At 41.4% G+C, this 64635-nt stretch overlaps 1 protein-coding gene across 1 annotated transcript; it reads right to left on the bottom strand.

The window, feature by feature from the left end:
- Positions 1 to 4544: 4544 nt before the first annotated feature.
- On the bottom strand, positions 4545 to 40382 carry LOC142019288 (uncharacterized). Its single transcript, XM_075005944.1, has 15 exons — positions 40320 to 40382; positions 40087 to 40233; positions 38790 to 38864; positions 38132 to 38264; positions 37155 to 37303; positions 30952 to 31120; positions 30169 to 30230; positions 28641 to 28701; positions 24134 to 24165; positions 20374 to 20396; positions 16950 to 17024; positions 15283 to 15425; positions 8216 to 8360; positions 6538 to 6681; positions 4545 to 4888 (listed from the first exon to the last, which is right to left on the bottom strand). The coding sequence occupies exons 1-15, from the start codon at positions 40380 to 40382 to the stop codon at positions 4699 to 4701; spliced, it is 1611 nt and encodes a 536-aa protein (XP_074862045.1). The 3' UTR covers positions 4545 to 4698.
- Between the last annotated feature and the right edge of the window lie 24253 nt (positions 40383 to 64635).

Below are 64635 nucleotides of genomic sequence, written 5' to 3'. Positions count from 1 at the left end.
AAGTCTCTATTGCGTTTTGGGATGCTGTGATTTTTCAGAGGTCATATTTGGGCACTTTTTCATGGGAACAGCAAAAGGCAAAACCTTAATACCAGGAAGATCCCCACTCCTGCCACATTTCAAGTCTCTGATCCAAAACATGGAGGCTCAAGAGCTTCTGACAAAATTCTTACAACCAAATCATTAACATGGGCAAAACCATTCCCCCAATCAGGTTCTCAGAAAGGGCTGGAACATTTTTGCTGAAATTCGCCCATAAATTCAGCCTGATGTAGACACACAGTCTGGAAAATTTCAGCCCAAATGGTTAAATATTGGAAAAACAATTAAAGACTAGGAAGTGTTGGAAACTTCATGGGACTTGCTGCCTGCACCACCTATAATACACCTGATTCCGAAGCACTTTGGTGGGTCCCTTAGGAAGACAGCCAGACAGATGTTACCAACATGTAAAGCAATGTAAGAAATTCAGAAAGTGCTTTGCCATCTATGGATTTAGATATTAAGTGAACTCATTCTCTCTTGCATAAAAAGATCTCTGAATTGAAGTTTTAGCCTTTACTGATAGCTTTTAATGTGATTTTAATGGTAAACATGCATTCTGCAATCCTTCAGATAGAGAGAATATAACGTTTAAAGAACTTCTGAACTCATAAAGGTTAGATGAATGGTGTCCTGATACTCAGTCCTAGCAAAGACAGCAGGACAGAAATAGCAGGGGCATCACAGGTCAGAAGGGAGGTGCTTTGGCAGTGCTGTGTGTAGAGGCAGAGAGAAGAGGAACTGAGCTGGATTGGGAAACGCAGCTGAGAAAGTGCTGAAAAATGAAAGTGACGACATGCTGCAGGTCACAGCTCTAGTTCATTAGCTGAGATGTACTGCAGTTTGCAACTGGAAAATCAGGGCATAGAGCAACTCAAGAATACAGTGCATCACCAGTAGAGCTGGCAGCTCACCAATGGAGCTGATATCCTCTCTGGGCCCCGGGGCAATGGTGTGGGGGAAAGGCTCTGTATTCCTGCAAGGGGCAGGGCCAATGGCAGGCAGCCCTCAGTACTGCCCAGAGCATGCCCCTCCCTTAGTGCTGCTCAGAATGCACAAACCCTACTCCGACACAGCACTTCAGTGGCGATTTAAAAGGCCTGGGGCTCCAGCTGCCACTGCTGCTACTATAGCAGCACCGGCTGGCACTCTGGGTCCCTATGAATCCCTGGGCCCTGGGACAACTGTCCCCTCTGCACCCCCCACCCCCACGTCAATGGGCCTGTACATCTCAATAGCACAGATTGCAGCAGGGTTTAGTCAGCTCCACTGGTGATGCACCATACTCTTGACTTGCTCTACCCCCTGCTTTTCCATTTCCACCCTGCAGCACATCTCTGCTAATGAACTAGAGTTGTGACCTGCAGCATGTCTTCATTTATTTTTGAGCACCACCCTCAGCTGCATTGCCCAATCCAGCTCAGTTCCTCTTCTGTCTGCGCTACACACAGGTCTGTCAAAGCACCACCACCCTGCTGACCTGTGATTGGTCTCAAGCTTTCAGTTCTATGAGCAATAAATACCTTCACAGTATAAAATCTAAAATAACTTAAGCAGTGACAATTTCTGACTGCTCTCTGAAATACATAGTTCTGCAGTCCTGAGGGGTTATAGGCTTGAAGTGCTAACCAAGCACAGTTCACATGCAAGCTGCCCCAAAGGAGGTGCTTTACTAAAGTAATGATAACTTAATCCTCCACAGTCCTTTATCAGGCTTAGGGTTCCATTCTCACATTCCGTATCTCATCAGTGCAGCCAAAAAACCCGAGACCTGAAAACGGAACTCCAAACTCCCTGCAGCCACCTCTGTGCATGAGCAGAGAGACGAGGCAGTCCAGCCAGAGAAAAGGGGCTGCCGTGGCAATTGTGATTTATGCTTAGTAAAAGGAATACTAGGCGCTGCATAGATAAGGACCAAAACAGGTTCAATGCTGCAGGTATACAAAGAGATACAAAGAGGCATTGTTGCCAGGCAAACTGATAGCACAGAGGCAGAAAGTGCAGCCAAGTATGGAGTGAATCTTGAGAGATGCGAGAACTTGCCACTCAATGCCCTGCTAGTAGCCATGGATTAATATTCACTATCCTTCCTTGCTTAGGATAAATCTCTTTTTTTCAAACCCCTCTGTCATATGGCCAGTTATCATAACTGTGGCTCATGGCCTCATTGAACCACATTCTAATCACCCTCATTCAAACACTGTTGCCTCTGTCCTCACCACTGCTGAACCTCTCATAGGAGCAATTTTATGTAAATATAGCTAGTTTCTGGGCAGATTTTCTTCTGAGACACCTGTTCTAATCACATTGGAAAAATCACACTGTGACTTGCATACTGTGATTAAATGAGCACCTTAGTAATTTTTTTTCCTATGTGTGTCGCAGTTTCTCCTGTACTTATGATGGCTACCCAGTGGGCAGGGGGGAAGAGGCTCAAGGACCAAGTTTTAGTCTCAGGGAAGGTGAAAAGTTTGGTTACACTTACAGCACCGCAGTGTTGCAGCTGCACAGGTGCAACTGTGCCTCTCTAGTGCCATCAGTAACAGTGCTCCTATGCTAATGAGAGAGCTTCTCTGCTATCAGTGCAATTAATCCACCTCCTTGAGAAGTGATACCTGTATTGAAGGAAAAAGCCCTCTTGTCATGACAGTTTGGCAGGGGGCTTTCTCTGGAATGACTGGAATGGGCTGTGCTTTACCCTTCATTTTTCTGTTCAGTTACAGACTTCCCATGTTGTGTTCTACTTGACTAAGGCTACGTCTACACTACATGATAAATTTGAATTGAAGGCAGTTATCTCGATTTTACTATGTCACTGTCTTCACTGTAAGTACCATTAGTTCGATTTTAGGGAGCACTAAGATAGACATCATAACTTTGCCAAAAGCAGGTGGGTGTAGCATCAACTTTGAATTTAAAAGTTCAAATAAAGGCTAATGTGGAAACACCACGTCTTTGAATCGAATTCCTTAGCCTCCAAAGGTGTTCCATATATATCCCACAATGCCCCTTAGTCCTCCACTCTGGCCGCTGCCATCTCCACTGCTCTCCAGGTGCGCAGGAATTAGGTAACAGGAAGCCTGTGGTGGCTAGCCTTTGGGGTCATGCTTGTATGAGAGGCTCAGAAACATTTTTTTTCTTTGCTATCAGTGCTCTGAGTGCATCTATCCATTAAAAATGGCCCCAACACGGAGTTCATGGTTCTGTCTCTACCTCTGCAAGCTGATCACTTGGATTTTTTTTTCCATGCTGATGCCAGCCCCTGCCCTGTCACACCACGTGGAAGCTAGGCTGTTGGTGGGAGGGTCATACTTGTATGAGAAGCAGCATATTTTTTTCTCATATCTCATAGCAAAAATATCCAGAATGCTACAGGGGTGATGGAACTGTGGGATAGGTTCCCACAATGCACTGCTGCAACAGTTGATGTTTGGTGATAGTGTGTTGCAGCAATAAGTTGACTTTGTGGGGAATTTGTTGGGAGGTGAGTATACTCAAATTCAAATTTATAAAACCCAGTGTTACAAAATCAAGTTTAATAAATCTGAATTTATCTCATAGTGTAGATGTAGCCTAACAAACCCTACCTACTATTTTGGAAACTTTGTTTGAGTGCCCCTGCAAACAGTATGTGAAGAGCATTAATCCCTGAATAGCATACAGGTCTCCACTGTCTAGCTCAGTTGGACTTGCTGAATGGAGCACAGTGGGTGAAGCAGGAATGCTGAACCCCAGAGATTCAATCTTTGAAAGTTCATGGTCTATGCTGAAGGAGAAGTGAGATCCCTTGTGGGGCTGCAACATTGAAGGGAGTCCTCCAAAGGCTTTCCAAAGCTGGTGACATAGCACTGATCCTGTGAATCTCTGACACCGACCACATGGATTAATCTATGCCCCTATCTAGCCTATATAAATTCACTTGTTTGTTACCTTATAGTCTTTCACAGACCCAGGGAACTGGATTAGATTGTAGAGTGCACAGTACCAAACCATGTTTTAAACATATTTCTGGATTCCGCTACCACTGCTGAAGTCCAACACTACAGCATGGGTTTGGGCACACAGTTAAAACAGTTTGACCATGGCCACCCTGCATAAAACCTGTTGGTTTTTGTTCAGTGAAGCCAATTTGTGGGTGGGGGGAGAATTTCAGTTAATCTGTTTTACATCCCTCAGTGCTGTGTTCACCCTGGCTCTCCACACGAAAATTTCAGTGTAGAAGTCTTCAAGGAGGGAGGCAAGACCTAGTGGACTTTACCAGCCTTCATGAGTCAGGTTCTGGGAGAGTAGTATGCAGTTTGTTGGGAGGCTCAGCCCAGTCCCAGGTTGACATGAAATGGTCTAGAGGTCAGTGCACTTCCCTGAGAGCTTTGTTCTGGTAATGAAACTGGAAAAGATAAGTTGTGACATAAAAGCTGTCCACAATCCTACTCCCTGGTTTTCAGTCTACCTGGTAATTAACACCTAGAAACAGGATCCCGTTTGGCTATTATTGCTTATTGCATACTCTCTTTACTGCTAATAAGTATCAATTTTGGAGTATTAATACAAGATTAAAGATAACAATGTAGCTTGAAAATAATTACATTACGAAACGCGATCTGCAGGACTAGAAAAGTGGTCTTGTTATGTTGTTAGCCATCCCTGGAAATGCCTTCATAAACCAAGAGGCTGTCGCATTGATGCAGGAGGCTGAGACTGCCTGTGCACATTGTGGGGCAGAGTCTGGAGCATCCTTTGTTTTTGTTTGGGGAATCGGACACTCAACAACCTCTTCTCCAATGGGCTGCTGACAGGCAGGTTAGATGATATTGAAGGAGTTGCTGCATTCACCAAGATGTGCCTCCTGCAAAGAAAAACAGAAGACAGAGTCGTCTTTAGGCGAGTGCTGTTAAGGTAAAGGTACATGTCAACCTCCCTAAATACTAGTGCTGTAAGTCCTTTGTATGGAGGATTTGGGCCATTTTGTATTAGTTTATGTACGCTCTATGAAAACGCATTTGCAGTAAGGGTGGTTTTCATTGACTACATGGAGCTAAGTCAAAAGGGACAGTTAGGAAAAGCAATCAGGAAATGAGATGGTGACTAGAGGTAAGATGCTTCTAGAGAAAATGCCTCTAAGGATCATTAAGAAAGTAATGATTGGGCTCTTAATTGCAAAGGGCCCACTCCACTGGGCTGGCAGACTAAGATCAGAAGGAGGCAAAACAATTAAAAAGTCCATCTGTGGAGAGAAAGAAGAATCAGTTGTCAGGGAAAGACACTGACACAAAGAGAGGCTCTGTGAAGAAATTGTGAAGAAGTAAGTGCAACCTGGCTAACATCAGAGGGGATGGTAAGCATTAGGTACATAGGCCTGTGCTCCTAAGCTAGGCGGTGTAACCACTGGTAAGACCTAACGATATTTTATTTTGAAGAGGTTGCCTGGCCAACAAGATACCACTGCTCACAGCTCCTGAGAAACATAACTGCGGATACTGAACCCAACTCTGTCCTGTGGAGGTAATTATGTTTAGCACACAAAGGCCTGCAACTCAGGACCTGGTGCAAGAAGAGGAGAATCATGCAGTTTCACCACACAGAAAGTGACAGCTTGAGGGTCACCATCTGTGGAGGTGCACTCAGAGTGATACAGCTAGCTCTGTAATCATAACACCATGCACATGCCTCAAGGGCTCTTGAAAACACCAGTCAGTTATACTAGAATTATACTAATAGTTCACCATGAGTATCAAAGAACAACTTCATTTACTACACTAGAGTGAGCTTCTTCAATGTCAAGGAGAGAGCAAGCCAAAAAAGCAAATTCTCTCTTTTAGGCAAAGGCAGCCTTCTGCATCACTGCTTTACAAACAGACACAGCAAGTGTTACGCAGGAGACTCCAAGCTGGCATCTATACAAGCCACATGTTCTTGACAATATCTCAATCAGAGTTTTTTTCTTGCTGGGTGTTTCTCAGCCACATTTGTTCTGTGCGCATTGTATCGTTCATAAGTGCAGGTAGCTGGCACCTGCATGTCCAACAGTCTGGGCTGTTGCCTACTTCTCCTCAGTCTTGCTCTCTTCCCTAAGAGTCAAAGTGTTCAAACGTGGGATTTCCTGACTTGGGCTTTGCACATCTCTGCTCCATATGTCCAGTGCATGTCATGACACCAGAAAATAACTCCCTGAGATTGTTTTGTAAAAACATGTAATTTCTGCTAGGAAGTACAGCTTTTTATGTTGCTACAACCACACCTATAGTGAGATTGTGAATTTGCCCAGAAATTCTGGTTTTTGCTGAGAAATCTGAATTTTTTAGATAAAATAACATAAAATTTGGGGTGAGCTTTGGATTTTTGCCAGTAGTGAGATTGCTCTACACACTTTTACTGAGGTAATGATGATATCAGACTATAGCCAGTGAGTGAAGCATGATGGGAGTAGGAAAAACATGGGAGAACAACAGTCATTGCTCATCACAGACTGGCAGAGACAGAGACTTGTCTACTTACCCCTTACTAGGGATTGATCTTGTTGGCTGCAGATTTCTATCTACAAGGAAGCTGTTTGCTTTGCCTTTACGTAAGTCCAGACTTGTCCTTGGGCAATGCAGTTTTGCATCCAGGTCATGGGTAGTCACTGGTCCCCAAGCTAGCCTAAAATATCACATCAGATTAATCTTAGATAACGGTGGTAAGGGAAGAGTAAAAATCAAGATGAAAATACATGTTATGAAGTTACAGTTAAGAACCAAAAATACAGGGTCTAGCTGGAAATAGTTCAGCCGAAGTCATTGCTCCCCTAAGCAACTGATCTCAAAAGGAAAACTGTTGGCTGAAGATTTAAACTTCTCCTCAGATCAGAGTAACTGGCTGCTTGGAAATATGTAGTGACAGAGCTCTGCTGTGGAAATGCAATCGGAAGAAGCATCCTCTGGTTCAAGTCCAGGGCTGGAATGCCATGTTTGGAATCAGTGCAAATATCTGTATGAGATTGGGTAGCTCCCTCCCACCCCCAAACATAAAATTCCTTGTAGTTTCTATGGGTTTCCTGGAACAGAGCCTCTTTTGGTCAGAGGGCTTCTGTCTGCAAGGGTGAAAAGCACTATCATTTGATTTAACCAAGGTGTTGCATCAGACACAGGGAAGTAACTGGAATATGAAACAGTCCCCACAGTTTCATGTTATGAGGATTGGATTTTAATTCTCAATCCAGATATACACCTGAGGTCAGGATTCTGGAATCCCCGTCTCCATCAGCTTAGCCCACTGTGCATTGGAATGCTATCCTTGATCTTAGGGTATGCCTGGAGAGGGAGGAGGAGAAGCCAAATGGCAATGAACGGGCATCTTCCTCCTTTGGCAGAGAAGAATATAAACATTATCCCTCATTTACACACTGGGCAGCTGATACACAGAGGTGAAGTGACTTGCCCATGACCATATGATGAGGGGCTGGTAGAACCTGGGTGTCCTGATTCCCAGTCCCCTCTTTAGCAGCTAGCCCTTGTTCCTTCCCCCTCTTGTAGAGAAGAACTCCCAGTGAAACTTTTGTGCCACAATAAGGAGTGCCCTGCAAGAGCTCCTAGATCACTTGTCATACTGGACTGTCTCTCCTACAACCAGCAAAAGGGAAATAGTGCTGCAAAGGCAGTGTGCTTGGCATTGGGACCGTGCTGGAAGGCGATACTTCATGGTGCACAGCAGTTGCCCCTTTCCTGATCAAGGTGCAATGCTGCTGAGTTCCAGAGGGATTCCTGCCCAATTCCCCACAGCAGGGGGATGCCTGTAGGAGGACTGGATGTGAGAAGATGTTTTAAAGGAACCACTCATTAAAACCAGAGGCTTCACTGGAAGAAGGAAATACAGAAGAGGGAAAAAGTAGTTCCCTAGTGCTTGAAATATACCATTCCAACCCCTGGGACTTGCATCCAGAACTCATCTAATTGTTTTTCCTAAAAACAAACAAACAAAAAAATCATTGAATGCTGAGAGAATGGTGCTGCTGCTTCACTGCTCCCCACACGTTCTAATCAATCTGTCAAAAAGCGAGGGAACTCAGAAAAGGCCTTTACTTTTTACATTCAGTCTGTAACACTGTAATGGTTCCTGCTGAGTTATTCACTGGCAAAGGAAGAACGAGTTGGCACAGAATGCCCATTTTGCTGAATGTACTGAGTGTTCTGTTTACCTGTAAGGAAACTCCTTGGAAAAGTTGATGGGGGCCTCCTGCATCACCATGCTTGGATAGCAAAGGACATGAGACTTCTTGTGAGGCTGCATCCAAGCAGCAAACTCCATCTCAAAGAGGTTTTCAGGGATCTGCAAATTCTGATCTAGAAAAGGGGAAAAGAAAGCTAGAAGGCTCATAATGTATTTTTATATATAGAAATGAACTCAGTTATCTAAACTACGGAAATTCACCTGCCTGGGTCTCTCTGTTGGAGAATATGAGAGACACTAAGCTCCAAACAACTGGGGGAACTGTAAATCACTCGGGCTATATCTACACTTGCATTCCTCTTTTGAAAGAGGAATGCAAATGAGGGAAATCAAAAATGCAAATGAGGCACTGATTTACATATCTCACACTTCATTGGCATGATCTCTTTTCAAAAGAGATTCTTTCTAAAGAAAAAAAGCAGTGTAGACATGGCTTTTTCAAAAATAAACTCTGATTTTGAAAGAACCCTTATTTCTGAAAAAAAAATTAGGAATCACAACAGCAACACAGCATCTATGGGAGGGTGAATTATGGCGTGATTTTGGCCATTTGTTTTTTTATTCAAACACACATCCTTAACCTAAATAACTGCCTTGATTGCTCCATTCTCCATACTTAATTAAGGAAGAGTATGAAGTTGGTTTGATAAATCATCATTGGAGTTTATGAACTATTTGGAGACTGAAATTGACTGAGACTGAAAGAGACAAACTATTTCCTTTAAAACTGCAGACAGCGATAAATTGAGCTAAAGGAAATAATGCAAAAGTAGTATTCTGTCTTCTATGAAAGAAGTCCACTTACCCATTTACTAGGGAGCAGGGCTGAGAGAGAATTTAAAGTGAAGGGTCTTAAATGAAAGACACATCCTGCACCTATGTACCTGCTATTTCCCAAAGGTAAAATTTCATTATTGGCTAGACTGACTCAGGTGTTTTTATCACAGTGACCTGTGACACTGCCCCTTGGGAACTGTCAGTAAGGACATTTTTAGCATACGTAATGCCATAGACACTTTACATTTCTATGGTAAGAAAAATGTTATTTTGCACTGAAAGTATGTGCTTTCCTCTTCAACAACAGTCTCTAAATACGAGAGGTAAAAACCAGCAAAACTACCATCCTTAAAAGCTACAAATCAAGCCTGAGTGCCCCAAAATCTTACAAACCTACACAGCTTCAGCCCAGTTTTTATTTGCCCATGTGAAAGAGCTGCCATCCCCACAGCATTGATGGTTTGGCCAAAGGGCCTTCACACACTGGTGGACCAAAATAATGGCTACAGCTAATTCATTTATACAGCCTATTCAACACATGGCAGCCAATCAGTCAAGAGCCTGAGAAATTACATCAGAAGATATATGACTGAAGTCACAATCAGAACTAAACCTTCAGTGCAGGGTATATATTTTCTTTTGATGTCATCAGGCTGTTGATTAGCTCATCTGCTTTCAATAGACTTTCGATATAAGATGGTTTGGACTAGTTATTAAGAATAATTCTCAGCTAGCTTTAGACCCAGGAAGGGATTTATCGATTTATCATTAGTGGTAGGTATTTAATGGATACTATTTTTTTTAAAAACTCAGTAAATATACTTTTAATTTTTCTGATTAATTACATCCACAATGGTGCTGTGGATAGAGCTGAGAGAATGATTTCTGCTTGAGGAGATGTACAAGCAGATCATGATTCCCTCACATTTATATTTACACCATAAATTTTGTTGTGGTCTTGTTTTTCCACTGGGCTGATTGCAAAAAGTTCATTGAAAGTCATATTCCACTGAGCCACGCTCAGTCATAAAAGTCCCATAATCACAAAAGTTTAATTGTTTTGCTTCTGTTCCTTAGTTATACTGTCTCTAAGAAGGAGAAAGATTGCAGAAATCACTGGGCCAGTGGAGCAAATAAACAGGAGTGGGAAAAAAATTGGAACATTAAATCTTTTCACTTCCAGATCAACCAGACCTTTCCCAAAGGATTGTTTGTAGAAAAAACAGGCTACTGAAAAATTTATTGGAAGGCTTCAGAGGCTAGATTCATCTTTTTTTCTATTCATATTCACAAAAGCTAACTGAGTCTATGATTTTAGCTGTGAAGGAGGCAGTTAGCTCTCCCTGTGCCTCATATCATTGCTTCTGTGCAAGGAATCTGGCCATGAGTTTGGGGAACCCTAACTGTTGTGTCAGTGAAACATCCAAAATAAAATACAAGGCAACTTGCATTCATTGATTTGTAATTTTCACCACAGTTGTTTGTTCAGACGAAGTACAAATGGTTGCACTGTACTACTTGCAAAGCATGAAATCAGATCTTTTACTTGTCTCTGATTCATGGCTCTGGTGCAGGTTTTGCCAATTTAAAACAATCAACAATTATTCCAGTGTGCAAAATTTAAATGCACTTTGTGTGAATATTCATGCAAATAATATTAGATTGCGTGTGTGCTCACAGAATCACAGAACTGCAGAAAAGTAGGGCTGGAGGGATCTTCAGAAATCATCAAGCCCAGTTGCTTGCGCTGTGGCAGAACCAAGTAAACCTAGACCATCCTTGATTGACAGCTGTGTGTACAACTGGTTTCTCAACACCTTCCATGATGAGAATTCCTCACCTTCCTTTGGAAGTCTGTTCCAGTTCCTAACTACCCCTAGGGTTAAAAAGTGTTTCTTAATAGCTAACCTACATCTCCTTTGCTTCAAAGTATGTTTATTAACCTGGGCAGTTGTTACAGATTCTTCCTTCAGTGGACATGAAGAACAATGGATCTCACTCTTTTAAGACACCCTAAAATATCTGAAGACTTATCAGATCTTCCCTTCAGTTGGATTTTCTCAAGACTAAGCATGCACAGTTTTGGGTTTTTTTTCAAACTTTTCCTCATAGGTCAAGTTTTCTAAACCTTTTATCTCTTTTTTGCTCTCTTCTGGACTCCGTCCAGTCTGTCCACATCTTTTGCTGAAGTGTGGTGCCTAAAACTGGACACAGCATTCCATCTGAGGCCTCACCAGTCCTGAATAGAGTAGGTCACTTACTTCCCATGTCTTACATATGATGCCCCTGATAATACAGTAGTAATGGTAAGCAGAGAGAAGACAAAAGGGCAGAGGTACAAGCAAAGGTGAAGTGTGTGTGTGTTTTTTTTAAGTCTGAGCATAGACACAGAAAACAAAAGCACTGTGCTACTGTTTGAAAACAGAAAGTGAGACGGACTAGAAATGAGAATGAAACTAACCAACCTAATTTCACACTTCAAACTGAACTGAGTGCAAAGAAATAAACTAGCACAAATGGCATGCAAAACGAATTTGATTTTTTAAAATTCTTTTCTCTAAATAATCTAAAATAGTGCTATAACACAAGTAAGGAATTCAAATAAATGAGTTTTATGTTGCCCATGCCCTTTTAACTACTACTTTCTGACACAGCACAAAGACTGTCTGCAGACTAAAACATCGGGGGTGTTGAAAGTCTGTTTGTTCTGTCCCTTTGTGAATAAAAACTTGTTATTGTTATATAATCTTACTTGGATTTTTTTGGGGCATGCATAAAACAGGTAATTAAGTTTTTAAGGATGAGTCAGTCAATGTTTTGCTGTTTTTTAAAATCCATAGCTTACAGTCTTTGATCCCAGAAAAGCCTCATGATATTAGTAGTCCTTATGACCCAGATTTTTCCAAATATTCAGTCATTGCTGAACTCAGTGTTGCAATGCCTAACTGATTTAGGACCCTAACTCTGATTTTCAAAAGGGATATTGGACACTTCAGATCCTAAAGCCCATTGAATGGCTGCCAATGTCTAAATCCCTTTTGAAAATGATCAAAACGCTGAGCACCGCAGTTTCTAAATGTCTTAAAAAATCTGGGCCAATGTGACTAGCTCTATTCATGCCAACGAAACTACTCAAATAAGACAGGGTTTGTAGAATGTGTCCTTTAGATTGTAAACTAGAAGGAGCAGTGAGCTGCTTCATCATTTAACTGTAAAGCACCATGCACATCTATGGCAGAAATAAAACATAATTATAAAAGAGCAATACTGTAGAAATAACAGATAATTATATTTATAAAACCAACAAACCAAGGTTTTTTTCTGTGCCCCAGCAGTTAATCTAGGAATTTATTCTACTGATTCATCCACCAGTGGTAATTTTAAAAGTTCTGGGACATGCAAGCAATTACAGATCCAAACCCATGCTTTGTACAGTAATTACAGAACTACAGACAGACCCTCTGCTCTGCCAGGATTTGCTCCATTCTAAAAGCAGAACTTACTTATAACCCACATACTTAAAAGTTAGCCTTGGAAGCGACACCCTCACCAAATAAACCAAGCAATGAGTTTTTGGGCAATAGCGGATATTTTCTTCTAACTCCATGACCTGATTTTTATATGGCACAGATTAAGAAAGAGAGTAGAACTCAGCTGTTTCAATCTACAGAAACTCGCTCAACATTTCTTGGGTTTTAAAACCCATGTGCATTAACAATTGCTCCCATGCCCCAGATTTAGAGTTGAGTTTGGGGTTCAAAGAAAACCAACAATTCACATTAAAACTTAGTTTCACTTATTCCCATGTTGAAGCCAGGCAAAATTGTACATTCACCAGGTTTTGATGTGAAATCATAAATCAGCCTAGGTTCATTCACAAGCTTTGTGAATTCTAAATTGAACTCTTTATGGCATGATCCTGACCTGTATTTTGAGCACGTAACAGAACCAGACAAGTTTAATACAGTTTTGCATGTCATTTTAGAAGATTTATTACATTTCTTCTAGTACTATTTCCAAAACCACAGGGGATAAAGAGAAGGAGGGAAAAACACAGAGAATGATGGTAAAACTGTTCTGGAACAAGGTGATATAAGCCTTGCATACAGCAGATTTAGCTTAATCCTTTAAAGTGTCAGCTGAAAGGCTGGCAGGCTTCAGATGAAATACACCAGCTGTGTTTTGGTTGGCCAACATACTTCTCTCTGTTCTGCCTGTTGCTGGGTGTCTTCATATGAATAGGTAGATTATTAAAACACAGCATTCAAGAGTTCTTGGAGCACTTCGCAGAGCAGAATTCTCTTGTATATTTCAACACACTAATTGAGCTTAATAGCAAAAGCAGAGTGGAAGAATAATGGTATGTGTCTGTGACAAGGGACCCAGCAAATGCTAAATGTCTGGGATAAGGAACTTAGCTCTCTGGGCTGGCAGTTGTATGTTGTCATCTTTGTTTCAGGACAACTGAGATCATTTGAATACTCAGAATCAAATATTTTTATTTAAAAGTATCTTTATGGTAGGCAAACATGTGCCAACCTTTTGCTACTACAGTGCTCTTCTAAACGGAATGTATTAAAGCTGTCTAGACAATAAATCAGCTGTCCAAAGGAGCTGCTGCACAAAATGTCTGAATCAGAAGCTCACCACCAAAAAAATATTTAGAACGCGCTTTTCACCACAGAAGAAAAGAAACAACTTATTTTCCTTTGTAATGAGCTATGTCGTCAGCCTGTACAGTAGTAAAAATAACTCAAGTACTAGGAAAAAGGAAAGGGTGTGTGTCAACTTGTAACTGTATTGCTGTCCTACCCAGTACAATGGGGAAAAATATAACTGAGTGGACCTACATTTTAGCAGCAGCTCAGAATGATGACAGCTTTATTTCTGTGCCTGGAGATATGCACATTTTTTGCAGGTGATCACAAGAAGTGAGGGAGAATCAGACGCAGTTTGAAAGAAGTAAGATAAAACAATGAACACAGGAAAAATATTTTTTGTATATGGAAGTTATCTTCATGTCTTTCTAGAAAAAGATCAGCATGGTTTCTGATCCTGAAGGGCACAATGTAAATAGCAAAGATGGGTTCAGACAGGAAAGTCTGATCTAAGACCACTGCCCAAACATTCAGAGATGAATGTTGCAATTTAGGGTTTACTCAGCAATGGGGCAACATCTCTGAACTGTGAGGAAGTGTAGATCTCTAATAATATAGGGAATGAGTGTCCCAGTTTTACAGGGGTGTCCTGGTGTACTGATCTATTGAACCCATTGTTTCATTCAAATTTGCAAGGCAGCCAATCTGCTACCCAAGTCTTCAAAGCAATCCCTTCTCTTTCACGGCTGTTCTTCCATAAAAAAGCTGTTAGGAACATTATCTCTGATGAGACGGAGGCACAAAGGAGGCATGGTAATCAGGTTGATGGGAGATTACTAGTAAAGTGCTGTGATGAATATGCAGCACTTCATTAGGCTAATTCTCCTCTGGGGCAACTTTGAACTGTCAAACTTTGAAGTGCCTGCAGCTACATGGCATGCCAGCACTTCGAAGTGCCCACACTGCTTCAAAGTGCCCTGGAGTAAAGGCACTTTGAAGTTCCTGTGGGGGAGAATTAACCTGATGAAGTGCTGCATATGCATTGCAGCACTTCATTAGGAACCTCCCATCAGGCTGACTACCATGCCTCCTTCAAAGTAGGGGGCAAGTGTAGACAGCTTAAGTGAAGCATAGTGGGAGGTGTCATGTGGATATCTACCTTCATGATAAAGGATCCCAACATTATCCTTTTCCAATAAATTCTTTCTACACTCGCTAGCAACAAGTGCTCCAGAATGGACTCCCCTCCTACACTTCAAACCTTCTCACACGCCCAAATGACTTTCATAAATGTGAATCTAGAGCTGGCTGTGCACAGTAACTCTGCGAACTTCAGCCTTATAGAAACTCGGGGCTAGGTCTAGGCAGTTATTTTACAAATAATACATTTGGAATGAAGATTTTCAAGCAGTTAGGTTAGGCTTAAAAAAAATTCACCCATGCTCTCACGGTATGTTTTGTAGGGTCATGCTCTGACTATAAGAATACAAGTGCATGAAGCCATAAATACAATGCTTAACCCTATTTGTTTCAATTAGAGACATATCTGTGAAAACAGACATCTTGTGGGGATTGATTTCTCCTTATTAACAAATTCTTTCCCTACTTACCCCTTGCCCCATGTGTAAATATTACATGTTATGGGAATAAAGAGCCTTACATTGCTGAGAAGTGGCTGGTTGTGTACAACACCAGTGGCTTGTTGGAAACTGGAGATGCTGCAGTTTCTGGAGTTCTAGTATTGCTCGCTTCTTCTTTGCATGTTCAGTCCTTTCATTTTCTTTTCTTTTCCAAGTCTCTAATCTGGAGATAAGACAGAGACATATAGGCTATGGTTACGCTACAGTGCTCTGTCGACAGAAGTCACTGTTGGAAGAGATTTCCCGACAAAACTTCTGTCGACAGTGCACATCCACACAGAAAAGTCAATTGGAAGAGTGCTCCACTCTGTTGACTGAACAGCTGGACTGTCCAGCTGCTCTCTTGACAAAACAGGCACCCGGAAGCACAGCAGACAGAGCAGCCTACTGTTCTGGATGCCCTGTCTGTTGAGAGAAGCTCCCCCCAACCAGAGTGTTCTCACAGCTTTTTTGTTGACAGCAGCATTATGCCTCACAATGAAAGTGCTGAGTTTTGTCGACAAACTGTTGACAAAACAGATTTTGTGTATGGACATTCTACCAGTTTGGTCAACAAAACCAGGGTTTTGTCAGCAAAACTCGCCAGTGTAACTATAGCCATGGTTTTCACCTACTGTGCTTGTACACCAATGTTCCTGTTAGCTGTGCACTTATGTGGCCACTCAGGAGAGATTAAAATGTTACCCAGCTAGGTTTTTTGTTTCTGTTGGTGGTCCACATTCCTACATTCCTCAGTGCACATAAAATTATTCTGCACACGATGGAAAAATCCACACATGGATGGAAAAGATTAGACGGAAAGTCGTTGTACACCTCATCTTATCTTTTCCATTCATCCATCTTTGTTCATAATGACAATGAGCTAGCATTAGACTAGAAAATTTCACTCTCCTTACAGCCACTGTGACAGGACCTTCCTCCAAGACAGCTATTTCCCTTTCTGCTTCTGCTACACCTACAACACAAAAATGAAGTGTGAGAGGCTAGATGTTCCTCTATCAGTTGGCTTTGGTCAAGGAGGGTGGGTCTTGTTGCCCAAGTCTGGGGCTAGAAGAGCTGAGGGTGTACTGTCAGCTCTGCCACAGAATCATGATGTGATTTTGGCAAATCACTCAGGGCACATTTTGCAAAAGGAGAATGTAATTTGTGCCAAGCAAAACAACTGCAGCCCTCTTTGGTGCCAGCAGAAGTTCTGGGAGCTCAGCATCTCTGAAAGTCAGGCGCCAGACACTGAGCACCCAAAATTAAAGGCCATTTTCGAAAATTTAAAAATCTGTACCTCAGGTTCCCCAAACAGGGAAAATAGTGCTGGCCTGTCTCACAGGGTGCTGCAACATCAACGGTGCATGTAAGCTGGTTTGAAAGTCTCTGATGCTAGAGTAAAACAAGGCTTTCCTGTATTTCCTGGAGGATTCTGCTTTGTGACTGGCCCCATATCCCGAAAAGGATGAACTTTGGCAGCTATGAAAATAAATTTGGTCACAAATGGACAAATTATTTTATTAACCTCACTGCTGGCCTCAGAGCTCTGTGGTATTCAACAAAAACCTCTTCATTTTAGCATTAATATTAAGCAGAAGCTCTTTGAAGTAGGGAATCTGTTTTGTTTAGCATATTCTGGGTATTGCAACCTAAACAGAAGCAGTGTTACATTCTGTAAAATGTCCTAAAGTTCAAAATACTGCACCTTATTAGGGCTTTATCATTCCAGGTCATATTGTTACCATCTTTCAGTTGATAAGTCTGCTCTCTCAGAAAGGTCCTAAGGAGAAATATTCAGCATGAATTCAGTTGAGATGCCAAAAATTATTTTTCAATTTAGAAACCTAGATAGTATATTTGGAGTGATTTTGTTTACAAAATTGATGGAATCAGAATGATCTAAAAAGAAATGTTCTTTGAAAAAAGATTTTAGTTAGTTTTTACTTCTCTACTAAAATAAGCCTAATTGTTTCTTTCTTGTAAGGATCCCTCTCTGTTTATCTGCGTTCATTTTGGAATGGCAGATGCTTCAGTTACTGAAAACAACAGCACACGACGGTTTATGTTAGAGACACTCACCTTTTAAATTTGCTAATTTCCAAAGTTGCTGCCTCTTTCTAGTTGCACAATATCAATTGAGGCAGTACTACTGTAAGCTCATGAGATGGACAGGCCATTCTTTACAACTCTGCTCCTCCAAACTGCCCTTAAACTTCATTAGCATTTAACTGAGCCAGGGATTCTCAGACCATTTATACCCCAGCAAATAGTGTCTGGCTGATAGATTTTGGGAATGAAGACTGGGTGTTAAAGTGATTAAAATAAAATCTGATCATCTACCAAGGTCTTGTTCAAAGGTGTCACTGTGGCTGATGCAAATAGCAATTCAGTGGCAGAACCAGCAGATCAAACCTTTAAAAAGGTTAAACAAAAGCTGTTTTCATTTCCAGCTCCCTTGCTCTCAATGCTGCCCTGCATTATTTGTCAACTTTGTATACACACAGTCACCACTGTTACCATCTGATTCAAGCAGCTGGGAACATTGTCACTCAATAAACTTTTCAGGTTTGTAGGGTGATAAGCATGCTCAGAAGGAGCATTTTGGAAACAAGCGAACGGAGTAACTGGCACTAAACACAGCTGGTTCTTCATAGTGCAAGTGCTCCTGTTAGTGGTGCTGAACCTATGGAGCTAGGGAAGCTAATTTACATCCTCCTTTACAGATTATCAGCTAAATGATCAATTATGTGTTGATTGCAAGATGTTATATCAAGAGATGATATAAGAAGCAGATAAAAGCTCGGCTATCAGATCCTCAGGGTATGGAGTAAGGACTTAGAAAAATCATCTTTTGACTTGCAAAAGAAGTAAGTTTGATTGAGGAGTCACCCAGAGAGAGAACCAATGCAGAACAGCATAACATTTGTCATTCACATGAAGTCATTCTGGTCTTTATTGCTAAAAGTTTTACTACCTCTAACAGAGACATCTCTCTGATAGAGCACACTTAAAACTTTAATCCATGTGCTGGTTTTTTCTTGTTTCTTTGGCTACTGATTAAATATGTGGTGTCTAAATAAGGGCCATCCATATCAGAATCAAAAGTGAGACTGTAAAACTACACAAAGATAAGTTTCAACCAGGGAAATGGTGCTTTTCAAACACAAAAGATCAGCTGCTGAGTTCTGGTGGGGAGAGAGGCTGGCTCTCTTGTTGTGGAGTGGAGAGGGGTGATGGTGAAAAAAGCTGTAGCATAAATTTCACACTGAAAAGCTGGGTCTCCAAGTGCAAAATGGCTCCGAAGATGTTTTGTTTAGCCGGGTTTTCTTATAGCATCACTGCATCCCATTCCTTATGACCACATTCAACAGAGAAAAGGAAAATTAGAGTAAGATTGTAAATTCTGCAGTAGCATTTTAAAATAGAGAGTGACTAGCATAACTATTTAATCTTGCTTAATGGAAATAATAAGCTGTTGACAGTATTTTGAATACACTTGGTTTGAAGACTGGCTCTTTGCTGGATTTGTTTGTTTGTTTGTTTTAATTTGTTAGCTGACAATATGTACATCTAGACTAAAGTCCACAAAGTTGTTTTACAATGTGAATGTACATGAAAACAACTCTGTAAGCTGTGTCTTGACTAGATCTGGGTGAATAAATGGCAGTTTGTTTAATTTCATCTGCCTCTCTTATAACCATTAGTCCAGTGGCTAGGGTACTCACCTGGGATGTTGGAGGCATGGATTGAGTCCCCCTTCTGCCTGATAGGAAAAAGAATTTGAACTTGGGTCTCACACATTGTAGAACAAAACCAAAGTTACTGCACAATGCAGCATTCAGGGCAGAACTCTCAACTTTCCCTGCTGAAGCTGTCATTCCACAAATAACTAATTAGTCATTGGCACAGGGTTTCAACCTTGGGTAGCCTACTTCCTAAGTGAGTTCCCTAGCCAGCAGGCCATAGAGTCATTTTCATTTTCAGGCCTATGACCATGGAACATTGCATGCTGGAAATTATAGTCTCTGAGTGTCCCTCCATAGGAAAAATTAGGGTGGTTGTGATTAGCTCCTGTACAGCAAATCAGGTGAGCCCCTATTACTCCTTTGGCCAAAGCTAAACACCTGGCCTTGGTTAAAAGTATGAATCCCTCTGTTTGAAAAAACACTATCCAACCTTTAAATATTCAGAAGAAAATCTCTGCTCCCTTAGGTTGGCCATTAAGGGCAACATTATTCCCCAGTTCCATAAGCATGATGGTCTAAGGGAAAGCTATTGTTCTTCATCATTTTTTCACTGATCAGACTGTACTTTGGAGCTGCAAAATCAAATCTAGAAGATAGTTTTGTAGCTGCTCAGATTTGCTATTCCTTCCATTCATCACAGTGAGCACACCAGTCTCAATTAACTCACCATCTATGTACCATTTAAATGACTTGACAGGGCAAGGTAGAAGTCCTCAAGAATGGGATTTCCCTGTGTTTCAATACAATGATAGCTTATTAGGACAAAGGCAAAAACCCAGGCAAGTGACCAGAACATGTGTGCCCACAAACAAAATTAAAACCAGTATGTTCCCAGGAAGAGGGGAAACATGCCCCACACAGATTAGGCTGTGCCTAGCCCAAGAGGACAGGGTAAGAACTAGGCCCAATCATAGCACCTCTGTTTCAGAACAGGCCCCACTGCTTCCCACGATCATCCTGCTAGTACAAATATTGGAGGCCTCTTATCTCCTGGAGTTCATAATGCAAATGTATGCCATAAGTACAATATGTCCCTAATTCATACACAGAATAAGGATGTTGGTGTGAAATGCTTTGGAACACTGTCACAATACGAACAATTTTCTTTAGGGAATGAAATCAGACTGCACAGTTTATTTGCTGTCTGCTGAAGCATGAAAAGGAATATGAATGAGATAACATCTAGCCCTAGATCTATAGGAGAGCAGAACCAGCCTTAACCATATCTAGTTTACCTTCAGTGTCCTTCTAAGAAATGCAAAACCCAAAGAAATCCTGAATCTGGCTAGATGTCTGATCAAAGAAACCACATTCTTGGTTAGCAGAAACAGCATGCCTTTGATTATTGGAAAATGGATGATTTAATCATTCTGCTACACATACCTTTTCTCAGCTGGTGCCAGGGCCTAAAACAGAGAGACAACATTAGATAAAACAACAGATTAAATTCAAAGTGTCCAAACTTGCACGGGGCTGAACCTCCTCCACGCCTATTGAACTGTCAGGGAAGCGTGGGTGCTTATCAGTTTCCAGGGGGTGCTCAGTACTTAGCCATATTTACCCTAAAGAGAGCCCTTTTTCCATAACTGATACCAGGCTAGATGAGTGAAAATCTTTATCCTCTTAAGTAAATTCCCTTCTCAAATAAAACCCTACAACATGCAAAAAGAACAATGGGCATAAATTCTGGCACTAACAAGTTCTTTGTTCACTCACTCTTTGGCTGCATCACATCCCCCCTTCTCTATATAATTGTCCACCTAAATTATGTCTTCAGGGAAGTATATATATATATGTATATATATATATATATATAAAAGCCAACTCTCCTTTCTCCACTCACAGTCTGCTGGTCAGTGACAACCCACAACATGGGGCTTTGAGTAACAGCAGACAGTTTATCGGATGCAGTTAACACACACAGCTACAATTTTTCCTGTTTGAAATACCAGGTGTGCTCCCATCTTCGATGCCAGATCCTTTCCCTGGTTTGCCTTAGTGGTAGAACACAGCTGAGATGCAACTAGGTTGTAAGTTAGGCTTATACTAAGAGAAAAAGTTTGTCATATCCTTTAACCTCACTGCTGCTAAGAACACTTGAGCTTTCTGGTCTCTGTGGCAAATTGTTTTTTAGCACACATGACATATACATGCTTATAATGCTATATTATTGTGTGTATGGGGAATTAGGAACAGGAACATGTGGCTCCAATACAAAAGACCCTAAACCTGAGTTCAAATCCCTACTTCCTAATTCTTCTGCTCTACATCATTATGATCAAATGACCTCAGTTATTATTGAAAAGAAATAATCACTTCTTTAAATCCAGCTGGGAATATCCACATAAGCAGGAGCTCCTGAAAGGTACCATTTTGACCATGCTGGAAACCTTACCTCTCTGCAAAGGGCAAGTACAACATAAGCATCGAGGCAATCTTTCCCTTCAATACTCCCTGCTAATGCGCCTTAACTAGAAACCTGGTGATCTAAAAGGGAAAGGTTCTGTACTGCATTTCCCAAAAGCTCCCTGCACTGGGCACTTAAATGGTGTGTAGTCATCAGAATATCAAGGAGGTCTTAGTTCCCTGACACGTCAGCCACAGGCAGCATGTGCAGAGTATGTGCAGTACTCAGGTGTTTATTGCATATATCATTAAGAGTACTTGCACACTGGGCACAGGGAGAAACTTCTCCATTGACTGATAGAAGCAACAATTGCTCACAAACTGCAGAAAACAGAAATAATCCTACCTTAATGATAAAAAAGCAAAGTTTCAGAGCAGTACGGTTCTGAAAACGAACTGAATGGCTTAACTTGCCAAGACCTGAGATCAGAGGTCTGTCTTTCACACAGAACTCATGACGGAATCAATAGCACTCAAACCAGAGCTAAGAGCTGCCTTTCTCACACAGTTAGGTTTTGGTAACACCATCATTTCTAACTCTGCATGTTCAGAATCTCAAACTCAGAACTGGCAGCTTTCAACAAGAGTTTTGTTTGTTTTTTTTTTTAATTAATCTATTTATCATTTTGAAATTCCAAATCATTTTGATATTTAAAATAAAAAAAGAAATTTCAGCTCAACTTTAAATTGCAATGTGGAAGTGCTGCAGAAACTGCAAGCACTGCTGTAATACATTAAGGTCCCCACATTTGCGATCGTAATGTTTGCAAATTCAATTATTCAGAAGCCGCCGCTTCCCGGGGCTCCTGTGGGGAGCGCCAAAAGCTGCTGCTTCCTGGGACTCTGGGGCAGGGAACACCAGTGGCTGCCACTTTCCCAGGGCCCCAGGCATGAGGGCCCAGCTGCCGCCTTTTCCCCAGGGCTCCAGGGCAGGAGCACTGGCAGCTGCCACTTCCCTGGGGCTCTGAGCCCTCACCATCCCCGGATTCATGAAAATCAACATTCGCAAGGGTTCTGAACACAGAACCCTGACAAATGTTGAGCCGCAACTGTAGTTGAAACCAAAAGAGTTCTTTTTGTTAATAGCCACCAGACTTGAACTCAAAGGAGTCTGGCGAAAGGGGCTTTAGCTCATTCTTCTCTTGGTCTGAAAGAACCCATATCTGTTGATGCTCTCCACACAATGGCCGCATCTGCACTACCAAGTTCTTTTGGAAAATTCGTCTCTTTTTTGAAAGAACATGTGAAGTGTCCACACACAAAATGTGCTCTTGTGAGTTGAAATCAAAAGAATGTGGATTTTCTTCTGGAAGCCTCTTCTGCTCCTGGATCAGGAAAAGCGCCTCCTTTAGAAAACTTGTTTAGGGAAAAAAAGCTTGTGTAGATATTCCATAGGTCCTTTTTTTGGAAAGAGCAGTCCTCATGGTGCTACACTTTTCAGTCGCTGGCCTGTTCTTTCAAAGGAGTGGGGGCTGTGTGGACACTCTCTATCAAAAGAGCAGATCAACTTTTCAATCCACTTTTTTGTGTGTGGACACACTCTTTTGAAAGAAGATCTTCTGGAAGATCATCTTTCGAAAGATCACTGTAGAGTAGACATGGCCAATGTGATTCCCCTCTTTTTGAGCAGACTGCCTGTCATAGGTATTTCTCTCTGTAGTATCTAAGCACCTCTACTTTTTAATCAAAACAAAAAGCAGTCAAGTAGCACTTTAAAGACTAGCAAAATAGTTTATTAGGTGAGCTTTCGTGGGACAGACCCACTTCTTCAGACCATATCCAGACCAGAACAGACTCAATGTTTAAGACACAGAGAACCAAAAACAGTAAGCAAGGAAGATCTGTTCTGGTCTGGATATGGTCTGAAGAAGTGGGTCTGTCCCACGAAAGCTCACCAAATAAATTATTTTACTAGTCTTTAAAGTGCTACTTGACTGCTTTTTGTTTTGATAGTGTATAGACTAGCACGGCTTACTCTCTGTTACTACTTTTTAATGTATTTCTTCTCACAACATCTCTGTGAGATAAGTGAGAACTCTGTCCTCATTTTAGGGCTGGGGAACTGAACCACTGACATTTTAAGTAGCTTGACAAAAATCATAGAAGTATTTTCTCCAGTACAGCAAAGAACTGAACCCTGTTCTCTTGAGTGCTAAGTTAGAAGCATAATCATCACTCCATCACTCCCACCCCCTTAGGTATATTTATTATGTTTAACTCCTGATTTTGAGGTTGAATGAGTTCCTTTCTGATTAATATTAGCTCCCCATTCTTGCATTATTTCCATTAAAAATGTCCGGATAGATTATTACAGATACGCAGAAAGAGTGCTATTAATCAAATGAATTACTGATTCTGGAACCAGTAACATCCACTACAATCAGAATGATCTTGCAACTAGGTGACAAGCTAATTCATACCACCTCTGCAACAACCCTTTCAACCAGTGAAGCTGGAGCTCTGCTGGACTCCACAGGGAATCAGTTCAATCTTTGTCAGTAGGAAGAAGGTTAGCATTGCACAGATCCTTGCCTAGGGGAAATGGGTTTTAAATTGGGGAAAACACAATCTTCAGGGAGTCAAAGAGGAAACACTCTGGGGAGTCTTAAAAATCTGAACACACATAACAGCAATACCACAAGCCATGTTTTCAAGTAATCAAATTCTGGCCATGAAAGCCCTTGGGCTGTATTTCCAATGATCAGTGTATCTTTTTTCCCTCTTGTTTATCACATACCTCAGGCAGAGGAGTAGGAATCATTTTCTTTCCTGTCACAGAGGAGAAAAAAATAGATAAATAAGCATCAGACAAAACAAAAGTTTTATAACACCCAGCTACAAAGTTACTTGCTCATTTTTTCAATCATAGCATTTGTGCCCTCCTGTCTCATGTTCCCCAGTATGTCACTCCTGATAATGCACATACAGGCCTCACTTTTTAGAAACAAAAGCACTGAGGGCACTTGCCATATAAAACAAACGTTATTTTTGTTCTTGTTAACAAAAAATAGGGATGGGTCCCATAAATGAATTTAGGATTTCAATCTAAACACAAGGAAGAATTTTGTAACCAATCCATATTTTTATAATGGACTAAAATAAAAAATCTGGATTCAAACACCCCTAAACTTCAGTGTACTTGAAAATGCTGATCCAAACTTTTCATCCTGGCACCAATTCTATCCTGTCCCTTTCTAATAAAAAATTTCTATGATTCTACATTTGAATGCCTCCAAACATGAGATTCTAGCTAGCCAACTGGCTAAACCAGGAAAACTAGTCTGCTGCTTGCAACAGTATATATAGAAACAAGGAGTGGGATGACAAGTTGGGGATCTGAAGCCCTTTGAAGGATATTACTGGAAGCTCTACCTTCAGGAGATAAAAGAGGATTAATACAAAGGAGTCATAGGTAGAGAACATTTAAGCATTTGTACAATTTAAAACATTAGTCCAGGAAGGAGTCTATTAACAGTATCTGATGGCAGCAATTATATTATTTATTACAGAGAAAAGATAAACCAGCTGCTTTACACAAGTATAAAGAGAGCTCTTGTACTTTCATGTCCTTTTAAACACAGAGGATAAAGTGTTCCCTGAGGTGCTTTCATGAGCTGCCTTTGAATAAGAATTCTTAGAACATTTGATATCGTCAGAGACCAGCATGCCAGAACCCTGACTGGATTTGTAGCTTTCACAAAAGAAATGAGGATGACAGAATTTATAATTAAAAGTAGGATGGGGAATGAAGGACCTTACCTGACTTAGATGGGTACTTTACATACTGTACCTAAACACTAGGTTGTCAAACTTGAGGAAAGTGGCCTGCTTTTACATCATTGGTAGCAGTGACATCACAGCAGTAACCGTTATTTCCCTTCTCAGAGTGCTAATTTTGTGGAGAAGTTTGTGCTGGTTTCTAGCATGTCAGCCAAACAAAGGAATAGAGACATGCCTACCTCTGAGAAGTAGACAGTCCATTAGATATATCAGAACTTAAATGGGATGTAATTATCAGAATAAGACAAAGTATTTCAAATCTCATGTTTAAAATACAAAGGGAAATGCCTTTGCACTATATCTCCAATCTCAAAAGCACTATGCCACGTGGATACCAGCTATTTTAGCCACTGTCTCTCTCATTGGCTACAGCTACACTAGAAGCATCTGCCCACAGATGTTTCTGTCAGAGCTGCCAGATTGCCCAGCCACTCTCTTGACAAAACAGCCAACCGGAGGCACAGCAGACATGGCTGCACAGTGTCCTAGAAAACTTGTCTGTTGATGGAAGCCCCCCCAGATTGCCCAAACAGCTTTTTTGTCAACAGATTCTGTCAACAAAAGGTGCTCTTCCTCATCTGGAGAGGCAGAAGGTTGTCAGTGGAAGTGCTGAGTTTTGTATTTTGTGTCAACAAAATATATTTTGTGTGTGGATGTGGTTAGTTTTGTCTAAAAAAATTGCTAGTGTAGCTGTAGCCATTGCGTTGTATCCCAGTGGGGGCAAAGAGACACAGGTTTCTTCATAAAGGCCTTATTTTTCCTCTATCATATAATAACTTTCAGTATATGGACCTAGCAGAATCAGAGCTTTCTTTGCAGTTCTATTAAACTGACTAAACTGAACCAGCAGTTGGTGAGCGGTACACCCCTGCTTTCTGCCTTCACCCTGAAAGATAAGACAGCTACTTTTGCTGCACACCCTATGAAGAGACTGATGGCCAGACTCTGATGTTAGATAAATGAGTAAAACCCAGAGTAATTCTATTAAGCTCAAATCCATGGAGTTACTCTGAACTGATGCTGTTGTAAATAAGCTCTGAATCTGCCCACACATCAAACCCAGTTCTCTCACTTTCTGCTGCCAGGCTCTTACTGGTAACATAAAAATATAAGGTCTTTTGTGATGGGAACTATTCAGCTACAAGGTTTGAATTTCATGACCTGACTACTTTCTCCCACTCCCACCCCAATTTCAGGAATGAAGGCAAATAGAGCTGAATGTGATTTTTGGCCTCTGCTCAATTCTATTCTAATTTGACCTCCTATTTCTCTTCTAATTCCAACCCTTGAGGAATACAATGGCCTGGTTTCTTGAAAGAGAATGTACAACCAATTCATCCAAGGATCTTAGCTAATAGAGCGGTCACAGGAACACAAACAGTGAAGGACCCATTGGTTCAAGCTTCATTTCTGAATTGAAATAGGTTGTTGCCAAATACCTGAGTTTTTTCTGTAATATAAATATTTGTAAATCTAATCTCCAGTCTAGCTCTGTTTTATCCCCATGAATATAATGTGCTTTCTGGCTAGTGTTCAGCATCAGCGAGCCCCTAGGATCAGTAATATAGAAAGGTTTGTGTTTTAGATTTTAGAACAAAAGTTTTAAAACAGGCAAGGCCTGTGCTCCCTCTTTAGGTCAGTAAAGGACATTGCAAAGTCAAAATGTTTTGACAAATGTTCAGCTGAAGAATTAATACTGCTTTTGGAACAGCAAAGTCTAAAGCACTAATCATTCTGGGTCAATGGAACAGCTAAAATACAGAGTGGCAAATTTACTAAGTACTGGTGATTAAATTCTCATCCATTTATCTACCAGGCAACCGTGCTGGAGACAACCAAGAGAAATCCAGAAAGAATACATCATGTTTCAACAAATCTGAGGCCCTTTAGAATTTCACAGTTGCCACACAGAATCATAGAATATTAGCACTAGAAGAGAGCTCGGGAGGCCTTGAAGCAGGACCAACCCCACCTAAATCATCCCAGCTGAGGCTTTGTCAAGCCAAGCCTTAAAACCCACACGCATACTTCATGGCTGTCACTAGATTGCACTGGTCATTCAGAACTTCTCAGCAACAGTGGAGAAACCATAACACAGATTTTCCTGCTTCAAAAGCACAGGTCCCTGACACCCGAGCTAATGGAGGCCCTTCTTTAGCTGTTAGAACTACAGAGATTGATTGTAACACTAACCCATCCCACTTCCATTATAGCACTGACTAGGGATAGAGAGTTTTTATGTCTCCCAGATTTGTCAGGAAACTGCTGATATTTGGCAGTGGAACTACATGGAGAAAGTGCTCTAGGCTGTATCACTATGGGTAGAGCTCTTGAAGGATTGTCCTAGAACTCTAAAAGATTATTTACATGAGGAGTTATCCTGTAATAAGAATTCCAGGTTAATTCCCTATGTGGACACTCTTATTCTGGAACAAGAGCTTTTTATTTTGAATAAAATTAGATTCTGAAATGGATTAAGAGGATCTATTCATAAAAAAACATTGGGCTAATTCTGAATAAGGAAATCCTATTCTGCAATAAGAGCATCTACAAATATAGTAAATCAAGAATAGTTAATCCACAGTCCAGACTCTATTTTATTCCAGATTAATTTTCCTGTGCAGATAAACACTTAATCAAAGAAATGCCAAGGAGTTCTAAGAGACTAACTATAGAGATCCTGCCTACAGCATATTTTCCAACTCACTCAAGACTATAGCCTGGAAAATATGAGCTATAGAGTGGAGTTATGCAGTCATTCACTCTTGCCATATTTCTATGACTGTGGACAGTTGAGGGCCATATTTTAGGCTTGCTTGCTATCATCAGGAAGACACTGTGAGGGGATAAGGAAAATCAAAGAAGGAAAAAGGATAAGGAGAAACTCCAGGGCAGGAGGGCAGACAGGCACTGCAGTCACCTAGGGAAAGGTGTGTTGAGGGATGAGGGTAGCTGTGTATGCCCCAGAAGGGATGTGGCCTTGGGTGGAAGGGGAGTGACCATGAGCAGTCAGCTCTTACCACAGCCCAGACCATGACAAGACCCCTCCTAGCAATCAGAGCCATGCCGAGTGGCACTCCAGTGCTCTGGTGGCAATACAAAGGGGCTCAGGGCTCCAGCTGACATCGGGAACAAAAGAAATGCCAGGGACGGTAGGTATTTGGTATGGGGACTAAAAATAAAATGTGCAAATAAATCAATGTGTATTCAACCATATAACTTGCTTCACTGGATGAGGTATAAGTCTCCAGTTTTATAGGCCTATAATCTTACAAAGTATGATGATATTCAACCATTTATACTTTCTATTTAATTATAAAACATTTTTAATTCCCTTAAGGGTCATCATGAGCTATTTTATGCACTACTAAAAATGTTGGTGAAATCACTTTGTGAAAGAGGGAATGTTAATGCCCATCATTTCCGGCGCAAATGTATAATAAAGTTGGAATAGCTGGCCTTACCTGTGGGAATAGTTGAGTGGGGTTGAGAGACAGTCTTGAGGTCTCTAGCCATCCTGCCATTCTGAGTAAAAGATAATTTAACATTTTTTTAATAAACAAGCAGGGAGATAGAATACAGTAAGTAGTTTAGCTAAATTTTATCCAGCTTAGGCCACAAGAGCCTTATCAAAATAACTAACGTGTATTAAGTGGGGGGCAGATTGTACATGTCTTACAATTAATACAGGGGAAGTGAGCTCTGTGGAGACTACAGGTTCAAGCAGGTACTACTCCATTTTGAATATGGGACTTGCACTGTCAATCTGACGAGTTTGTTAGTACGAGCTACAGAATTTTTCCCCGCTCCCTAATTCTACTGGCATGGTCAATTCTGGAAAAATCTACAGAATGTTTTTTCACATAAAACATTAATGTGTTAATAAATCTGACATAAGGTTTGTACTTAGGTGCCTCAGAAGGAAAACTTGATTCTCTTCTGAGGTATCATCTTATAGAATCACTGATTTAAAGGAGGCTTCTATGTACTATTAATATCATGAGTTTTCTGGATGAATACAATTCTTCCCCTGCAAGACTGGAATCTAAATGTATCACCAAACTCTCTCTGCTGCCATCCAACAGCAGCTGAGATAATCTGGTAACATTTTTGGGAGAGCACCTATGTTTGCAACAACAGGTACCTGCATCTCTGAGGACAACCTTTTATGTTTTGGTGTGTGCATCTTTCTCAGACCTGCACTGTCTGAACTGGTTAGCTTCTTTGGTATACATTTCTAAATCATAATTAAAATAAGACAAGTTTAAGAACATACCATGGAACAGCAAACTGAGCAAGTAGGGAAAAGCTCTGTTAAATAGCTAGAAATATATTTTAAAATATATTTTTATAGAATCATATTTAATTACTATGGGGTTTTATTAAAGATAGGCCCAATCATAACCTGAGAGCTGAATCCTTCAGTTTTTAGGGATGCTCAAAATCCAGATCTGAATTTGGAATTTTGTGATCTGACCACATCTAGAGTCTATTATAGTCAACAAACTATGTTAAAAGATCATCAATGTTGAAAGGGCAAGCACTCAAAGTTAGAAAGTACCAAAATTAAGGTTGTCCGTGCAGCCCTATCTGGCTTCTTTGTGTATTTGCCTTACAATACAATCTTTAATAGCATGATTACATACTATGCTATTTTTGCCATCAGATTGCTGGCTCATATAGCGCACAGAACTCACAGTTCTCACTTCCTGAGCAGTTATTTAATATTTTATGTTCTCCTTACTGTTTAATGTATGGCACTAGGACTAATTTTCTACACACAGTTCAAACCCTACGCTGAGTACTGAATTATTAATTTCCTCCTGAACTTTTCTACAGCACTTAACATTAAAGTATCTCAGCTACCAATTTTAGGATTGTTGTACAAATGTAATAAAAAATTCTTCAGAAATAGTAATCAATGTTTTCAATATGAGTCATTGTGAATGCCCTACTAATACCACCTGTAGCACTTATGGTGAGGGAGGATACCTTTTCTTTGCTGGATGGTAAGCTCTCTCTCATTGAAGTTTTTTTCTTCCTTTTTTCAGAACCTTCAGAACAGAGACAACAAGAACAGATAATGTGACTTGTTTCTGTGAAAACTGTCAGTGTGGGCATAATTGTGTGTATCAGAATAAAGAAAGCACAGCTTAACTGTGCACTGCGTGCTGAAGAGGAGCTGTGTATAAGCTCAAAGGCTTCTCTCTCACCAACAGAAGTTGGTCCAATAAAATATATTACATTACCCACCTATCTCTCTCATATGCTGGGACCAACAAGGCTACAACTGCTGAGTGAATAACAGAGCTAGAAGGCATTTTTCAAATACAGGGAAAATCATGTTCCCTACTCATGTACATACTCCCACTGAAGGCAGTTCTTGCACGAGTAAAGCAAACAAAATTTGAACAATGCTTATGCTCCATCTTTAATCAAGTAATTACTTGTGAGTATAATAATTTTCCCTTTTGTAGCATCTTCCATCAGATATGAAAACACAACCAACATGAATTTATTTATCTGAATAACACTTCAGGTAAGGATTATGTATCCATTTTACAGACAGAAAAGTTAGAGGTACAGATTAAGTGACTTGGCCATGGCTATCAGGGAAATTAGTGGCAGAACCAGAAAACAGGCCCCAGTCCTGATCTATTACAGTCCCTATGAGTTTCCCCACAGATTTCAATGAATGTAGGCTCAAGCCTTGGTGAAATATCTATACAGAACTATGATGTACAGTAAAAGCCAACAATAAAATATGTTTAATACCCATTTTTCTCTTCATTTGTAAGGTATGAGTTTTGTCAAAACAGAAATTTCCCTCTGTATGAAGATTTGTTCTCTCCTGGTCTGTTTCTTCACTGATTTGGTGCTCTTCAGTGCTTGAGATTTGCCACAGTGATTCTGTGTCAGGGGATTCACTCTCAGTTTCAGCAACCTGAACAAAAATAAACCAGGCAAATGTTGGTTACTGGGGGGAGAAAATACCTATATAAAAAGAAAAAACCAAACAACAAATGCCTTATTTTTAAAACTATCAGCTTGCAACATGGCAAATCCAGTTGGCACTGATTATATGCAAAATTCTTCTCTCACTACCACATTGTGGAGCTTGCCTTCTGTATTCTGTGATCTCCACCTCTGTGGATCTCACTGTCAGGAGTTCCTATGCACAAGGACAGCAAAATAAGCAAACCAAAAACTGTTATATGAAGTCCAGGCAATTAGAGCAATATTCCATTAAAACACCCTTTGGCAGACTTTCCACAACTCTCTGGGATGCTCCTTGTAAAATCTACTGTTCTATTAATGACTTATACACTTTAAGGTCAGAAGGGTCCCTTGCTTCAAGGTCAGAAGGATCCATCATGATGATCTAGTCTGATCACTTGCACACTGCTGGTCACAGAACCACACCCACCCATTCCTCTAGCTGAGTTAATGAAGTCCTCAAATCATGGCTTAAATTCTTCAAGTTACAGAGGATTTACCTGAGTTTAAACCTGCGAGTGACCAGGCAACAGAGGAAGACAACTTCTTCCACCCGAACCATCTAACCCAGGGGAAAATGCCTTCTCAACCCCAAATACAGTGAGCAATTAGACCCGGAGAATATGGGCAAGACTCACCAGCCAGACACTTGGGGAAGAATTCTCTGGAGTAACTCAGAACTGTCCCCATCTAAGCTGCATCTACACTAGGCAATTCTTTCGAAAGAGCAGGCCCCACTTCGGAGCAGTGCATGCTCTTTCGACTATGAAATTGACAATAGGCACCACAGAATCGAAACCACTCTTCCAAACAGAAAAGAGGAAGAGGCCGCCCTTTCGACGTCTTTTTTCGAAAAAGGACATGTGTAGACACTCCGCATCCCACTTTTTTGAAAGATCGGGGTCTGCCATGGCGGTGATCAGCTGTTAGGCAGAGACGTGTTGTCCAGCACCTGCAGGACTCTACGGTCTGTGCAAGAAGCGGCTCGTAAAGACTGCAGGAATCTGAGAGTGTGCAGGCAGCAGCCCTTGCACGTGCTGCCCCTGCACACCTCGGTGACGCCCTAAGTAGCTGCCAGATGGCCATGGCCAGCACCCGGGCAGGTCAGAAGCCCTAGGACCCTTCCTCCGAGCACACCCAGGGCTCCTAAGGGTCCAGCTGTGGGGGAGGGAAGCACGTCCCCTCCTGGCTGGAGCATGAGCCCCGGGACTTGCTGGGGCTCTGGCAGGAGGAGGAGGTGCTCCAGTTCATGGACATGAAGCAACAGAATGAGGACGCTTTTGCCCAGCTGGCTGAGGGCCTGTGTACCTGCGGGGGGGTCACCCTTTCCGCACTCCGGACCAAGGCAGGAGTAAGGTCAAGGAGCTGTGGCAGGGCTACACCCAGGCTTGGGACTTGGCCAGCTGGTCAGGAGCTGCCTCCACTTTGTGCCCCTGGTATAAGGAGCTTAGAACCATCCTGGGCCCCTAGAACACCTCCTCCCTGCTGGCCATCCTAGGCACTTGGCTTAGGAGTCCCAGCTGGGAGAGGAGCAGGAGTAAGGACCATCAGCCAGCCCTGCACCACCAGGGTCGGGGAGCAGGGGCAGACTGCACAAAGGGGATGCCCACAGAGCCATTGTAGCCACAGATGGGTGATAGGGGATGGGGATGGGGATGGAGACCCAGTGCCCACAGGGGGACGGGGGCCAGGAGCCACGGGCAGGGGTCAGTACTCACAGCCTGTTCCTCTCTTCCCCCATTTCCGCAGCCACACCATCTGAGAGCTGGGACAGCCCTGCCCCATCGATTGTCCCAGACAGCCCCCCGGAAGTGAGGGAGAGCAACCAGCTGGAGCAACCCCCAGTGCCAGGATGGACCTGATCAAGGTGGAGCCATAGGTGGCCGGCGGAGGACCCCCACCTCGCCGCCTCCATCTGGCGCCATGTGAAGCTGGTGGAGCAGCACCTTCATTATGAGGAGCGGGAGGCCACCTGGCACTGGGCAGCCTGTGGGAAATTTACTCCTCACACCACCCAGCCTTGCCGGGGACCCTGGACAAGGGGGTGCTGGGGACCTGGAACCGGCAGGGGTCGCAGCCCTCCACCCCCACCCTGGAGTGATGGCCCACATCCTGGGCAACCTAGGTCCCCCTCGCTCTATAAATAGCTAGCCCACCCCATATATAGTTATCCCCCCTCCTGTATATAGTTGTCCCACTGTCCTCTGTAGAGAAAAATAAGTATTAGCCATACTTTTTGTAGTTTCTAATACATGGTTTTATTTTTCCCCAAACAACTGCATGCCATGTGCTTGGGGGAGGGGTGTGTGCGGGAGGTGGGCATGTGTGCGCAAGAAGTGGGGGGGTGCACAGGGGGCCTGCCAGAGTGGCCAGAGCAGCGCTCACTGGGTCCCTGGTCGAAGTACCATTGCAGGGCCTCCTGGAGCCTGAGCCCATCCTGGTGGGCCTGGTGGCTAGGGGCAGTGGCCGGCTGGGGGTAGCCTGTGCCAGCCTCAACTGCCCACCCCTGCGTGAAGGCCTTCCCCTTACTCTCCCCAGTGTTATGTAGAGTGCAGCAGGCGCCCACCACCTGGGAGACATTGAGGATGCCCACATCCAAGCAGGCCAGGAGGCAATGCAACCACACCTTCAAGAGGCCACAGGTGCACTCAATCAGCTGGCAGGTGTGGTTGAGCTGGCCGTTAAAGTGTTCCTGGCTGGGGGTGAGGTGGCCCATATAGGACCGCATAAGCCAGGGCTGGAGCAGGTATGCTGTGTCAGTCACCAGGCAGAGGCGCATGGTGGTGACCCCGCTGGGGGATGTAGGTCCCCGCCTCCAGCTGGGTGCACAGACCCGAGTGGCGGAAGACTCACACATCATGGGTGCAGCCGGGCCAGCTCACATATATGGCCTGGAACTGATCCCGGCCGTCCACCATGGACAGTAGGACCATGGAACGGCAGCCCTTCTGGTTAATGAATCACCCTCCGCTGTGCTCCTGGGTGTGAATAGGTACGTGGATCCTGTTGAGGTCCCTGAAGCAGTTCAGGAACCCCAGTGTGCTGAAGCCCATGATGGCTGTGTCCAGGTCCCTGATGCGGATGGCCCTCTGGAGGAGCATGGCGTTTAGTACATGGACCACCTGCAGGGAGGGGACATAGGCACCCGTGAGGGTGTGCAGGGTTCTCCCGGCCCCCCCAGGCCCTCAGCCCAAGTCCCTGCCCCCTCAACAGGTGTGTGCGCAGGCAAATACCTCCATCATGATGGTCCCAACTGTGGCTTTGCCCACACCGAATTGGTGTCCCATGGGGTGGTAGATATCTGGAGTGGCCAGCTTCCAGACAGCTATTGCGACCCTCTTCTCAACGGGGAGGGCATGCTGCATCTAGGTGTCCTGGTGTCTCAGGGCAGGGGCAGCCACTAGCACAGCTCCAGGAAGGTCTGCCGCCTCATCCTGAAATTCTGGAGCCACCTGATCATTGTCCCACTGCCCCATGACCACTTGCTCCCACCACTTGGAGTTGGTGGGGTAGCTCCAGAGCCAGCGTAGCACCTGGAGGGGGCACGGTCCAGAGGACCCCATGGTCTGGGCTGTCTCCTTCTGTCCCTGGAGTGGGAGGACTGCCAGGAGCTGCAGGGCGGCCAGCAGGCTGCCCATTCCATTGGCGGCAGCCAGCAGGGTTTCCAGCGGCTACTGCTCCATGGTCTTCTTGGCCGCAATGCATCTGTGGGGTTTGTGGCAGCTCTGCAGGCTTCGTGCTATGCAGGCTGAGGGTGTTGGGGAGGGGCCCTTTAAAGGAGTGACTTGCTGGGACCCCAGAAGAGCTTGGCTGCCCTGCAAACCTGCCCGTGGTGTTTCCTGCCCTATTCTTCTGGAAGTGGGTGTGAGTATATGTGGACGCTCTCTTTCTGGATGGCTCCTTTCAATGTGGTGCATGGCCCTTTTGACGGCGCTTGTCAATGGTGCCAGCCCCAGCCTGTGTGTAGATGCTCCTCTTTGAAAGGGCATATTTTGACTACTGTCTTTTGACCTCTTTCAAATGAGTGCTCTAGTGCAGACTTAGCTTAAGTGTCCCATCTCCATCAGTTGAGGATTTTTGCTGCTGGTAGTCACTGGCGGGCCACATGCCATCATGGGCAGTCCCATCATACCACCATAAACTTACTAAGCTCAGTCTTGAGGACTGTTAGGTTTTTTGTCCCTTGAAAGGCTGTTCCAGAACTTCATTCCTCAAAGGTTTTGAAACCTTTGCCTAAGTTCAAGCCTCAACTTGTTGATAGCCATGTGTTCTTATGCCCACATTGGGGCTTAACTTAAGTAACTCCTCTCGCTCCTTGGTATTTATCTCTCCGATATAGTAACAAAGAGCAATAATACCTCCCAGCAGCCCTCTTTTGATTGGGTTAACTGTATCAAAGCCAAGCTCTTTGAATCTCCTCTCATAAGGGAGGTTTTCCATACCTCGGCTCTTTGTAGTGGCCCTTTTTTGCACCTATTGCAGTTTGAATTAATCATCCTTAAATACGGAAGACCAACACCGTACATGATATTCCGGATGAGGTCTCAGTAGTGCCTTGTATAATGCTACTAACACTTCCCTTTCTCTACTAGAAATACCTTACCTGATGTGTCCTAGTTCTGTATTAGCCTTTTTCATATGCACATCACATTGACTGCAAGATAAGTATGAGCCATCAATCAATATACATAGGTCTTTCTCCCCCTTTGCCACTTCAAATCAATAAATCCACAGTTTATAGCAAAAATTCTTGTTGTTTGTCTCTAAATGCGTGACCTTTCATTATCAAGTTCATCCGATTTCTATTACTCCAGTTAACAAGGTCATCCACATTTTCCTGAAGGATATTCCAGTGCTCCTCTGTATTGGCAATGTCTTCCAACATTGTGTCATCTGCAAATTTTATTAGCACATTTCCCCTTTTGGTGCTAAGATCAGAAATGAAAGTGTTAAATAAGATTGGCCCCAATACCAATGCCTGAGGAGGTACAATCACAACCTCTCTCTAGCCTGACAGTTCATCTTTCAGCATGGCCAGTGGCAGCCTCCCCTTTAAACAATCTCTTATCCATCATTCAGTGCTCATATTTATGCCTATCTTCTCTATGTAAGTGATAACTTCCCATGGAGAACTGCATCAAATGTTTTCCTGTGATCCAGGTACATTAGATCTTCTACATTTCCTTTAAAAATTCAGTTATCTTCTCAAGGAAGGAGATCAGGTTTGTCTTGCCTGAGCTACCTTTTTTACAGCCACCCGATATTTTACAAAAACAGGCACCTTAAAAACTAACAGATTCATTCGAGCACAAGCTTTCTTGGGTGAAAACCACTGCATCAGATGCTTGTTACACGAGTCCCTCCTTTTTTTGCAGATACAGACTAACACAATTACCCTAGAGAGTTGTGTTGTATAGCAATTACCATTCACCTCTATGTCCTTAATTACATTCTCTTTCAAAATTTGAACAGTATCAACTGTCCTGATTTTAATTTGGTGAAAGAGTCAGTTTCATGGTTTCATACCACCACTGTGAAGAAGAAAAAAATATGTTTATGTTATTAAACTCTATCCTGCATAAGAAAAGTAATACCAGGGATTACAACAGAAACATTCCCAAATCATTTTCTGTGATAGCAATGTATAAAGCAGTAATAGGCATTCTTGTTGAAAGCAAGCCATGCTAAATTCTCAAGCAGAGAATTTACTTGTGCTCAGAGTTCTTCCAGCAGGTGTCAGCATAATAAAACAGAATTATGATAAATTTATTGTGAACTCCAAGTATGCAGGCTGTGTGTAAGAAGGCCTGAAGTTAATCAAGGTATCTGAGATGGGAACTCAAAATGAGGCTGCCAAAATATGCTTGAGTCATCAGCATTTCTGCCTTCCACATTGAAAAAGGTAGGTGTTATGCTGAAGGTAGCCACACGTGACGTATTACTGAACTCTGTACAGCAGCATGAAATGGTTTCATACAAACCTCTTCCTCAGGCTGGGCCTCTGAACATACAGTGCGTGGAGAAGAACACGGGGAGATTCCAAATTTAGGTATTTCCAGATCCACAGCTTGTGCAGGTCTGGGGCCAGGCAAATATTTCATATCATCAGTCAGGATCATTCTTTCAGATACTGTGAGGAAAGATTAATGATTGCTTTAGTTATACCCTTTGCTATGATGCATTTTAAGAGAACGTTGTGAGGAAGCTTTCTGACAGCCTGGAAAACAGGGTAGAAAAAGGAGGGATCTCAGGATGTTTAAGAATCAATATTTCAGAAGACAGAGTGCTTAATCAATGCACTTGAGAGCCTCTAGTGCTCCCCTACATTTCCTCCTTGGTTCACACACAAGCTTTCTCCTCTAAATGGGCTTCACTCCCCAGCCAACTCAGTGTCAACTATTTAGTCAGCTTATCTTCTTCAAACATCAACTTTCCTATTAAGGGATAACTTTCTGCCCACTCCCCTTCATTCTGGTGATTTTACAGGAGGAGAGGGTGACCAGGGAGCACACTAGTCCATGCACTACCATTTGTGGGTATGTGAAAGTCAATGGGAGCTGGACTCCTAAGTGCCTAAATCACGCTGAAAATGAGACTTAGGAATTCAGACACGTGCCTTTGAAAAATGTACCACGTCTAATAACAGGCAGCTGTTCAGGTGATGTCAGTGCGTTTTATCTCCCCCCAAGCTATTTTCAGAAGCGGTGAGCATCTGCAGCTCCCTTTGAATATAACTGGAATTTGAGTGTACAGCAGATCCATTGTTTGCAGAGAACTGTGAAAATCTGGTCTACAACTGGTATAAATCAGTTCAGCACCAAAAAAATCAATAGAACTGCATCAGTTCACACCAGCAGTGGATCTGGTTCAATGTTTAGGACACTATCCAAATTTACTTTGGTATACTTTTAATAAATAGAAACATAGGGAACATAGAACTGGAAAAAGACTCCTTTACGTTCTGCCTTATCTCGCTCTTCTATGTCGAGGGCTCCAGGTTGAAACAGGAAGTCAAATATCTTCAGTGAAGTTGCAGAGATACTGGGAGAACAATAAATTTGTGAAGGAGCTGACGGCAACTTCCAGGACAGCTGGAGAATGACAGTAGAGTATACATGGATGGCAACGTTTCTTTGATGTACAAAGAATGAAATGTTAAATGAACGCAATATTTGCAGTTTCACATTCTTGTACTAATGAATTCCCCAACCAACTCAGGGAAACACCCTCCTTTCCATTTTGTGTCTTAACTAGGCTGACTGTGTCCCTTTTGGGATGTCAGGTGCTATATTACAAGCAGTATAGCAGCGCTGCTGTAGAGCATCTGATGAAAATGCTCTGTCTGCTCTCCTGCAGCACAATAAAAACACATCCACAAAAAGAGGAATCCAAGCTGGTGGGAGACATAGTGCCTAGGCTGGTGTAATTCACTTTGTGCATGGGGGTGGGCTTATTCACACCCCTGTGTGACTTAAGTTTTACTGCCATAAATGATGGTGAATAGGAGCCTCTGGAGAGGCATACATTTCCTCAGGGGATCAAAATGGCTCAAAAGTATTTATTTCCAACACCATTTTCAGATTTAAAAGAAAGTTAACTATTCTAGTGAGTCTAACCTTTTCTCCACCCATTGGTGAAACCAGCAATTCTGTTGTGAAGTTACTGGTGAATGTAAATCCCTTGTAAGGCACCTACAGGAATGAGAAAATATTGAGGCCCAGTGATCATAAATCAATGAGGAACATGTTACTCCAATATACATACACATAGTTTGGTGAGGGGTCCATTTTGGTGATACTCATATTCATGGTTTTCTAGTCATCACATTATCACCCTTCTCACACAAAACCACTGTATAATGTCCATAGATATGAAATTTTACTGGAAGAAGAATTTATCCTAAATAGGTGAAATTTACCCCTTATCCAGAGAAAAATATTGGCACAAGACCTATCTATACCCCAGTCATAGGTTTAAGGGAAGCTTAAGTGGTGCATAAAGCTAAATGCCCTTAGGAGAGTTCTTTTTGTGCCTCTAAGTCTTTTGTATTAGGAAGAGACAATAATTATGACATGTTAACAAAGAATGCAGAGAAAAAACTGAATGCTTGCTACTTTGTTAAATTGCAGAAAAAGTGGTTATGTTCTCTTCCGTACCACTATGAGCCAGAATGGGATTTTTTTGGACAGTTATTTTAAAATTTACAATTTGTAAGGTCCTAGTCACCAGCATATAGTGCTGTGAAAATATACATATAAGAATTTACCTCCAGTTTTCAGAAAAATCCTAGCAAATGAATAAAGAAACTGTGATTGGTATATATATCAGTGTACTACAGTTGGACAATAAAAACAAAATCCAAAACATTTTTTCCAAAAGTCATGAAAATTTCACTTTCATCTTTCCCAACATTCCAAAGTTCAATGAAAAATTATGAATATTTCATAACTGAATATTTTAAATCAGTTCCTCAGTAAGTTGAAAAAATGAAAAAAATTGGCAAAAATTTCATTTGATATTGAAATTTTCTATTATATATTTAATAGGTAGAGCACATATCAGTTTGGAGTACTTTCAGGTTAGCTGAAAGTACAGATAATTAAAAGTGGAGACAAGTGAACAAGTTAATGAATGATAATAAACATAGTTCATGCAGGGGAGTTCTGTTCAGAAATATACTCAGTCAATTGGGAAATTCACATTCAAGTGCTAATAATTGTTAGAAAACCCATTTTCCAGCTCTGGGTTTTAAATAATATCTTTAGCTTCCTACTAAAGAAAGTCAGAGAAGAAGCTGCATTAACCCTGGAACTGAGGCAGGAATTATTGTGTCTATGAGTGCTATGTCTCATTCAGAATTGGTTTCCCTCAAATATTTGGTAACAGTAAGGGTTCAAGCAATTAAGAACATACCAGATAAGAGTCCATGTCAGTGACTTTGGAGATATCACTTTTTCCATCCTTTTGGTCATTTAAAGCTTGATTTTCATAAATGAAGGACTCTGGTGAAGATGTTAAAATACCAAAGTTGGTATTTGTATAGATATATTTAAAAGGGACCTTACCAAGACAAAACATTACATATAATACTAAAATATCCTTATCTGTGTTACTACACTTGAGAATACTTAAAAATGAAAACATACAAATTGGATGCACTTTTTACAATTAATGTTTAGTGTATTTTTTTCCTTTTTGTATTCACTCATTCTTTGAGCTCATTCAGCTCAAATAGAGAACACAGACCGAATTTTTTTTGGATTCATTTCTGGTTTTTGTGCTTAACTAGAACAATGTTAGAACAGCAAATTGTAATTGCTTTAATGTTTAAAGTAAAAAAAAAAAAAAGGGTATTTTTTTAAATATGGAAAAAAATCATGACAACATTTCAAATAATATTAAGAATTGTAAAATTATTGATTTTATGAAAGTCAAGTCTAGGTCTAAATGATGAAGATTGTTTACCATTTAGAAAAATACGTTCTTCATAATTTTCTTTTTTAGAAGAAGTCAGGTCCTCAAAGGTGGTGTCTGCTTCACTTTCCATGAGGAAGAGGAGAACAGCCGTCAGCAGGTGCTGAAGCACCTCTGTCTGGGGCCAGCACAAGCCTGGGGGCTGCTCTGGCACAGTGGCTCTCTGGAAAGATCCGTGTCTCCCAGGAACAGCTGAAGCCCTGCGCTAGCAGCTGTGCTGTCCCTTGAGGAGGAAGGCAAGCCTGCAGCAGGGGCAGGGAGGGGTGTCCGGTGGGACCATTTAAGGGAGCATCTTGCCAGGGATTCCGTAAGGCAATGGTGACCTGCAACCCTATCTGCTGTGATTCCAGGGGGCTGGACACTCTGTCCGCTCTCTATTTATAGAGTATATCGAAAGAGTGATTGATTCGTTTTGTGGCCTGGATGTGATCTCTCAACAGAAGTTTTGTTGGAAGAAACTTTCTTACAGAAACGTCTGTCAACAGATTGCTCTAATCTAGATATAAACTGTGAAATAAGGGCACATGAGGGAGAGCAATGCCTAATAAAGTAACGAAAGTTAGATTCGAATCTACTACATTGAATAGTAACAGAGATGTAACCATGTTAGTCTGTATTCTAACAAAACAAATCAGCAGAAATGTAGCACTTAAAGACTAACAAACTTCCTATTTACAAATTTTTGCTAGAAAGAACCAAGTAAATTTATGCTGATTTTTCAATTTACAAAACATAATTTTCACAATTATGAAGACTGTATTTATTGATGTCAGTCTGTACTGGAAATGGTATTGCTCTGGTGAAGGGGGTTTGTCCCACAAAAGTTCATCACTGAATAAATAATTTTGTTAGTCTTTAAAGCGCTACATTTCTGCTGTTTTGTTTTGTTGGGATTTAAATTGTCATCAGTTTATGACGACCCCTTTTGTTAAAGCACTGTTCACAGCCAATATGATGTAATGTATTTTGCAGTCACTGAAAATCATAACAGATGGTCAAAAATTAACTGATTCCTAAGACAAAATTAAATGTATCCACATAAGATTGTCTGATGCCATACCTGTTGCTGAGATTCCAGAGACATCTGTATCTTTCAGTGAAATACCCAGTACCTTATTGTGAGCCAAGATGTAAAGATCATTTTTGAAAGCCACTAAAATATCTCCAGCATCATTCAGGAAACAAGCAGAGCTGAGAGTGCTATCAAGCAGGATGTCAGCCAGCAAATTTTTATGAATATCCCAGAGTTTCACCATGTAGTCAGCACTGGAAAGTAAAGGCACCAGAACGATCTTGTCAAACAATCTTAATAGTGATTTTAGTAATCCTCTGTGGGCAAATTCCTGCCTTGTACAGATGGTCTGTATGAGGTTTATGCAACACTTCATCCCACTAAATCATGAAAATAGAGTTTAAGTGGGACATAAGAGGTGCATAGGTTTCATGTGGATTTCTGTCAGAGAAGAATTTTACCCTTTGGGTTCAGTGAGAACCCATAAGGAAGGGTATTCTGGGTTATCTGGTATTTTTATTCCAGTCACAACCAAATGGATTTCTTTAACTAACAGTAATTAAATTAATGCTACAAAAGTAAAGACTTTGAGAGGTCAGGAAGGAGCTACATTCTGTGATAAAGTCTTTTATGCAGTTAAAGAATTTACTTAGTATAACATCGACAGCATTAAAGACAGTACAGTGAGTTAATGAGGGAATAAACCCTTCCTCCATTTCTGAAAATGGATTTAATTCCAACAGATTTTTTTGGATGGAGAATTTCCTCCAGATGACAGAATGTTCTGAAGTCTGAAGGCAACTGCATAACCATACAATAGCTGTGTAACACGGGTAGCTGCCTTGCAAACTCTTCTCACTATGGCCCACATGGTAAACCTCATTCCTGTTCTGAAGAATTTGCCTGTTGGAGAAGGAAGAATTTTTCTATCTCTGCATTCACTGACAGCCTTTTGAAGTCTCTTCTAAAATTGCCAAAGATTCTAATTAATTACTAATTGTAAAGGCAGGGTTTATGTTGGCCAGTAGGAACTAAACTGAAACCCACTGATACTTGTGCAATGTCTTTATATTTTATTTCTTTTTAACAATTGCTTAGCTTGCAAAAGTAAATTTCCATTGACAAAGTATAAGGGAATATTCAGATGCTTCCTTTGACTACACATATCCCTCGATTTACAAACTTCCAATTTACAAATTTTTTGCTAGAATGAACCAAGTAAATTTATGCTGATTTTTCAATTTACAAACATAATTTTCACTATAATGAAGAATGAACCAGCATCCAAGCAGTCCAAAGAAGAAGATGATAACTACGGCAGCGCCAGGGCTAGGATCTGCTATTGGGTGGAGCTCCACCAGCCACACCAGCCCCTGACCCAGCTGGGACTGGTGAACACCCAAGCAGCACCAGGGTTGGGAGCCGTTGGGGCATGGAACTCCATTGGCAACTCCAGCCCCGATCCAGCTCTGCCAGCAGTTCCAGCCCTGAGGAGCTGGCTGAGATGGAGAACCGCAGCAGCCGGGGTGTAAAGCCCCTCTGTCCCAGCCCTGGGAGCCATGGCAAGGGGAGGGAAGTGGAGCTGACTGAAAAATAAAGCAGTACACATGCGCAGGCTTATGCACTTTCCTCTGCCACTTGCTCTTCCCAGATGGTTCATGTACTTCCTTGTGTTCACATCATCTTGACTGTGACTGATATTGTTCTTCAAATATCTTTGTTATTTTTGATCATCATGGGTTCTAAACGTGAAGAAGTTTCTTCAGCCCGTGTTACTGTGGCCAAGAAACCAAGGAAAGCAATATCCATGGCTACCAAACTTGAAGTTATTAAAAGAATTGAAGAGGGCCAGTGATTGAAAGACATATGTTTGGAAATGAACTTGGTAGCATAGATAGTGTGTACGATCTTCCTGCAGACAGAAGAAATAAAAGAAATGGTAGAAACTTATTTTGGTAGAGCTTGTTGCATTGAATAACAAAGGGATGCAATAATGTGTGAACTCGAAAGACTTTTAATACATTGGATCGACAGCCATAATGAACTCAGCATGTCTTTGAGCTTCTTCATAATGGAGAAAGCCATGTTTTTGTTTGAAGACCTGAAGAAGAAAGCTAAGGAAGAGAGGCAAGTTGAGGCCACCACAGTAACTTTCAAAGTAAGTCACAGTTGGTTTGAGTGCCCTAAATTGCATTCACATTATCATAGTCTGCATGTTGCAGGTGAAGCAGCATCTGATGATGTGCAGGCGGCTAATATTTTCCCAGCTGCATTGCAATGAATAATTGATGAAGGTGGATATTTTCCAAAACAAATCTTTAATGTTGATGAAACGGGGCTTTTCTGGAAAAGAATGCCTTCTTGAATCTTTATTTCAAGGGATAAAACAAAAGCAACAGGTTTCAAGGCCTCAGAGAATCGACTGACATTACTTCTTGGTGGAAATTTAGAAGAAGACATGAAACCGAAGCCCCTCCTTGTTTGCCATTCAGAAAATCTGAGAGTACTTAAAGGTTTAAACAAGGCATCATGGTATGGCATTCTAGTCAAAAGACATGGGTGACAAAGCAGATTTTTGCTGATTACATAACAAGCTACCTTTCATCATTTCTCTCTAAATATTGTGCTGAAAATAATCTACATAGTAAATATCTGCTGATACTCAATAATGTTCCCCTTCACCCTCTCAATGTCAAAGACTACGGCAATAACATTTGAGCTTTTTTTTTTTGCCCCCAAATACCACTTCCATCCTTCAGCCAATGGATCAAGGCATCATTGCTACATTTAAAGTTTACTATCTGCAACTGATGATGAAGTATCTCATATCTGCATCAGATGGAGAAGACAAACCAACAATTAAGCAGTTGTGGAAGAATTACCACATCATGATGGCAATAGAAAATATCACAACTGCATGGAATAAAGTTACTCAAAGTATCCTGAATGATGTTTGGAAAAAGCTATTGCCGAAATATGTTCATGATTTCCATGATGTTGAGGGTGAAGTAAAATACATTCAGAAGACTATTGTGCAAGTGGCAACTCACGCAGGATTCAACGATGTAGGCACAGATGATGTTCAAGACCTGTTATTGTCAGACAGTGAAGAACTGACTAATGAAGAAGTAATTTAGCTGGATGCAGAAAGGTTATGAGAAAAGGAGGATGAACAACAAAAAAAGCTGGACACTAAAACACTCTCAAACTTCTTCAGTGCATTGGAGGCAGGTACACAAATTCTTGATGACAATGACTCAGACTTAGAAAGGAGTTCAGCATACAAACAAGAAATTCATGAAGCCATTCAATGCTATGAGGTGGTGTAAAACAGGAAAGAGAGGGCTGCAGTACAAACTTCAATTCTATCATTATTTCAACCATCAACTTCATCACCTCTGCCTAAACACTCAATACTGTCAGCTGATCCTTAATCCTCAACCTCAAAAGCTGAAAATAAAACCCCAATTATGAGGTTGAAGTCACTATGGAACCGTCTTCTGAAGATGATGCAGAGGATCCCATGGAACTCTTGTCAACACCATCTTCTTCACCACTATCTGAGAACTGACTAGCGATAATAAATGTCATAAAAAAGTAATAAAGTAATACAGTTTTATATTTATGATTGTATAGCATTGTAACATATGTGGAAAAAATATTGCATAATTTTTTCTGGGAGTTGGGAACCAGTCAATTTTTACATTGAAATTAATAGGAATTTAATTTTTGACTTACGAATTTCTGCCTTACAGTTTTCATAGCATGAATTACATTCATGCTTCGAGGGCTAGGTGTACTTTGCTTATGTCTGAAATCCCATTCTCACATTGTTTCCATACTGCCACAGTATATTGATATTTCCCACATACTCACTGCATCGAAAATGGGGATGACTTTGTCCATTATTTCCCTAAGTGGCATTCCCAGAATCTCTCTTGGGAAAGACTCTATTCATGTATAATTTTACAGCGATACCAATACCAAAGTGATGTTACCAAGCTTGAGTTAATTGTATGGAAAACCCATTGAACCAGCTTTAAGAATATGAAATGTCTTCTCAGCCAAATGATAGGTTTTATATTTTTCACATGTATGTACTTGAGCTTCCACCCTGCACAAAATCTGATTACCATATAAATAAGACGACGATGTTCAGTGCTTCACCTACCCACAGCTTAGAAAGAGAGAGAGAGTCTTGCAGGCATCCACTGCTACCACAGGGCCCTTGTGATCATTTTCAGAATCATGAGACACATCTGCTTCTTCATTCTCACCTTAGAGACAGAGAAAGCACCAGGATAATTTGGACATTCTGAATACCTGACCTTGAATGCCTTCTTGATGGTATTGATAGTCACTTCACATGCCACTGAACAGTTCCCTAGATTAGCAATAGAATCTCAGATTTCACTTATAACCATAAATCATGAGGAGTTAATGCTCTTTATATTTATAAACTACAGGCAAACATCACATTTCCTAAGACTGCATTAATTTATGGGACTACTCAACTAGTAGAATTAATTTTTTGAAATCAAAGTTATTTCCAAGTATACAGACCTGCTCCTTGGGCCCAGGAGTTTTGCCAGTATTCCCATACTAGAGGCAGCCTTGTTTAGACATTGAGGTTTTTAGTACACCTCTAGCAATTTTTCTAACTGTTGTGCTCATGGAGTTTTTTTTCCCTCAACCCAAGAACCATGTTAGCAAATTTATACTATTAAGCCCACCTCAATTAGAAACGTTTACTGAGATTTTAAGAGGGTTGCAAAACAGGTGACTCTGTACTTACTATCAGATGGTTAACACATAGGGTGAGATGCTGACCCCTTCAAAGTCTATGGCAAAACTTCCATGGACTTCAGCACGGTTAGAATATCACATGATTCCTAAAATTACTAGGCAAATTGTGTTTTGACCTCATTCATTATCAGAGCTGTAGCATAACGATCAGCCTGTAAGCAAATTGTAATTGCTGCTATGTGGACAGCACACTCTAATTATATCAGTGTAACCAGGTTTCCCAATCCTCTTGCCATAACTCCAACTTCCTTCTACAGGAAAACATCAAAACATTCCTTAGAGTCTAGGGCTGTCAATCTGGCGCCTTTCACTGCCACTGCTGCCAACTGTACTCCCACAGCCTTTAGTTTAAATAATATTATTCATAGCACCTTCAAAACAGGCAATCATTTGCCCCTGCCACCTGCAGATGAAGAAATATGGAACAGCTACTCAGCTTTCTCAGTATGCACTGATAAAATCATGGCTCCAGGAAATGTTATGGGTGTGGGTGGACCAATAGTGTGCACAATGTCACAATATAACCTCTTTGCTTTTTCTTATATCCTATTCCCATGCTCCATCCTTTCATTTCTATATACTTTTAGATAAGATCTGTAAGGCAAGGCCTATCTTCTCTTATCTGTCTACAAAACCTTTAGCATGCTGTTTAGTGTTATGCAAATAAATAAGGAGTGTAGGCAGACCCACACAGTAATGGACTACCAAAACTACAACAGTCAGGCCAGGGAACAGGTTACAAGTGTCTATTTTATAGGGTAGATGAATTTTGTGCTCCCAAACAATGAATTCTGTGTTCCCAAACAATGCTGAAACCTTGGACATGTAGATATCATGATGCCCGTGAAGATGTGAGACATCTGTTAGAAATGGTCTGGATCAAGGGTGGGCAAAATCAGCTTCAGGGTCTAGATTCAGCCTGCCAAGCACTTCTCTCCTACCTGCACATCTGATTAGCAGAGCATGCATACTTATGGCCAGCAACATGTCTTAAGCTGCCCCTCCCCTCACCTTGTTCAGTCTACAGTCAAGCTAGTCTTAGGATTCTCCTGTTTGCTGTGGGTGGAAGAGGTGAAGGGGGAGGTTGGAGGGGAGAGGGTAATGCTGAAGTTAAGGTTTTCCCCTGCCCCGTTACCCCATCTCTGCAGAGCTGGGATTGGGGAGAGGGAGACAAACAGCAGAGCTGCCCCAGTCTCAAGCACAGCCAGTAAGTGACTCACTCAGGAGTGAGAGCAGGGGATGGGGATGCGATGGGAGACAACAGAAGAGGACAGATTTCCTTAAAGAGACAGAGGGTGGCCTCCCTCAAACTTACCCAGCAGAAGCCAGAAAACACTCTGGCTATGTCTACACTACAGCGATCTGTTTACAGAAGTTTCTGTTGGAAATATCTTCCAATAAAATTTCTGTTGACAGATCGTGACCAGACTGCCAAGTGAATTGAAAGAATGATCTGGTCTGGCGATAGAAAGCGGCTGGACTTCCCAACCACTCTATTGACAAAACAGCCAACCAGAAGCACAGCAGACAGGGCTGCCCAGTGTCCTGGAAGTCCTGTCTGTTGACAGAGGGCCCCCCAGAATGTCCAGACTGGCTTTCTGTTGACAGATTCTGTCAACAGAGGCATTCTGCCTCATGGGGGGAGCGGCAGAACACTGTCAACAGAAGTGCCATGTTCTGTTAATTTACTGTCAACAGAACACCTTGGGAATGTGGACACTCCATGGATTTTTGTCAACAAAACACCAGTTAAGTCTCATCTCTAATAAAGAGGTAACTATGCTCTACCAGGATAGGGAAGAATGTGTTCTAACCAGGTTCTGCAACACTGGTGTGAGTGAACGCTGAAAGGCTACAGGTACCTACAAAGTGTATGTCCTGGTTTTGAACAGGACTAAAGAACACTGTTCTCAGAAAAAGAATCCCAGTACAACTCAGTGACGGAAACTATTCGTACCATAGTAAGCAAGAAATTGTCTAACCGGGTGTCTTGGTCACATGATTTCAACAATAGCACACAGAGCCAAAGTCAAACAATTTTACAGCCAATTTAAAAAAAAACAGGTGAAATAAAATATATCAGTGCATCTTATGTATAATGCAGATGTGATTCAGTAAGCAAGACAGAAGACTTCTGCTAATCAAAGCATGTGGGGGTGGCATTTACATAGGCAGCCAGCCATTTATGTGCAGAAATCTGGTACAACCCAAAAGAAATGCCATTTTGCCAATCACTTTGATCTTACTCAGTGCTCTCAGATTGCTCCAGGCTCAGCCAAGCCCTTGATGATGTGAAGGCAATATAAATGTGAATGTGCAACTTCTTTTAATAAACCATCAATATTTACTTTATGAGAAGTGCATGTGTTCAGTTCTGATGAAACCACAGGACTGAGAGTTCATAGGAACATCATGGGACTCATGAACAAGATCCAAGACCCTAAAGACGGTGAAATTAGTGGCTTGTATATAGAGAGAGTTAGTATACTTGCTTACCGTACACTCCTTGGCCATGTGGACCATTCTGTCACATACTGTTCAAATAGCAAATCAAAGCACACTATGGAACTTAGCACGTGGCAGCACAGTAGCATAGTTGAGGATCAATGCTGGTATAAAGTGAGTTTACCACTTCTCATTTGGGGAATATGAAATTTAGTCCAGCTAGTTAATCCACTTTTATTTTTTACCACTACAGTTTGAAACTCTCTTGTCTATCACTCTCTCATCTGGCCACATCTGTAATCTGGCATGACCATGGAGCCTGGGGAGCCCTGTGGGGAGCCCTGCTGGTACCTCCCTGCCAGATCAGGGATACCAGTTGGTACTCCCAAAGCGAAGTGTCTGCTAGGGCCAGGGATGCCTGCCAGCAACTCTGCAGCAGCAGAGAGACAGGCTGGGGCAACGAGTCTCCCAGCAGCCTAGAAGTAGGGATGCCTCCCCATGCAGACTGGGTGCAAGAAGCTCGTGGCGGCCAGGAGGGGTGGCAGCTCCAGACAAGCCTGGAGGCCTGCCCTCCCTTGGTCCAGCAAATTCTCTTGTTTGGGACCATTCAGGTCCCAAGGGTGCTGGAACAGTGAGGTACAACCTTTACACCACTTCAGTAACAGGGTCTACATGAGAAACTTGCATCATATGACACTGTTCCTGACCCACAAGGCATTGCAAAGCTGTCCCTAAGCACACTGCAGACAGTTACACAGTAGATTAGCTACCTACAGTGCACTGTTCTTTGTGTCAATGCAAGAGCTGCCAGCATGGATGCATACTGCTGACAGAAGGAGCATAATGCAGATATGGAACACCACTTTAATTAAAGTATTAACGAATTAAAACTAAAGCATGGTTACATTTTTAGTGTAGATGAGACTTAATTCTGTCCCTGACCCTGACAAAACTATGTAGTGTGGAGTTAGCCTCAGCACTGACCAACTAGAGCTAGATTCACACCCCAAACTGCACCTCACTAAATCACCGTATAGACAAATCCTACCTCAGCTGCCCTGAAAATCTCTTTTGAGAACCTTTTGGATTGTGGCTATTATCGAACATTTACATATCAGGATTACTCACAGACACTTGTCTGTTTTTTGGCATCCATTTGCTTTTCTCTTCATGCCGTTACCACAGCAACTAATACTTGGATGAAAATCTCTTGGCAAGTTAGTTCTTCAGATTGTCTCATCAGGTAGAGATACAATAGAAGCAGGGGTTCAAAACAGATCTGAAAATCACTTTCTCTACATCTTTCTTAAAGAAGGTTTAGGTGTTACTGTTCTGGTTCTTTTTTTTTCCTTTGGACAAGATAACCATCAGTAATTCAGTTTTTTCTACCAAACAATACTCTCTAGGTTTATGTTTCAGTAATGTTCTTAAGACAAAATAGCTCTAAAAAGTTTCCTTTCTATATTAAATTTCCAAATCATACACAGTTTGGATATTTTGTTGCAAAAATTACTTCAAAAAAGGGATGAAACACAGATTGCACCTCCTAAAACTGGCACTCTCTGGTCCAGCAACATCCTTAGATGCTCCTGGATCAGAGAGCTGGAGCAGGTGGGCAAGCTGTAGCTGGTGTCCTGGGAGGCCCATGCAGGGCTGGAGCCAGAGAATCAGTACCCCTAGCAGATGTGTGGGGGACCAGGGCCCAGAGCATGGGCATACCCAGTTCATTTTTTTTTTAAAGCAAAATGGTGCTAGAACTCTGCCGATCCCCCAGCTTAGCCCCAACCCCTGCAGCCCCAACCCGCCACCATGCTTAACCCATGCCCTTTGTCTCCTCTACTAACATCATATATGCCATCATGTGCCAACAATGCCCAGATGCTTTGTATATTGGACAGACTTCTAACTCCCTTAGACAAAGGGTCAATGGGCACAAAACAGACATCAAAACACTCCAGATCCACCAACCAGTTAGTCAACATTTTAATGGCATGGGGCATTCTGTCAATGACCTAAAGGTACGTGTGTTACAGAAAAGGAATTATCGCTCCATTTTGGAAAGAGAAAAATCTGATCTGGCTTTTATATTCAAATTCGGCACATTACCACATGGTTTAAATCGTGATGGGAACTTTCTGAGTCACTATAGGGGCTCGTCTGCATACTTGGCACAGTCTAATTCTTGACCTTCCCCCGCACCCCTCCACTCTCTGATTTGCTCACCTTGATTATCTTTTTCTGATTTGTCCTCCTTGCTTTCTGTTTTTGGTTCTCTGTGCCTTAAATGTTGAGTCTGGTCTGGTCTGGCTGTGGTCTGAAGAAGTGGGTCTGTCCCATGAAAGCTCACCTAATAAACCATTTTGCTAGTCTTTAAAGTGCTACTTGACTGCTTTTTGTTTTGATAGTGTATAGACTAGCACAGCTTCCTCTTTGTTAATGTTCCCTTCTGTGTGGCTGAGCAGCTCCCCCAGCCCTCTGGCACATACAGTGCAGTAGGAGCAGCTCCCTGACCTGCCACGCTGAAAGAGCAGGGCTCATTTTAATTGGTTTAACAGTCAACACCAGCTGTTAAACCAATTTAAATTGAGTCCTGCTCTTTCGCTGACAGGCAGGGAGCAGAAGGCAGACCGACAGCCATGGTGGGAACCACGAGTGGCTGTTCAAAGAGCCACATGTGGCTCAGAGCTGCCCCGCCACCTTTTAAAAATGGTGGCCCTGGGACAAAAGGTGGTAGAATGCAGTTCCACTGCGTTCAGCTGGAAAAAAAGCCTCAGGTATACCCCAAAATCCATGTGGGGGTCTGGGGCTGGGACCAGGGCCAGAGCTCCAGCGTCCCCCAGCAGCTGCATGAGGGGGTGGAGCAGCAATGTCCCTGAGCCTGGGCATCCCCTGGGAGCCCTTTGTGGGGCTGGAGCTAGAGATGGCATGCCAGCATCCCTTGGAAGCTGCACAGGGCCAGGGATGGGGCATGCTGGGGAGCTGGCAGCAGTAAGCTGCAGCTGGAGGGCTGGGATCCAATGAAGAAGAGCCAGGGCCAGAGGGCCAGTGGCAGCAGCCCAGGAGTTGGAGCTGGGGCACATTAACATCCCCTGGTCTGGCAAAATCTATTGTTTGGAACAACTCAGCTCCCGAGAGTGCTGGATCAGATTGGTGCAACCTATAGTGGCAAAACATCTTTGCAGAAACACATACAATAACTCAGAGGAGTGAAAAAGCAAATAAATACTGACTTCTCCAAAGTCAAAAGAGGAAGCCGTGCTACTCTATCCACTATCAAAACAAAAAGCAGTCAAGCTTGACTGCTTTTTGTTTTGAAAGTCAAAAGAGGTTCATATCCATCTTACAAAAGTTTCACTAAGTTCTGGGAAGCTGAATCAGGAATATAGTTTACCAAGCCCTGAGGTGATTCAGAATGGAGTTCTAGTGCTTTACAAGATATTTTAATACTGTGTAGGACTAGATACAGGATGAAAGTGTCAATTTTTGTCTTGAGATGGAAAAGTACCTCAATGTTTGTAGTACAAAATATTATATGAGCTAATCAAGCATGTGCTCATCTCAGTACTGGACGACTGGACCAACATGGGATTGAGTTTTACTTACCACATAATAAGAATGCTGGTGCTAAATTCGAGCTCTTTGCTTATACCTTGAACACCAATCATATTTTGCATGCAGGTTGACTGCATGTCCCTGCCAGCGCCACCTGCACATATTAATTGTGCTAGGATCATGAGTAATTCAAGCAAGGGAGTGTGATTTAGCGATTGCAGGCAAATGAGGTGCGGAAATGGTGGAGTCTGTACCAGCATATGCCTAACACACCTTTAGTCCCCTCAACCACACCTGGTTGTTTTGGGTGGGCCAAGATCAAGGTGCCACAGCTATGCCTCTGATTGGCTTTCGGCAGAATCATTAACCATAACTCAAAATCCAGATTTCAGCCTATTGTAGGAAAGTTTAAAATACTCTGTGTTACATGAGCTATATGAGAGACAGCAAGAACGATGCTAATGGGTACTATCCAGAGAAGTGGGGAGCATAGAACATGACTCCCAAAACAAAACCATGGACCAATAGAGGTTTCAGGAAAACTTTGCTCCTCTGTAGAGCTGGGATGTGCCCTTTGATACTAGACCATAAAAAAAACTTGGCAAAGGAGTTGTAGCAAAAAACACAGACTTTCTTCTACTTTTGAATAATTCATAAATGCAATTCAATTTCTAAGAATTTGTTATTCAAAATTAGTGTATATTTTATGCAAATATATTTCCACCTAAAGATTCTCCTCACAACTATTCACTGAGGTTTTTGCTATGAGTATTTGCAATGTAAGCTGTGTGACCTCTTTATGTTATATTTTCTGCTTCCTTCCTGGATGCCTGACTTTTAAAAACAAGAAGAGGGTTCAAATAAATCACCTGGGTTGTTCAATCAATTCCAAAATAACCACCCATAAGCATTTCTGGGATGAATATTGTGAAAATTTCCACTTACTTATCAGCCAATTTTTTTGCCTTCTGCAAATATTCCTGTGAATAATAAAACAATCGGCAGTACAACTGTTGTTGAAAGCAACTTTAAAAAGGCCCAATACACCACAGTGTTCATAAAGTCCATCTTTTGACTACATGCAGAAACCCATGTCCTCCATGTGCTGGCTGGACATTCACCAGCCTCTTGTGAGATTGGCCCAATGTGCTCTTTAAGCCTCCTGAGTCTGAACAGAGTATTGCCTCTGGATGAAGTTTCTAGGAAACGATCACTCAAGAGAATCTGCTCCCCTAGGCAAAACTTTAATTTGCTGACACCTTCTTCATAAACTAGGGACACAGATTTGTCATGCCTCATCCCAGTCATGAGTGGTGATGGGGCATGCAGGCGAAAATTGAGAGACATTGCATCTTGATTTATGGGGTCACAACACAATTCAAATTTGGCTGATCCATCTCTGGCTGTGTCTACAGTTTGAGATATATTCGAATTTAAGGCAGTTAGCTCAATATTACTATGTGACTGCCTTCACTGTAAATACCATTAGCTCGCTTTAGGGAGCACTAATATCGATAACATAATATAGTCGGTACCTGCTGAGTGTAGTGTCAAGTTCAAATTTAAAAGTCCAAATAGAGGCCCATGTCTTAAAACTGAAGATATTAGCCTCCAGAGGTGTCCCGTAGGTAACCACAATGCCTCAACAGTGCTCTGCTCTGGCCACTGCTCTCCAGATGTGCAGGAATTAGGTAACAGAAAGACTGTGAATTTCAAATCAAGACCAGAAGCCTGTGCTTGTGGGCTCATGTTTGTATGAGAGCCTAAAAAATATCTTTCTTTCTTTGATATTAGTGCTGTGAGTGCATCTACCCATTGCAAATAGCTCCAGCATGGAGTTCATGGCTCTTTCTCTACATTTGGTATTTTTTTCTGTGCTGCCTGGCGCCAGCCACTGTCCCACCATATCACGTGGCAGCAAGGCTGTTGTGGGGCCTGCGCTTTCATAAGAGGCCGAGAAACTTCTTCTCAGTGGGTTACACTGGTGTGTCCCCCCCACACCTACCCCACAGGTGCCATGCAGTTGGGGTCTTTCCCATGCTCAGCCACATGACATGGCTAGCCCATAACCCAATAAAAGGACATGCCTGCTGTTTGGTGCTTATCATGCTGCCAGGCAGCACCATTTCCTGGCTTGCATGTAGTTAAGGCTCTAAGGACAGGAAAGAATTTCAGGGGCTTGCAGCTGCCATGGGGAAGTCTCCCCCAGCAGCTAAGATTTACAGGGCCTTTCTGCTGCACAGGGGGGACTACTTCAACTGGACCCCCACCAAAAATATTTTTGGGGCTTTTTTGCTGCAGGAGGGAAGTCTCTCCCAGCGGCCAAGATTTTCATGGGCTTGCTGCTGCCAGGGGGACCAATTCATCTGGTTCCCCTCTGAAACCCCTCCACACCCCATGCCCCAACAAGAACCAGGGGTGGGGTGGAGCCTCCCCTGACAGCTAAGATTTGTGGGGCTTTGCTGCCATCCTCCATGTTAGCAATTTCTGCATAGTGAAGAGGGAAGACAAAAATCTTTTTTTCCTAGACTTTTATATTCTCTTTCTTCTAACTTTGCACCCCTTCATGCAGGGATGAGTTCATGGAGTGCCAGTTGAGAATACAGACTGTGCTCAGAAACTGTATAATGAACAGAGAAGCCAAACACCTTCCCCTCAGCAACTCTCTTTTTTCAAAAATTTTACTATCACCTCTTTCTTCATGCTCTTTCTTAGCATGGCAGACCCACAGAATGACAAAATAATAAAACACAACTACACTAATTTCCCTGTCCCTTTAGAGAGTTTGTTGGTGTCCACAAACCCTCTCTCGCCACTTGTGGTTTCTCTTCAGAATCATGGAACCTCCCTCTCTGTCTAGGTCAGCTAGCTTTCTCTAACCTTGGTTGATTTTCCCACTTAATAGGGAGACCCCTGCAACAAAACCATGTTCCTCTCTTCTGCCCAAATCTTCTTAGGTCTTCCTCAGAGTGCCTAAAATTTATGTTTGCTTGAACAACACCGGGTTTAGTTGCTCTGCTGCTGGAGATTTTCCAGTAGTCTCACAATGTAATAGGTAGTACATTTATGATTATTAAAGTCTGAGTAAGAATTTCCAAATTTTGGCTCAAATTCTGAAAGACAAGAAAGCAAAATCCTAGTTCCTCTCCCTTTCAGATGGGTAAATACTCCAAATAAATAGAAAATTACTAAGGAATAAATACCGCAAAAAACTACTGAATAAAAATCAAGCAAGTATCTGAGAATTTGACCCTTCCCTTATAGTGAGTCACTTAATAATAGTAGTATAATTCCCATTATAAATGCCATTATAAATGACATAAACATGACATGGCATCTGATGGCATCTCTTCATCACCCATGACGTCTAATCTGTGATGACAGAGAACTATGATTCTTTTGTATTTTAATTAATTTTACCTGGTTTTTTCCTGGTTTTCTCCAATTCCTCCATTGGGCCTTCTTCCGGATGAACATCAAAGAGCTTCACAGCTCCAGAATGCAGGCCAAGGAACAGTGAACTGTTCTGAAATGCCAAAAATCTAAAATTATTTTAATTGTTGGCGTTTACAGGTTCTCTGCCATTATTTACTAATGGTCTTATTTTTAGTTCCTCCAGCATGGGTGATTGATGACAGCTGCTCTACCAGGAATTAAGATGGTACAGGTCCACTCTTGTGTCATTTTCCATTCTGGAGGCCTAAAAAGACTTCTACCTGTCTTCTAAGCTACCAAATACTACCTTTCAAGACTCTCTTTATGACTCACATCTTCTATGATGCCCCAAAGTATTGTTAATAATAGTGATTATTACAAAAGAAATGTTTTAATGGACCATCAAGACATGCACATACCAAAGCTAAAAAACCACAGGATCTTCCAGTTGTAATGCATGTAGTGCCTCATCCTACTTCCCTTCACACTGGTTATTAATCCCACTGATTACACCATACTTAAACATTTAGATCCTGCCCTAACTGGGACACGAGTCTCTGCAGTACTCCTGAAAAGTACTTAAGACACAGTTTGGGGCCTTTTAAAAATAAATAGGGAACATAGCATTTGTTATACCAAATCAGAGCGATCATCCCACTAGCAAAGAGACAATACTGGAAGCCTTGAAGGAGGTGCCAGAAAACCAGCAACAAGCACCTAAATAATAAATATTAAAATAATCCCCTCAACAACATACTGTATTGATGACAGCTGCTCTACCAGGAATTAAGAGGGTACAGGCTCACTCTTGTGTAATTTTCTGATAAATCACAGTTACACTTGCTACTCACAATTCTGGTGAAAACTATTGTTTCATTCGTGATATTGATCTGGTGAAGCAACTGCAAGGCAGGTAAACTCCAGATCTGCATCAATTTGTATTCCAGTTCCTGGCACATATTTATCAGTTGATGGTGATCTATATCATGCTTTAATTCAATTACCTAGAACAGTGATTGATTGTCTTTAATAAGGGCTATTCCTCAAAAGACATATTTGATAGATAAATCAATCAATACACAAGTGTTGATCAGAGCACAGAATAGGGACAGGGATCTCTGGGTCCCAAGGAACCCACTGATATAATGGTGGGAATAAAATGTACTTTGTTGCAAGTGGGACTGGGTGGGCAAAAAGCCCCACAAAACAAAATGAAAAAAACCCCAAAAACCTGTGGTAATTTGAAGGAATACTATTTTTTTTCATACATATGTATAAGCAAGGGATAGAAATACTTGATATGCATTATAACAAATATTAAAATATTGTACATGATTTAAGCAAAATTTGTTTTATTCTTTTAGTGGTATAAATTATGTCTGAACTCCATTTTTATATATAAGTATAAAATCAACTGATCATTTCTTATTTTAATAGCACAGGGGAATCTGTCTCTCTTGTGGGATTTTGCTAGTGGGAGAGAGATAAAAATACAAGAAATAATGTGAGAGAGGATAGGAGTAGGAATTAGGAACTGAACCAGTGTAGGATTATATATAAAAGTAGTCCTTCATGGCACTTTAGGCTAGACCATGTTACCATACAAAGTAAAGGAATATTAGTTTACATTTCTCATTCCTTCCCATCTCATCCATTTGCTCTGCCAGTGAACCCTGCTTCATTTTTCCCTTTCTAGCCTTCTGCCTCTCATCTTCATTTTGCCATACAGTCCCCTCTTTCCGGAATTCCCTTCCTATCTTAATGCAAAGGACTCATCTTCCCTTTCTTCTTTTCAAATTGCTCCTCGAAACTCATTTTTTCCACAAAGGCTACAAATACTAATTTCCCCTATTCATTATATACTCAACACACATCTACTTACAAAGCAAGGTCCTCAGGGCAGGAACCTCTCTTCTGCGCCTTCTCTGATATTTGCTATTTCATATGCTGGCACTATTGGCCAGACTGGGGCAACACATCTACAGCATTATTCTGCTATAATGACCAGTTACGTATGCCATCAGGGGACATGGCATCTGTTTAAACCCTTCTTAACAAGGCAAAACAGAGGCATGGAAGAATTAATAAAAAAATTAATGTACAGAATTCAGCGACTTATCTAGCAATCCTAGCTGAAATGGCAACAGTTTGTAATAGTGACTCAGTTTGTGAGTGAGATGCTGAAGTAATGTAGCTTCCCTGAGAAGATTCTAAACTGTGACAGGCACTTGAACCCCTTTGAAGTTCAAAGAGAAGTTGCTCTTCCCTTGGAAATAGTGGGCCAAATTCAGCACACTTACTTCATGGAGGTTAAAGGAGCTACTTTGCATTTATACCAATATATCGGAGTCAAAATATGGTGAATAACCTGTGCAAAAATAGCCAAATTCATTCCATAACTCCGTGTGTGTGTGTGTGTGACAGGTTACATGTCTGAAGCAAAAAAACCAATTGATCTGTGCATTCTGTACTAAGGACAGTCATAGTATAAGACAAGGGATAGCTGAATAAGAAATAAAAATAAGAAATTATGTTATGTTATGAAACTCTTGTCATAAAAGGCTGTAAAGTCAAAGTACACTTACAGGATCTTTATAGGCCTTCATCTCATAATATACTAGATTTTGTATAGATGTGTGCAGAAACAGGATTCTTCCATCCTATTCAAAGAGAACTGAATTATACTCCCACAGATGAAAAAAGATCATATTATCAAAGTAAGATATTGCACATGTAAGTATGAAAAAATAGACCAAGACCATGTTGGCCAAAATAACACAACTGGTGGAAAACAAGTGCACAGAAAACACTTTTATCTGCATGCTCATTTGTTACTGTTAATATAACATTTTTGTTTTACAGTACAGCTTTTCAGTGAGACACATTTTCTCAATCCACAATGTAACAGCTGCACATGACGATCTTCCTTTACAAAAGAACAGAACACAGAATCTATATCCTGTCTCACATCAGGAGTTGTGGACCTTTCATTTCTTCCCCTTCCACTGGACACCTTGCTTAATGTATTTATGGAACACAATGCCATTTATAATCATTTTGCATTTTGGAAGTATTTTTCCAAAGGATTCCTTCTCATAAACTATGGTTCCACTACAGTGCTCTGCTGACAGAAGTCATATTTGGAAGAGACTTCCTGACAAAACTTCTGTCAAAAGAGTGTGCCCACACACAAAAGCTAATCAGAAGCGTGCTCTGCTCTGTTGACAAAGTGGCTGGACTGCCCAGCTGCTCTCTTGACATAACAGGCACCTGGAAGTACAGCAGACAGGGCTGCCTATTGTTCTGAATGTCCTGTCTGTTGAGGGAAGCCCCCCCCCACCCTCCCCGAGAACATCCACACAGCTTTTTTATTTACTGACTCTGTTGACAAACGGCACTCTTCCTCATGTGGGAGAAGCACAAGGTTGTCGGTGAATGTGTCAGGTTTTGTCGAGATACTGTTGACTTATCCCATTTTGTGTGTGGATGCTCCACTAGTTTTGTCAACAAAACCAGGGCTTTGCAGGCAAAACTCACTATTGTAACTGTAGTCTTATAGGATAAGATGTCTAGGGGAAAATAAAGAAGATTTCTCATGCACATAAAAATGCCTCTAATAAGAAGATACTGATTCTGTTATTTTAACTTTCTTTCTTTTTTTTTTTTTTTTTTTTTTTTTTTAAAGAGAATATCTTTGACTTTTGAGATATGTGGGATTTTGCATGGAGGTAAGTAGATGAAGATACTGAAAAATTAAAGCACATTCACTGGCAACCTTGAAAGTTAAAGTCTACATTGTAAGCTAAAAGAGAATGAAGACTCTCAAAAGGAGTCTGTCACAAAGTTATCTTATAGGACACAAGGATTCTGTTAATTCTACTGGATTGTTACTCTTTGTCTACATTGGGAATTTGCCTCAATTCACGCCAGTGGTGATTGGAACTGAAGCAAATTCCTGATGTAGACAAGGTGCTGGAAACAGTAATAAAGCTGGTTTAAGTCAGTGCTGTTTAACATGTAGTTGAACTGGTAGGCACAAGGGCAGTAATTTTAAATGCTTTAAAACTAGTAATTATATTTTATTAAATGGGTTAGAACAGTTTTTGTTGTGAATGAAGGCTACAGTGATTAAAATAGGATGCCCCAGGACATTCTGCCTGTTTTTCTTACAATGAAGTTGATTTTTTACAGTTTATGACCAGGAGACAGTAACAAGATTACACAAAACATTATTAATGTTATTCTTGACTATGGAGCCAGCCCCTCTGCCAGGCACTGGAGCTTTCTTGTCTGGCAACATCTGTGGTCCTCCTGGAGCGAGTCCCAGAGAGTCCCAGACAAGAGAGGTTCAACTATACATACCTTTGAAAATCTGACCCTTGATGACTATCAGCTTGAAGGAGGCATATTCAGCACTCACTGACCAAAGGCTCAACCTTGTGATGATAGACTTCTAAACCCGTTTTTTAATATCTAAGGACAAATATCTTGTTTTTCAAGTCACCTTCAGATTCTACTGATTGAAAGACCTTTTATTCTGCACGTTGTTCTGGCTTTGGATGACATAACAGTATTTCCTGGGGGCCTTTATTCCCACTTCTAATTTATAACTCACACCCATTTTTATATTTGCTGTCCAGCGTCATGCAAATTCCTCAAGCAGGTAAACAAGAAAATTCTGTGTAGCAGTCTGAACAGAACATTTTCATACACTTTTTTGAGATAGGTATGTATGTTAAACCATTGGCTGACCTGGCCCAAATTTAAGCCTCTAGGTACTCACATTTAATCACAATGTTTACATCAACTCTAAAATTTCCTGGTGGATTTCATATGAATGCCTCTCCCTGATGGAATAATTTGTACCTCTATTTGTATCTGCAAGCAATTGTCAAGTTAGCTAATTTTAATATCTGCATACCACTGATTAATTGGAAATACTTTTTCTGCTTTTTACCTGCATACCCAGAACCAGGAATTCTTGGGTATCTGCATACACCAGCCCTTCATCTGTCCAATAGCATATTGGGGAGGACAGGCTGCAAAGACATTCACATCTCACTGGATCTCTTACACTTTCCTTTTGAGTATGTTGGAAATATTCAATTTTCTGTACACAGCTAGGAGAACATACTGGATTAGCACCAAGAGAGTTTGTATAACATGTCCACACAAGGTCATACCCGTGCATCAGAGGGTAACAGTGCATTATTTAATGTTGTTTAACTAAGCAGCAGATCACACCAACCCTATTTAAAAATACAGAGACATGCAATATATACATATGTGCCAGTACTTGCTAGAGCTGGCTGAGTACCGTCTCCTCTTCTCCTCCTCGTCTCTCCTCCCCCCAGCCCACAAAAAAAGCTCTCTTTCTCTCCCTCTCTGTGTACACACGCACACACACCCCCACCCACCCTTGCATGCTCGGTTATTGTATTCGCTTCTATACTGTAAATGCTTGCTTTCTGTCACCGGTGGTGCCTAATTCTGACAATAAGAGCCGAAATGTGGAATTTTTTTAACCTTACTCCATGCTTGAAGAAGCTTATTTCTGCTTTTTGTCAGAGGTATGTATAGAAATATGGGGAAAATACACTAATATACAATGAAATGCTATTGCCCAGTATTGACAAGCAAATAATTTACAGAACATTTGGCACAAGTCATTAAGAAATCTTATTACATGACACTGATGCATTTACTAGATTCATTATCATTCTAGATTTGGTATGCACTCAAGAGAGATTCACTTGACAACATTATTACTTTCAGTGTTACAATGAAAGCTGATCAGAAAGTAGAATTTCTGTCCCAGGGGAAATTCTAACCTTTTGAAATTTGTTTACATTCCAAATTGCAAAAGACAGTTGAAATTCCTCAAAAATTATTGAAAAACTTTGAAAGAGTTAAGATAAAAATAATATCAACATTAAACGTAACAAATATGGTAAATAATATTAAATATATACAAATATGCATCTAAATGAACTGAAATCAAAACACTGAAAAAATTCATATAAATATGGTGAAATGTAAAGTCAAAACAATTCATTTTAAACACTTCCCTATCAAAATGTGGCCAAAGTTAACACATTTCTACAAAAAGTTTCCACTTCATCAAAACTCTATGTTCAGATGGAAAGCTGTTCCACTGGAAAATTTTCAACCAGTTCCAGTGATAAGTGATGTCGTCTGTTGGAAAACGTCTTTGAAAGTAATGATTAAAAAATTCACCATTAGCAGCCTGATTGTCATGAGACTATTTCTGACAAAAGTAGCAGTGTGTTTAGTGCAGAAAAGAAAACAGGAATAAAATAGTCAATGCTATTTAATGGCACATATCCACAATTAGTTTAGGTGGCCTTCCATACAAGGCAACACCTAATATAACTACTAATATGAGCAAACCCATCTGAAATTAAATTCTGTCTCTTCTTCCTCTTTAATAATCCCAAAATGTGCAGGTTTCTGATTGGCCCAAGGCTAAAACAATTGTCAATGCTCTGATCATTTTCTGTTTTAACTGTTGTAAGCGTCTCTTACCAGGATTTCACTGCTTCTCATTGGCTCCAATCTGTCGAAAATATCAACATCAAACCAACCTTCTGCTCCTGACATTCTGATCACTTCCATCTTCCCCCCTCAATTCTTCCAGTGACTTTCCATCTGTGATCACTATAAATTCAATTTCCTTGGCCTCACCTCAAAGGACCTTCTTTATCTTGCTCCCTTATTTCTGCTCTCGCTTTCCCATTCTCTGTACCACTCCCTTTGCTCATCCCAATCTTTTCACTTTATTCCTCAGCTTCTGTCTTTTCCCCATTCTTACTTGTGTACCTCCTTACATACTATGCCAGTCTCTCTCCTTGCTCTTAGCCATCAGGAAACACCTCATTTTGCTTCATTAAATGTCTTCTGAACTGTATCTCATTTTATTTTTACCATAAACCATACAGGGTACGGAGCATGTATTATTTAACTTTGTAAAGTAGTGATGCTATCCAATTTTTAAAAAATTCTTAATATAAAACTAGTTCAGAAAATAAAGAAGGAATCAGAAACAATGCTTTTCTACTGCTAAAGCAACAGAACGCCATCAGCAAATTAAGGAAACTCACGAGGCTAAGGGGTGCTTTCTATTTAAATGCTGGTATATTTCTTCAACAGTCCATACTGCTGCCCTACATGCAGGATCAGTTCTGAAATAAAAAATACCCCGTGTGAAAATTTTCATGGCACAACACTTCTAGGGCAAGAATGTTTTTATGAGCTAATCGCAGAAGTACCATTTCTTTATTGCAGTGAAACAACAGAAAGCCTATCCATTACCATACACAATATTCTGGAATTATAAACGAGCAATGAAGAAGATGAATGAGAGTGAGAGTGAGAGGAACCAGTGTAATGTACTTTGTTTCCTATAAATCTTAGAATATATCCTGTGCATCTAAAAGTTTGGCTCAGAATGGAAGCAGACCTAGTTGTAAATATTGAAGTGCTATATAATCTTGTACTGAGGTAAAACTGTCCCTGGGGCCAAAGAGAGTTTTGTGTTAGTAAAACATCTGGTGATGAAATATCACAAAAGTTGAAATTTCAGTGAAAAATTAGTATTTCCCATTTCCCACCTGTTCTACTGAGAAGGATCTGGTCCACAAACATTCGAGACAGTGGCTCCAATGCCTGAGTGTAATCTCCAATTCTTTCCTAAACAAGGTACTATAATTTATCTAATCTATCTCCCGTAAATGTAGGATTGTTCCTTATATGTGGCTGAATATAGATGGAGGTTTTACCCTGCCCCCAAAATGTAGGCACTGCATCAATAAAGGAAACACTTATTCTGAAACAGAAGCTACACCTTTTCCTCTCCTGCTCCGAGCACAAAAGTTGTCTACACCCCTGCTATGTTCTCTAGTACTCTGGCCAAATTCTCACAATTCAACAAGGATCTCAATCTCCTTTAATGGCTCCTAGTGACTCCTCCCTTGTGGCACCATAATTCCTTTTCCTGTGAGTATTTGTACTCTATAATTATCAGCACTTACCACTGTTAATGGTTTAGGCAATCATGTGACTTGGCTGACACAACATGGATGATGGTCATACCTCGCACACATATTGTTTTATATTTTCAAAGCACTGTATCTGTGCTTGGCAACCACCCCAGAATGCTGGCATATCAAGTAATCTGCAGATGGGAAGATCATGAAGGTGAAGTGTCTCGAGTATAGGAAGCACATTAGCTATTGGTGCACTAGAATAATCTGAGGATTAGTATTTAATACATACATTACAGTAATGCCCAAATACCCTGTTCAGGATCAGAACCCCACTATGCTAGGTACCACTCAAATACACATGAATACTTAGGTTCTCACCTCTCCACTTCAAAGCTTTGGGGAACTTGCCTCTCTTCCCACCCCAGATGCTTTACACATTTGTGCATTGTCAAACTCTCACAATATGTCAATTGGCAAATAAGAAATGATAGGAAAAATACATGCAATTTTAATTTGTGCTTTACAAGAATCTTCTCAGGAACACTTCATGGGACATTTAAACAAAACACAGAAGAGAATGAGGTAATAAAATGAGGCTGTGGGTTAATACACTGTTTTCATTTCTGGAGCTATACATTAAAAGCTGGTGTAAATCACAAATGCACAAAGTTTGATGAATCTCAGCCTATCGTGGATGCATTCCCACAGCACAACCTTCTCCCACCACAAGTC

Source organism: Carettochelys insculpta, chromosome 11 (genome assembly GCF_033958435.1).
Source record: "Carettochelys insculpta isolate YL-2023 chromosome 11, ASM3395843v1, whole genome shotgun sequence".
In the NCBI taxonomy this organism is placed as follows: Eukaryota; Metazoa; Chordata; order Testudines; family Carettochelyidae; genus Carettochelys; species Carettochelys insculpta.
Note: the sequence above shows the minus strand (reverse complement) of the source record. Positions and strands in the feature narration are given on the sequence as shown.

Excerpts from the sequence above, each read along its gene's own strand:
- LOC142019288 (XM_075005944.1), bottom strand. The coding sequence starts at position 40,382 with ATGAGTGAATACAAAAAGGAAAAAAATACACTAAACATTAATTGTAAA. Across the intron at positions 38,265-38,789 it reads CACCAATGGGTGGAGAAAAG|CTGTCCTGGAAGTTGCCGTC; the intron begins GTTAGACTCACT and ends GTCATTCTCCAG. Across the intron at positions 8,361-15,282 it reads ACCAGCCACTTCTCAGCAAT|ATCAGAATTTGCAGATCCCT; the intron begins GTAAGGCTCTTT and ends CCCCTTTTCTAG.